The 72,089-nt window shown below is 38.4% G+C and overlaps 2 protein-coding genes across 2 annotated transcripts in view; both read right to left on the reverse strand.

The window, feature by feature from the left end:
• Positions 1-31,309: 31,309 nt before the first annotated feature.
• LOC139743803 (uncharacterized) lies at positions 31,310-46,053 on the reverse strand. The gene is made up of 6 exons (XM_071654257.1): positions 45,762-46,053; positions 39,528-39,591; positions 37,998-38,122; positions 36,050-36,142; positions 35,444-35,503; positions 31,310-34,500 (listed from the first exon to the last, which is right to left on the reverse strand). Exons 1-6 carry the CDS (start codon positions 45,834-45,836, stop codon positions 34,393-34,395), a joined length of 525 nt encoding a protein of 174 aa, XP_071510358.1. The 5' UTR covers positions 45,837-46,053; the 3' UTR covers positions 31,310-34,392.
• A 23,288-nt stretch (positions 46,054-69,341) lies between these two features.
• Positions 69,342-72,089, reverse strand: part of LOC139743794 (lengsin-like) — a 5,291-nt gene continuing 2,543 nt past the window's right edge. The window contains exon 2 of the mRNA XM_071654248.1: positions 69,342-70,691. Coding sequence (XP_071510349.1) covers positions 69,342-70,685 — 1,344 coding nt within the window. The 5' untranslated portion in view covers positions 70,686-70,691. The remainder of the gene's footprint in view (positions 70,692-72,089) is intronic.

A 72,089-nucleotide genomic window follows, 5' to 3' on the forward strand; every position in this document is an offset into this window, starting at 1 on the left:
ATAGCAGAATTTTGAAGAATATGAAATCATCTACAACTGGAGGAAGACGGACTATAAAAGCAAGGACATCAAGAAAAATCCTTTGAAAAATCAGCACGTCTTTGTTTATACAATGCATTGCTGCAAAAGAACCATGAGTTGAGGAGGCTCTTCAAGTTCAAGTTCAAGTTGATTCATTTCACTTCCAACAAACAAATAATAAAAAATACAAAGAAACGCTCATATACACAGACGTCATGAAATCAGTACCACAATGCGATGAACAGAATAACATTGTAAAAGAGATACAGGCAAATTATCAACAGAGATACAAATAACAGTTACGTCACTGTGGTAAATGCATACAAAATATTGCTGGAAATGGAGGGGACTGCTAAAAAGCAGAGCTTGTAGTATTAGAATGCAGTCCCCTCACAGAGAAAAATATATAATTGCAAAAAAAACAACAACAACAAATTTCCCTAAGCGGTAGCAAAAAAAAAAAGACAGATAGAGTAATACACACATACATGCACACATACGGACGCACATTAACAAACAAATGGCGGCTCTCTTGTAAGGAAACAATTGATGAGAGGATAGAAAGATATAGTAGTGAAGAAGGTAGTAAGTCCGAGGTGGACAAGGGGGGGGGGGAGGAGGGGAGAGGAGAGGGAAATGGTGGGTCATAACCAGGGCACTGGAGGCACAGAAGCACTGGAGGCACAGAAGCACGGGCTCGCTGATGAAGAAAGAGTAGTGAGAATAACGAAGCAACAACAACTTTGAAAATCAAAAGTAAAAAAAGAAGAATGAATCTTCGAGGTCCACAGTATATTTCTTCGGTTCTGCATGCTAATAAGTTGACTGACTGCTGACCCACAGTCGAATCGGGGTACATCGGGGCACATCGGGCACTTTTCAGCTCTCTGAACGGGGTAACAGCGTGATAAGATCGTATAGATCGTTCAGAGCGTAGATACAGCGTGCATTGATCGGATAACATCGGCAACATCGCACTAACAGCGTAGCTACATCGTTCTAAAGTGTACCGGCAGCGGCATAGATCGCAATGTCTAATTCCCGATCATCGTAGTAAGAGCGTAGGAAGCACTTGATAGTCGTAACTGCAGCGTACTTAGAGCGTTCTAACATCGTACTGTGTCCAGATCGGCTCAGGTTTTCCCGATCCTTCCCGACCTGAGAAAATTGTCAAATCGTAGCGAGAACGGCATAGTGGAACGGGGGCTTGAAACGACAGGACATGTGATAATGATGTGATGATACAAAATTACATGCTTGTAAATTACTGGCCAGCTGTTTTAGTTTGCTCGCACGAGGCGCTATATAGGCTTATGCGCTTTGACGCTTCGCGCGGCCAGCCTCGCCATCCCACTAGAGTGTCGTGTTTGTGTTGTTCTTGTTGATGTTTCAGCAGCCTCCCCAAAATGTGCGCAAGAGGAATGCGTTTAGATTCACCTTTCCCCTCGTTCCCACTTTTCCATAGATTTTATGCACTTATGAGATTCCTGAATATTCAATTTATAAATGTGTGCACCAGATTTGTCATACAAAAAAAAAATGCTTAATTATTAAGTTTCATCATGTCGGAGGGGATAACCCCCCTCTGTTTCCCCTTTATAGAAGTAATGCACTCTTTTGATTGAGTTTTAAGAATGAGCATTCAAAAGTGACATCACTTTATTGCAATTCTGAAAATGTAAAAATCTTCCATATGTTGAATATGTCTAGAATATTAACAACCTATTACGTTAAAACGTTGTGTTTGGTTTTGGCAAAGATTCTCTACCTATGTATTTCGAAGAGAATATTGTGTAGTTTGCTGACATATTCGATTGACAAGATATTCAGGCGCAATATAATGAATACATTTATACGTAAAAATACGATTCATTCTTTTCCATCTGCTTTGGAGAGGTTCGGTTCCTGATTAATTGTATAATTTTCATCACTTCGTGCAAACATCAGCATTTAGAATAATTCTTAAGACCCAAATACAAATTTTAAAATGTAAGAAAAAAAAATCCTGGAAATTGGAACAACAAAGTGGCCTATAACTTTCACCAACAATATGTTTAGACATTTAAATTTTGATGAAATACTTACCAAGATAATCATTCAGTACATTGCAATCCCTTCATATTTTGATTAAAAAAGAAGAAGAAAACACATTTTTTAACTACATCACCTGCTCTCCTTCGTCCCTTTCTTTGGGTCCTTTCAATAGCCCTAGAACACAAACTTTTGAAATTGACAAATTTACGAATATTTCATCTAAAGTAAGCACCAGTGTCCCATTTCATATGGAATTTTGTTTCCTGATTGGCTGTTGCCACGGGAAGTTGTTATTCCAGCAAGAGTTGCTATCTTCACATCTTTATGAAACGGGTCTTGATCTGTCGCTTTAGTTCCAAAAATGCAAATATTTCCTCATGTGGGAAGGATATGCCCTTCCATTTTACCCCCTCCCCATACCCTCCATAGATTTAGTACACATTTTGAATGACAGTTTCCAATAGATTCCCTCAAAAATATGTACATATCATATATTTTCATTGCAATTTCAAAAATGCAAAAGCTCCCTCGTATGGAAGGTGTTAGATGATACCCCCTCAACACAGACACAGACACAGACACACACACACACACACACACACACACACACACACACACACACACAAGCATACGCGCACACACTCTCCCCTGCTAGGTTTCCCTCGATGCAAAGACTATGGCTACACTTTGGGGATTGAACATTTTCAAAATATTTCACAAAGAGTGTAAACCTGACCGTGGAATTGCAATCATAAAAATGCTCAGTGTGGATCAGCATGACAATTGACCAATCAGATTGCAGAGATTCTAAAGCCCATTTTATAATACGTGCTTTGTTACCTTACGTTTTAAGAAGGCACTCGACATGGCGGATCATGTTACTTTTCTAGAGAACAGAAACATTATGGTTTTGATGAGGGAAGTGTGTCCTGGTTCCAAAGCTATACTTAACTGGTAGACTTCAGGCCACTATGGTGAATGTCGAACAGGAGAGCTGAGTTCGGTGTACCTCAAGGATCGATACTCGGCTCACTGCTGTTTTTGTTGTTGATAAATGATATCCCAAATGTGATGTAACACTGCCAACTATCACTGTATGTCAGGCGCGCCGGAAGCAGTTTTGGATTGGGGGGGGGGGGGGCGCAAACATTGGAGGGGGCAAAACTCAAGGGGGGGGGGGACATTTTACAGTCCCAAAACTCCTCATCGGGCGCAACTGCTGGCAATTACTGGCAGCAACATTAGGATTATGGCAAAACGATTCAATGCGAGCGAGCAAAGCGAGCGAGCTTGAGAATTTTGACATTTTACAGTCCCAAAACTCCAGTTTGTAGCTATATCTTTCGCTTTGGAAATTAAGGGGGGGGGGGCATCGGACGCAACTGCTGGCAATTACTGGCAGCAACATTAGGAGAGTGGCATAGCGATTCAATGCGAGCGAGCTTGAAAATTTTGACATTTTACAGTCCCCAAACTCCCGTTTGTAGCTATATTTATCTTTCGCTTTGGAAATTAAGGGGTGTGGGCGTCGGGCGCAACTACTGGCAATTACTGTCAGCAACATTAGGAGAATGGCATAACGATTCAATGCGAGCGAGCGAAGCGAGCGAGCTTGAAAATTTTGACATTCTAGAGTCCAACAACTGCCGTCGTAGCTATGTTTTTCGCTTTAGAAATTAAGGGGGAGGCGCACCGGGCTCAACTGCTGGATGCGAGCGAAGCGAGCGAGCTTGAAAATTTTGACATTTTACAGTCCAAAAGCTGCCGTTTGTAGCCATATTTTTCCCTTTTATTCATATATATACATATTTATCTTATTTTCTTTGATTATTCATTTATTTTTATTATAACTACTGTTATTATTATTATTATTTTTTTTTTTTTTGGGGGGGGGGGGGCTTTTTTGGGGGGCAAAAATGCGTTTTGCCCCCCACTTTTTGGATGGGGGGGGGGGGGGGGGGGCGGCCGCCCCCCCCCCCCCTGCCCCCCCCCCCCCACTTCCGGCGCCTATGCTGTATGCTAATAACACTTGTCTCTACTTTTCAACTCGTAATCCTCACAATGCGTCTGTGTCAGTTGATAAAGATTTACAAGGTATTTCGTTATGGCTCACGGATAACAAATTGATTCTGTATGCGACAAAGTCTGTATAAATTTATTGGTTCTCAAAGAAGAATAACTATAAAATTTAATGATGATTTGATTAATCTTTTTATAGGTGGGAAAATTTTACATCGTGTTTTAAAATGTAAATACATGTATGTTGGAGTGATTTCTGATTCTACTTTAAACTGGATATATCGTGTTGATTATATTCGTCGTAAGGTTGTTTATTTCATTTTTGAATTCCCATATTGCTAAAATTTTATATCACACATTTATTTGATATCATTGTGATATTAATCTACTGTGCGAAACAATGCTAATAAATCCCATTTGAATGTGCTGTCCATTTTACAGAAAAGGGCCTTGAGAATTATTCTAAATGCTGATATGCTTGCACTATGTGATGAAAATTATACAGTCAATCAGGAATCGAACCTCTCCAAAGCAGATGGAAAAGAATGACTCTTTTTTTACGTGTAAATGTATTGTTTATATTGCGAATGAATATCCTGGCAATCAAATATGCACGCAAACTACACCATATTCTCTTCGAAATGCTCTATGTAGAATAACTTTGCCAAAACCAAAAACAAATTTCAAACGTAACTGTTTTTCCTTATACATTCTAGTGCTATATATATATATATATATATATATATATATATATATAGAATTCAATAATCTACCATATGACATTCGATCGATTGTTACAATCTGTACTTTTAAACAGAGTAGGAGAAGATATAATTTGGTTTGAGGTTGTGTTTTGAAATACCGTTATATATTTTTTGAGGTTGTTGTTATTACATTGTATGCAGTTATACACACACATTGATCAATGTTATCATGATTGATTATTTGCATACTCTGGCTTAGAATTCCATTTATCTAAAGACACTTTCAGCAGTGAACTTTTGCAGTGAACAAGTGCAGTGTATATATATATATATATATATATATATATATATATATATATATTTACTATTATGTCAGAAAAATACAATCGGATTTTCGCATTGATAATTTCCAATATGATTTAACAGTCTACATGCTACTTCAGGGTCTTAAAATATAACATCTTAGCTATATTATGCAGAAAACCCCATTCAATTTGGTTGAGTGGTCACACAGATATGTGGATCATTGTAACGCATGTCATGGATCTGATTCTTCCAAGTTCGGCACTTGGATGCTCTTGGGACTGCATAATGTGTGAACATAATGGACAGAACTTGGACGGAAGGAATTCCTGACATGCTCTACAAAACTTCTCATTTCTCTTTGACCACAAAAGCAAATCGGATGGGGTTTCTATAAGATGTGGGTAATAAGTTATAGTTTCATACCCTGAAATTGTATTTGGATTAATTCACTATTTTTAGAGTTATCAATGTGGAGGGTCTCGTAATTTTTTGGGGGGACATACGGTATATATATATATATATATATATATATATATATATATATATGTTCATTGTGTTGAGTACTTTTATTTTATGTTGTTTTCTTGTATAAATAGTTATTTATGTAATTTGCATTTACTGTTTTACCTTGTACACCATTGTATTCTAATGTGGACCCCTTTGAAAATTAGTCTTGTACTGAAAGGGCTATCCACTCTGAGAATAGAAATAAATGAGTTGAAAGATTAAATGAAAAATACATGACAACGTTAAATTACATTCTTCATTCAGTTTCTACGTGCCCTCTGGCGTTGAGTGAAGATCTCTGGCTTTCGGAGGTACTTGGTCTGGAAGAGTTAGGAGAGGAGATGGAAGCGGCACTATCCACGGCATGATATTCTATTGCTGGTGTTTCAGTCTGGCGGTCACCTCGCATCCTGCGGAACTCGCGGTTGACGTTTGCCAAGAAGTAGATCTGACGATTTGATAGTTTAAGAAGAGGGAGAGACAGAGGTAGGAGGGAAAAAAAGCAGTAGCTTAATGAATATTTTTGTTGTAGATTGTTACATCAGATATTAAAAGCGACTTACCTTGCATAGGTTCCCTATATGAACTTGACAACTAATAATACCATGTTATGACGTGCATTCATTCATTCATTCATTCACTCGTTCATTCATTCACTTTCCATCTCTTACAAAAACATATAAAAGTGATTTTTTTTTAAACAGAAAGAAGTGAATATATTGACATTTTAACAATGAACAATAAACGAAATGTACGTATGCAATTAACAAATAACGTTAAAAGATAAATAAAAACTTTGAGAATATGAAAATGTGGGAGATGGAGGGAAAGGTTAAAAAGCAATGCTTTTACGGTACGTGCCCCCCCCCCCCCCCCATAAAGAAAGGTTACACGATTGACTTGCTATCTATATACACATAACATGCATGAGCAAATCCTAGCACTAAGTCGCTCTCATGCAGAAAAAGAAAGTGAGAAACAGGAAGATTAGAAGAAGTAGAGAGAGGGAGTGAGAAGAAAAAGAAGAAGAAAAAGCTGATATCATGGTGTGAAAGTAAAAAAAAAAAAAGTCGATGGCGAAGACAAAACGTAATGGATGACCGAAGCCACTGAACACGCTTGATGTTAGAAGAATATTAAAGTTTGAAGATCAAGTTATTTTGCAACGATTTACAAATCAACATTTTTAATATTGTGTGAATATGACGCGTATCATGCACACACACACACACACACACACACACACACATATACAGACACACACACACGTACGTAAACAAACACGTACACCTACACACTAATGCAGCTTTATAGAAGAGGGCAACGAAATCATCTGTTCTGAAATACGCTCGTACAGTTAACACATTTACTATCAGCGAAAGGCCATATGAATTAGGAGCATGGAGACATTTAACGTTAAAGATACATCACCCTCAAGCATAACTGGAGTAGTGAAAGTCACAATCTTTAATTTCATTTTTTTCTCTTGTAATATGATAACATCACGTTCATCATATAAATTCTTTAAGTGGTACATCATACATGGATTCTTGGATGTTGAGTCTATCTATGTTTTAACAAAGTAATTATATTTTCAGTGTCGTCCATGAACAATTTTGCCATTCGAACTCCTTGAGACGAAATTTACGTCTAAAAGGAGAAAATTTCTTTGAGAATAATATTGTACATTGAAGTCATAAGTCATCTGTACTTACATTTATTATTATCACGACAATCCGAAAACCGAGGTAAACGCTGTTTTCCCAAGGAAAAAACTGTTGAAGAGAAAAGAAAAGCCACGTCTTTCTAAACATTTACCGGTCAGTGCCGGAGGGACATGTAATTTGAATGGTAATAATCAATGAGTGGAAACATTCTAGTTCCCATCTTGATGAAATAACGCATATCTGTATCTTCTACTGGTGAAAAGAGCTGAACAAAAAGATCTGCCATGCATACAGTGAATAACCGCGTGAATTTACTTTTCATCATATCAACCATGTTGTAAAATATAGATATTTTTGGAATCGTCAACTTACATCATCGATGATCAAAAGGATGGCATACGCAAATACTTGGAGCGTCCATATCATCAAGACAACCATGTACAGAACCAGGAGTCCTCTGACATTCTGCAGAATTGATATGATTAGTGAGTCATATGAACATCTCGTAAGGAAACAAAATTAAGGGGGGATCTCACCACTTGCATAAATCCTCCTCTTTTTTTTTGCAGAAGATAAAGGGTTTGTCAGCAACCAATACTGTTAGAGGAGTGGTATCCAGAGTGTGGAAATCTTTTATTATTATTATTATTTTCCTTTGGCTTTTCAACCAGAAAATATTAAGCCTTCGTCTTTTTTGTTTTGTTTTGGTTTGGTTTTGTTTTGGTTGATTGTTTGTTTGCTTTTGGCGTGTTAGCCGTTATCCCCTTAAGTGGCACCAGAAAACGTTATTTTTTTTTGTCTTTGCTTGTCAGCCGATTTTGGAACATAATAAACTGTCATCCAAAAATGTCTCCTCTTCCATTCTTAAAATAAATCGACGTCCCTGTTTCCAGAAACTGGGGGCCCTTACTTTTAAGAAAAGCAAGTCCGGCCCTGTTTTGGGCTATAAAGAATATTCATTTTGTCATGCCTTAACCAGTTTGACTTTTCTTTTAGCATGGCTGATCAAAATCACGTCAGCATATAAGGGCGTAATGTAGATTAATATCTTTGTTTAATATTCTTTTGTAATCTTCCATTCATGAATATCGATGAAGATTTTGAATCATCAAAGTAGTAAAATAACTGCCCAGGACATAATCGTGTCTGTTTGAATTGACTGGGATACATAGTTTAACAGAAAATCACGAAGGGAACAGTTTCGTGACTTGTCCGAGTCACTTCTTAAGCTGTGATTGGCTGGCCAGCATTCATTTTCTATTCAATTCTAGTTTACAAATTGTACATGCCCAGACCTCATTTCAATAGAAGTCAATGTAAAAAAAAAATACAATGTAGTATCTCTTTATAGGTTACATATATAGTGCGAGATATTTTGGTTTGATTTCAGGAAAGATTGATAGCTGCGTGAGTTTTGTGTACATTAAGTCATCATCATACATTTGACAGGTCTTGTTTGCAGAAGAACTGAATAGGGTTCATTTATTCCATTGTGATTGCCTTTTTTGTTTGCTGTACTTGAAATCTATGAATACCTTATCCTCAACACCCTCAGCACCCCGTCTCCATTGGGCAATCATGAATACTCTGTCTAGATTCCCCGTGCACGGATGACGTAGTGTGTCTAGAACTTTGATAGCTGAAAAATAATCTGAGGCAGGATTAAACCTGTTACTCTGTGACTTGAACCAACAAAGTTTTTGACTTTGACAGCTATGTATCAGTGAAATGCTCAGTTGTTTTTACGAAGCGATTGAACGTACAAAAAAACCCCAAAGAATATGAAGAATTTCTCCTCGCCTTTTGAAATCAGATGACAAGTGTTTCCAGTTTCAGATTTATGATGGGGAGGATACTGTGGTGAAGTATTGAGCTCATTTCTGATGATGTTCAAGGAAGGAAAAGATAGAGATTCATGCACTGATATGATTTATGTGTTTATACCACTTCATGTTCAGAATTTCATTACCAAGGAAAGAAAGAAAGAAAGAAAGAAGTATTTTAAAAATGACAGAACACTCCGTTAAAGTCTTCTACTATGATACATCCCATAAAGGAAAGTAAAATGATGCATAACCAAGAAAGACTGATGAATAAGAGAATGGAGCAAACAATGACGAAACTTGCGACGACCAACTCCACAATATCGGTGGTAAGGACGCTCTCATCGACAAGTTCTTCATCTGTATTTGAAACAATGTCAAATGTCATCAAGTAGATGGAATCTTATGAAAATAAACTCTGGATCTTAATAACATACGAGTTATGGAGGTAAGATAATTCACATGAAGGTGTCACGACCTCTTTTGATCTCGCGCTGTAAACAACATAGGAAAACGTTTAGGTAGCTTCAGTTTCATTTCATTTCTGCATTTTTTTTTTCACAGAAATCATACATGAAAGTAACAATGCATATACATGTAACTGACAACAATGAAAATAAAATATGTGTATATTACATTCATAGTATAATAATCCTGATGATTATATTCTAAGCATTTGGACATAATGCTTTGAAATTAAAGAAATGAATGGTACACACTTCTTTTCGAGTAAGGGGGGGGGGTGGTAAATGCAGGACTCTACTATCTCGAGCAAGTGCTTGATAGTGATGGTAGCCGCAGAAAGAAAAAAAACATACTAAACTTGGCAAATTACTTGTCTTGTGCTTATTACTTTGCACGACATCCATAAGGAGAAGCGCGTGGGAAATGGAAGAAAAGAATCAACGTGAGAGCAGTGAATTGTGCGTCAGATGCAATGAAGCATGCTTTTACTATGTTACTGCTAAAGATCGGTTTCGATTTGCACAACGGCCATATGTACTGAATGTCCATTTAATTTATTGTTTATGTCCCTTTCCACACATGTTTTCATTCTGTTAATGGAAAAAAATTATATTCTATATTGCGATGTCCTTGCTGGAAAGAACACAGTGTTGCACAGTGTGTTCACATTGTGTTTTACTTAGTCGACTACTATAGTATGTGAAAACGCTCGAATTTAACAGTGTGAAGATAGCTAATAACAATGTTGTAAGACTTTTCACAGATTGTTCACATAGTGATGCTTCGTTTTATGTTTGATGATTCACAATATGTTCACAAAGTTAACACGCTGGAACTTAACAATGTGACGACATTTCACACTGTGTCTTCACATTTTATTTCACACTGTAGGACACTTTGTTCTGTCCAGCTTGGAAATGCCGTTCATTATCATCACTATCATCTGCATCATCATCATGCTTTTAGAAACGTCAGTATTAAGCGCTATATAAGTGGTATTTATCATCATCATTATTACGGTGATGATTGTTATTATCACTATTATTTTTAGTATTGTTATTATTATCATCATCATCATCATCATCATCATAGGTCCATTCTAGCTAGTGAAGATCCAACAAGGTGGATGTATATCTATTCGAAGAGTTCAGACAGTCCCACATAGTCTTATTTGCATAGCGCTGTTATAATCGCGTGCTACTTTTATTTTCAACACTTTGCTCTTCTTATTCTCGATGTAGAGAACGTAGAGATTTGTATAGAGATATTTTTTTCTCGGAACTGATCTGCGAGCAGTCAACTTATACGCCGTGTTTGTTTTTCTTTTTTTATTTGGATCACTAGATATTTTGAGTTGTATATATAGTCAATTAACGGCCGCTATTTCGTATCCGTATCTCAAATGATACTGAACAAAATTACACCAAAATCACAGGAAATAATATTCCTCGTAAAAGTTTGAACCAAATCCGTTTTGGGGAAGCGTTAATACTCGTCGACTTTCTCGTCGTGGCTCAGAACAACTCTTCGCGAGTGATCGCTCCGTACGCTGCCTACACAAATTGACACTAAAATTAGCCATCGAATATTGTGCGATGTATATATCTTTGAGTAAAAAGCTAAAAATCAATGCCTGTTTACTATATAGTATATGAACAATGATTATGGCTAACTTCAAATTCAGATTGTAAAGACAGCTGCTGTCTTTTACCAAAGAGTGAGTTGTTTTGAGCGACGGCATGAAAGTTGACTTCTATAATTTTTATAAACCTTCTCCGTAAACCGATTTGGTACAAATTCATGTCAGTGCACGGATTTAAGCTACTAAGTATATCTTGTCATTTTTGTGCAGTTTGTTGTCGTGGAATTCCAGAAATCTACATGGATAGGAAAGAACTTTAGAGCTGCTGCTCGCTTTTCTGGGAAATAATTGTTGCAACTCGGTATTTTAAAATGTAACTTTCTTAGCGTTAACGCGGACTCCTTATCTATATGTGCATGCCTTGAGCAACATAACTCAGCACTATCTATACTTGTCACAAATGTACACACTAGTAGTTATGTACATATGTATGATGTACTGTATGCATGGCTGTTTTAATGTGTATGTACACAGGTTGACCAGGTTCATGGAGAACATTCTACATGGTATAGATATAGTACATACAGGCTGACCAGATCAGTGGAGAATTTTCTAGGTGGTATACAATGTAGCTACACAGTATATGCATGTAACAGGAAATACAATATAGCTCACTCAATCTAGAATGACTTCACCCGTTCCAGAAAGTTCTGGGAAGTGCTTACATGTTTGGCTGAGTGAGGCACTGTCCCTGTAGCCCAATGTGATTGGTAGTTATTCTTGGCAATGATGTTTTGTACATAGTTAGGCAGTGAGTCATCCAGGTTTCCTGGAACTTGGACTGGCTAGTAGGTTGGAGAGAGTTATAGAATGTGCTAGAAGGGGGTGAATAGATAGTATATAAGCCAGAGAAATTCTGCAGTAGGCAGAGTACCTAACACCTCTGCTCTGAGAGTTACGTCACTTCTGGCTCTGAAGCGACTTGTTATAGTCAGTCCTGTGTTACCTGCTGACCTGCTATACAAACTGAGTTTGTGGAGATAAGGCCTGAGAGACATTTTGCCTGCAGAGAATTAATTTGCCTACATTGGAGATAGACTCCACATTTTAGTGTCAACGGACATTGTTACGGCAAAGCTGTGACGGGCTGGATTCCTCGCTGGACATTATAAAGTGAATCATCATTCAACACATCAACTGAACGTGATCGTCATAACGTTTGGATTCTGCACGTTTTGCTGTGGACACATAACTTGGATTTTACCCCGGATCTATACCTTGGACTATCGTAACCTGCACCTCTGGATTTACGTCGAAGGTATTATTCATCGGTGCATCGTGGATCATTCCTTTGTGCATCGAGCATCGTATTTGGACATTTCCAGGGATATTGCATGTAATAAGTGTAAGTGATTTTATTACTGATTTGTAACTGTTTCTATTGATCATTATTGTACTGATGTGAGAACCGATTACGAGTCTGTACCCACAATATCACTGTTAATAAACCGCCTGGACATTAGTTAATTGTTTCTTTTGTGCGATCATTCTCAGAGTGATTTTGGTCGTAACAAAATTGGGGGCTTGTGTCCGGGAAGTGAATTTAAAGCCAAAACTTAGAATTTGGAACGTTCCGGAATCCAGAATATTGGTACAGACAAAATACCAGTGAGTTGATTGTTCAATTGTACATTGTGTGTAATACATGTGACAATGTCAATCAGTACAATGGATGTTCAGAGGACAGATTTGTCCCTCAAAGATTTGCAAAGGTTACGCAAATGTGATTTGACTGCTATTGCACAGCATTTAAATGTTGATGTTCCACAAGGTGTAAGAAAGGCAGAGATTCTTGACTTGGTAGCTGGTCACATGGAGCTCAAAGAAGAAACTCAAATTTCAGATCAAGCCCAAATGTCTGATCAAACACGGCTTGAGCTTGCTAAAATGGAAATGGAGAAAGAGAAGATGAGATTAGAAATGAAGAAATTTGAAATTGAGCAACAAGTGAAATTGCGTGAGATGGAATTGACTCATGCACAGACTGTTGGAAATCGTGAAAGGGCTCCCTCTGAATTTGATTTGGCCAAGAACATTCGATTGGTGCCAAAGTTTGAGGAAAACAGAGTTGATGCATACTTTGTGTCATTTGAGAAGGTGGCTAACAGTTTGAACTGGCCACAGGAATTTTGGCCCTTGCTCCTTCAAAGTGTGTTTGTCGGCAAAGCAGCTGATGTGTACTCATCTCTCTCTGAAGAGCAATCACGTGACTATGCTACAGTCAAGAAAGCAGTGTTGAATGCCTATGAGTTGGTGCCAGAGGCATACAGACACAAGTTCAGAAATTCGTACCGCAAACCAGGCCAGACACATGTTAAGTTTGCTCGTGAAAAAGAAATGATGTTTGATAGGTGGTACAGATCCTTGAAAGTGGATCAGGATTTTGATAACCTACGTGAGGTTGTTCTCTTGGAAGAATTCAAAAGAGTGTTGCTTTAAGTGTGAGGTCGCATTTGGATGATCACAAAGTGACAAGTTTGCATAAAGCAGCCTTGATGGCTGATGAGTATGAGCTGACCCACAGAAATGACAACAGACCACCTTTCAGGAATTTCTCTGGAAATAAGAGAGACAAAAATCAGTCGAGCAATCCAAAGAATGCTGGTTCTAAAAAAGGCATGAGTTCTGAATCTTCATCGGCACCAAGCCTCAATCTGACAAAGGGTCCAGTACAAGTGCAAATGTCATCAAATGTTTTCACTGTAACAAGACAGGGCATGTAAAGTCGCAATGTTGGAAGTTGCAAAACAAAACAAAGAAGGACATGGGATTTGTCATGTCAAAAAGTGTCCTACCCGAAAACAGTGTCCCGTTCAGTGAAACACAGGCCATTGAAAGTCAATCTCCCAAATTCAAAGATAGGCTGAAGCAGGTGGATGAGAGCTATCGTAGCTTTTTGTTTGATGGTGAGGTGACCCCATGTACTTCTGGTGAGGCAGGTAAGCCAGTAGTCATCCTGCGGGATACGGGGGCCTCTCAGTCGTTGATGGTGGATGGTGGTATGACTTTTCCACCAGATAGTGCAGTGAATGCAAAAGTCTTGATTCAGACTGTTGATGGCAGTTATATGTCAGTGCCACTGTATAGAGTGGATTTGAAGTGTGACCTAGTTTCTGGTCCTGTTACTGTTGGAGTTGTTCCTGAGTTGCCCATGGCAGGCATTGACTTCCTGTTGGGGAATGACTTGGCTGGGGACAAGGTGGTTGCGTCTCCAGTTGTTTCGGAGAAACCAGTGGTGGTTGCTGAAACTGAGCAGTTGCAGGAGGAGTTTCCTGGGATTTTCCCAGATTGTGTTGTGACTAGGTCTCAGGCTCGTAGAGCTGTTCAAGATGATGCGGATTCTGTTGATGTGGAGGAGAATTCCGGTGTTTGGTTGGCAGAAACCTTTTTCAAGGATTTGAATGATGGGGTTGCTGTATTAGGCTCCGAGGCTAACAGTGATGGGCTGTTTAGCAAGTCTTCCTTGGTTGAAGCACAGCAGGCAGACTCTGAGTTGAAAGGCTTGTCTCGGACGGCGTGTTCTGAGGCTGAGGCTGAAAAGGTCCCTGAGTGCTATTATGTCAAAGATGGCATTTTGATGAGGAAGTGGAGACCTCCCCATAGGCCAGCTGATGAGGATTGGACGGTGGTCCGTCAAGTAGTTGTCCCTCCTAGTTACCGCGGTGAGATCTTGAGGATTGCTCACGAGTTACCTGTTGGCGGCCATTTAGGCGTCAGAAAGACAAAGGATCGGATCATGAGGCATTTCTATTGGCCGGGGTTGAATGTGGATGTGGCTGAGTTTTGTAAGACTTGTCACACATGTCAGGTGGCTGGTAAATCACAGCATTCGGTGAAGCCGGCGCCATTGATTCCGATACCTGCGTTTGAAGAACCATTCAGTCGGGTTCTAGTTGACTGTGTTGGACCTTTGCCTAGGACTAGGTCGGGTCACAAGTACCTCTTGACAATCATGGATATGTCTACACGGTTTCCAGAGGCTATCCCATTGCGAAATATCACTGCTAAGACTGTGGTAGATGCTCTAGTGCAGTTTTTCACTAGGTATGGGTTGCCCAAGGAAGTGCAGTCTGACCAAGGGTCAAATTTCATGTCAGGCATATTTCAAGAGGTGATGTATCGTTTGGGTGTGAAGCAGCTGAAGTCGTCAGCTTATCATCCCCAATCCCAAGGTGCGTTGGAGCGCTACCACCAGACCCTAAAGACAATGATTAGGGCGTTCTGTGAGGAGTATCCCGAGGATTGGGATAAGGGCATCCCTTTCCTGCTGTTCGCAACGAGGGACTCCCCAAATGAATCGACGGATTTCAGCCCATTTGAGTTGGTGTATGGTCATGAAGTTAGGGGCCCACTGAAGCTCATCAAAGAGAAATTCATGACTGAGGATGATGAGGTCCACCTACTTGACTATGTGTCAAGGTTTCGTGAACGGCTTTCAAAGGCTTGTGAGGTAGCTAGGGAACACTTGAAAGTGTCACAAGACTCTATGAAGAGAAAGGCAGACAAAAATGCCAAAGCCCGAACTTTCAACCCAGGTGACAAAGTTCTTGTACTGCTGCCCATACAAGGTGAACCACTGAAAGCCAAGTTCAGTGGCCCATACTGTGTCAAAAAGAAACTCAATGATGTGAACTATGTGATCAGTACGCCAGACAGACGCAAAGATCAGAGGGTGTGTCATGTAAACATGCTGAAAGAGTACTATGAGAGAAAGGCTAGTCAGCCAGTAGGCGTAGCTCAGGTGGTAGTAGAAGAAGTAGATGAAGAGGGAGAAGCTCAGGATGAGCATGGAAGTGAGCCCTCTAGTGCCAGGCTGTCTAACTCAGAGATGTTAGGTAAAGTAGATGAGGCACTGAACTACCTACCTGAAAATCAGAGGAAAGATGTGACTAGTCTGTTACATGAGTACAAAGAACTGTGTAAAGATAAACCAGGTTGCACCCCTTTGGCTGTACATGATGTTGATGTAGGAGATGCTGACCCTATCAAGCAAAACCCTTACAGGTTAAACCCGAGCAAACTGCAAAAAGTAAGGGAAGAGGTTCAATACATGCTCGACAATGACATAATAGAACCGAGTAAAAGCAGTTGGAGCTCCCCAATTGTCATGGTGCCCAAGCCGGATGGGTCTCAAAGATTCTGTATAGATTACCGAAAGGTGAATGCCGTGACGAAAACAGATTCTTTCCCCATTCCAAGACTGGAAGACTGCATTGACAGGGTCGGAAATTCTACGTATGTCAGTAAAATAGACCTTCTAAAGGGATACTGGCAAGTGCCCTTGACCGACAAGGCCAGAGAGATTTCTGCCTTTGCTACACCAGATGGCTTGTTCCAATGCAAAGTAATGCCATTCGGCATGAAAAATGCTCCGGCCACCTTCCAACGGCTGACAAACCAAATCATTGCTGGACTTGATAACTGTGTAGTATACATTGATGACATCCTAGTGTACAGTGACACGTGGGAGGAGCACATTACATACTTGCGGCAACTTTTTGATCGACTCAGGGAGGCCAGATTGGTGATTAATCTGGCAAAGAGTGAATTTGCAAAGGCCAAAGTGGTGTATCTCGGGCATGTAGTCGGTCAGGGACAAGTATTGCCAAGAGAAGCCAAGGTAGAGGCTATACTAGGCTTTCCCATCCCCCAATCCAAGAAGGAGTTGCTCAGATTTCTGGGCATGGCTGGTTTCTACAGGAAATTTGTACCGAATTTCAGCACTGTAGTCACCCCCCTAACAAACCTGCTGAAGGGCAAGGCAAAGTACACCTGGACTGATGAGTGTCAAAGAGCCTTCGAGAAACTAAAGGCCGTCCTTGCTAATGAGCCTGTTTTGGCAGCTCCTGACTTCGCAAAGCCATTCAAGGTGGCAATAGATGCTAGCGATGTAGGAGTGGGAGCGGTTTTGCTCCAAGAAGATGAAGAAGGCACTGAACGACCAGTTAGCTACTTCTCCAAAAAAAATTGAACACATACCAGAAGAAGTACTCCACAATTGAGAAGGAGGCTCTCAGTCTCATCCTTGCCCTCCAGCAATACGAAGTGTACTTGACAAATAGCAAAGGGGAGATCACGGTCTATACTGACCACAACCCCTTGGTCTTTTTAGACCGGTTCAAAATGAAGAACAACAGGTTGTTCAGATGGAGCATGATGACGCAGCCATATGCACTCAAAATCAAACATGTGGCAGGCAAAAACAATGTAATTGCCGACGCTCTGTCAAGAGTGTAACATGAAGAAAGTATCAAAGGTGAAAAGTTTTCACCGCATATCATTTCCAGTGTATGTGTTTAGCATATTCATTAATGTGTGCAAAACAGTTTGATATGATTGTATAAGCTCTGAGAATCCAAGCAATATCATTGTAAATGGTATCCATGAAAAGAGAACATGGAATTAATACAGCTATCCAAAAGGCATGTGATAGTATGTGATTATAGCTTGACTTGGATTTTACCTCACATTCATTGTAAATAATAATGAGAAATTGTGAAGGTAAAAGAAACCCTTGCTACGGCAAGGCTTTCTTTTTCCCATGGGGGATGGTATCACAAATGTACACACTAGTAGTTATGTACATATGTATGATGTACTGTATGCATGGCTGTTTTAATGTGTATGTACACAGGTTGACCAGATTCATGGAGAACATTCTACATGGTATAGATATAGTACATACAGGCTGACCAGATCAGTGGAGAATTTTCTAGGTGGTATACAATGTAGCTACACAGTATATGCATGTAACAGGAAATACAATATAGCTCACTCAATCTAGAATGACTTCACCCGTTCCAGAAAGTTCTGGGAAGTGCTTACATGTTTGGCTGAGTGAGGCACTGTCCCTGTAGCCCAATGTGATTGGTAGTTATTCTTGGCAATGATGTTTTGTACATAGTTAGGCAGTGAGTCATCCAGGTTTCCTGGAACTTGGACTGGCTAGTAGGTTGGAGAGAGTTATAGAATGTGCTAGAAGGGGGTGAATGGATAGTATATAAGCCAGAGAAATTCTGCAGTAGGCAGAGTACCTAACACCTGTGCTCTGAGAGTTACGTCACTTCTGGCTCTGAAGCGACTTGTTATAGTCAGTCCTGTGTTACCTGCTGACCTGCTATACAAACTGTGTTTGTGGAGATAAGGCCTGAGAGACATTTTGCCTGCAGAGAATTAATTTGTCTACATTGGAGATAGACTCCACATTTTAGTGTCAACGGACATTGTTAAGCTGTGACGGGCTGGATTCCTCGCTGGACATTATAAAGTGAATCATCATTCAACACATCAACTGAACGTGATCGTCATAACGTTTGGATTCTGCACGTTTTGCTGTGGACACATAACTTGGATTTTACCCCGGATCTATACCTTGGACTATCGTAACCTGCACCTCTGGATTTACGTCGAAGGTATTATTCATCGGTGCATCGTGGATCATTCCTTTGTGCATCGAGCATCGTATTTGGACATTTCCAGGGATATTGCATGTAATAAGTGTAAGTGATTCTATTACTGATTTGTAACTGTTTCTATTGATCATTATTGTACTGATGTGAGAACCGATTACGAGTCTGTACCCACAATATCACTGTTAATAAACCGCCTGAACATTAGTTAATTGTTTCTTTTGTGCGATCATTCTCAGAGTGATTTTGGTCGTAACAATACTAAAACTTTCAAAATACGGATAACAAGTAACTAAATGATCTACCACAACTGCTTCGTCGTTTCCGGGCTTCTTACAAGATCTAATGTTCGCAACTAGCCTCAATCTAGATGGCACAGCGGTACTATGTACCGCGTACCCGCTTTCCTGGCTGGCCTACAGAAATCGCATTAAGCGATGGGACGTGGGTCAGTCTTTACCCTTCAGTAAGTTGGCCATTGCTTAGTGACGTCTGGAGCCTCGTCTATTCACATTGTAATAATGTAACGTTTTATATTATCTGAATTAATCTTATTTCTATTTGAGCGCGTGTTGTCGTCATATCGTGTGGATAAGTCAAGGTGGCTTTACAAATCGCAACACGTAGAACAAAAATAACACCATTGAAGACCGATCATTGATATTTTGCTGGTGCAGCACCCAAGCTGTGGAATAAAATTTTGAAATTCAAGAAATCTTCAACTTCACCTTTTTTATTTAGGTAGATTAAGACAAATTTTTGAGCATCTTCATAATATAGGTATCAACGGCGTAAATCCGTACTGAGGAGTGGGGGGGGGGGGGGGGGGGGGGGGGATGGTCACCATCACCGCGATTACAAGCCCATAACCGGACCGGCGCAGCCTTTGGGGGGGGGGGGGGGGGGAAGGGGGGGAAGAAGCTTGGTGCCCCCCCCCCCCCCCCCCCCCCCCCACACACACACACACTTTACAGGGATCGGATGTCCCACTTTTTTTGCATGAAATACAAAGTGGGAGAAAAGTGGCAGCAACAATATGGAGACTTTGTTCTTGTTGCTTTTTTTTTTGCTTGTCAGATGACTTTCGGCGGAAAATCAGACCTTAAAAGTATGAAAACATTTTTTTTTTGGAAATATCTATGAGACGGAGTGGAACGACCGAACGGGGGAAGGGTGTGTATGGAGGGGGGGGGGGGGTATCCCTCTCCCACACGAGGAAGATTTTGCATTTTCAGACCTGAAATTCAGCGATCTGGTGTTCACTTTTGGTGAAAATTTTGTTTTGTTTTCTTTAAAAAAACAATAAGAAAATGAAATATTCACAATATATTATTGAATGACAAAATCGTGGTATTTCAGCTCTTGCTCCGCCTGTGCGACATCACTGTGAAGGCCTACTAAATTAATAATGGGGCCTATCATCGGCGTAGACAGGATTTGATCTTAGGAGGAGCGGTCATGTGAAGGAGCGAAGCAAGCGAGGGGGGGGGAGGATATGGTAGGGGGGTTTCCCCCTCCCACAATGAAATCTTTTTGCATTGAAAATGTTGACATTTTACAGTCTAAAAACTGCCGTTTGTAGCTATACTTTTTCGCTTTGGAAATTAAGGGGGCCGCACCGGGCGCAACTGCTGTCAAGCACTGGCAGCAACATCAGGAGAATGGCATAGCGGTTAAATGCGAGCGAGCGGAGCGAGCGAGCTTGAAAATTTTGACATTTTACAGTCCAAAGACTGCCGTTTGTGGCTGTATTTTTTTCACTTTGGAAATTAAGGGGGCACACCGGGCGCAACTGCCGGCAATTACTGGCAGCAACATCAGGAGAATGGCATAACGATTAAATGCGAGCGAGCAAAGCGAGTGAGCTTGAAAATTTTGACATTTTGCTGTCCCAAAAACTGTCCTTTGTGGCTGTATTTTTTCGCTTTGGAAATTAAGGGGGGCGCCCCGGTGAAAACTGCTAGGAATTACTGGCAGCAACATCAGAAGAATGGCATAATGATTAAATGCGAGCGAGCGAATCGAGTGAGCTTGAAAATTTTGACATTTTCCAGTCCCCAAAACTGTCGTTTGTGGCTGTATTTTTTCGCTTTGGAAATTAAGGGGGCACACAGGGCGAAAACTGTTACGCAATTACTGGCAGCAACATCAGGAGAATGGCATAATGATTTAATGCGAGCGAGCGAAGCGAGCGAGCTTAAAAATTTTGACATGTGACAGTCCCAAAACTGCCGTTTGTAGCTATATTTTACGCTTTGGAAAAAAAAAGGGGGCGTACCGGGCGAAAACTGCTGGCAATTACTGGCAGCAACATCAGGAGAATGGAATAATGATTGAATGCGAGCGAGCGGAGCGAGCGACTTTAGAATTTTGACATTCTACAGTCCAAAAATTGCCGTTTGTAGCTATATTTTTCGCTTTGGAAATTAAGGGGGGCGCATTTTAAAAATGAATTTTAAAATTTTACACTCCAAAAACTGCCGTTTGTAGCTATATTTTTCGCTTTTGTTTGTCCCACTTTTATGGGGAACCATCCCCCCCCCCCTTCATCGACGCCTCTACATATTAGGTTGCTTTTGTTACGTGAAAGATCTGCTGCACACTCTTTGATAAATTAGGGAAATATACGTCTATGTCAAAAGTGCACAAAGTTTATCGAAAGGGATTCTGTATAGCGGACCTTTTGCATGTTTATGATTGCAATACAACGATCTGGTGCATAGTTCTGGCGATATTTGGACAATTTTCCATTAAGAAAGTTCGAGATTTGTCCTCATCTCGGGAATTGCTTGGGGGATAAATGATTTGTCTGTCTAAACACTTCCGTTGGGGCGGGGCAAATGCCCCTTTGCCCCCCCCCCCAAATAGATTCGACGTCCCTGATCTTCCCTTGGTATGCCCATAGATGTATCCTGACTGAGTCATCAGTCACTGTCGTTTCTCAGGAATGATTCAGGAAATGGAGGAAAATCAATTATGGCGATATAGTTTTTGTTATTATTTGTTTGTATGTTTTCGTACATATTTTGCAGATGGTCCCCGGCCAGTTACTCGCGTCATAGCATGTTGGCATGTAGGCCTAATATACTATTTGACGTTGTCAACGTCTGAGCCGTATGTCGATGTTACTTTCTTCGCGAGCGAGCGCTTAAGAAAATTATGTATACATTTTCCTACAAGATAGAATACTGTTCAGCTCTGTTACCTGTCTGAAGGCCGGCGTACAAACGTCATGCAATACGCCAAAATTGATACAATCACATTTCTGCTTCCTCCATTTTTCCCCTCAAAATTCAGGGGGGGGGGGGGGGGATGATTGTACAGGCCATCCTCCCCTCCTCCACTTTCAGGGGGGGGGGGGGATATATCCCCCCATCCCCCCCCCCCCCGGGATTTACGCCCATGATAGGTATACTACAGTTCGATAGCAAACTATAAAATGACTTGCATTTGTTTACAAACATCTGGTAAACCTAGGTCTTATTCCTATTTCGTTAGTAGAAGGCGATTATAACGAGGGAATTTAACAGAAAAGAATGAAATCTCTGTATAACTTTAATGTCTCCGAAAAGGAAACCCTCAGGGGAAAAAAAATGATAGACACACATAAACGCACATACAATTCCCTTCTTATAACTCTCCTCACTGGAGGCGCATGATTTATGAATAAGACCAGGAGAGAATGAAAGAAAGGTCAGGCATTGGGTATTTGTTCAAACATGATCGTCACTGCCATGAACTGGCTTCAGCTCAATGGTGGTGCCGATCCCCGGAAAGCAGTAGATAACGCTGCTTCAAATCTCACACTAGTTCCTTCTTTTTCACTGGGTCTTCTTAATAGTCTTACCCAGGCATATGATCTTCGGCAGTCATATTCACCCAGAGTAACAGAAAGAACACCTCAGTACGAATTTTGCTGTGCGGTGTTTTAAAGGGGATACATAATGCCCGATATACTCACACACATACAAACACACGCACACACACACGCACACAATGCAAATGTAAATTTACATTGCTTCCCCCCCCCCCTCCCCCCACCGGCAAAAATCTGGAACGATTTTTTCCCCCTCTCACTTGCTTGTGCCATTATGTCGCCAAAATAATTTTAGACCGTAATGCTTTCTTTGACTGTCATGACTGTATTGCACTGATCTGGAATGGCATCGCCCCTCTACCCCTGTTCTTCTGGAACCTACAGTAGTTGTATCACCAGAACATATTGTGTCATTTTAAATCTGCTGCTCTGTACATTAAGGTTTTACAAGCACCTTGTGCCCTTTTAACCGTTACAGTTGATCATTAATGCAGTTGCAGTTTCCACATCCCTTGCTCGTTCATCATTCTGACCACTTTGCTATACATTGAGAGTGGAAATTCCCTGTTTGTAAAGTAGAAAGCTTGACTGTCGATGCCTTTTCTCACCAATCGCCCTTTGCAGAAAGGCCATCCGCGGGATGGAAAATACACACTGCAACGGTATGATACACTGCAGAAAGACGTAGAAAGAAGAAAACCAAAGGGATGTTTAGTTTAGATGAATGATAAATCATTGTCGACATCCAGACATCAACGGATAAGGTTTATTTCAGAATTTGTATTTTAGGAAGCCGTCCTGCAATAAGTCTCATTTTGCCCTTTTCCAGATCTATCACTTTAGAGTCACGTGGCAAATATCACATGACAAATACCGCGATACCTTTGTTGTAAAATTTGGTACGCAAAGGTAGTCAGTCTACAATTTTCCGCGAATTGCACACATGTTAGTCAACACAGGATGGAAATTCTCTGAGGGGATTTGAGAAAAACTCAATATACTGTTGGTACATGTATATCCAAAAAGTCGTCTTCGACGGACATAATTGTCGTGATGGCTATGTATTGCTGTTCAATTCGTTTATGTTTTTTAGTTATCTTGTTCTTGTAATGAAAGAATTCATTTATGAGCAATTTAACATAATTATTTTCACTTTTCTGGTAAAATGAAATATCACCTGATTTAGCTAGTTTCAAAAAGCAGGGAGAATGATATTACCCCGATTATGTTTAGTCGAGGACATGTGTATTTTCATCAAAAAATAACATTTTTATATTCTATTTATATCGTTTTCCATACATCACGAACTGCAGTAGTTTGCTCATCCAGCGACGGCTGCACAAAAACTTTAGAAATTCATATCAATTTTCCAACAGCTTGACTGATTTTTTTCAAACATTTAGTGATGTGTTCTGCTGATATTGTTGTATTCATCCAATCCATATCATAAACTTATTTGGCATGCTAGGGTGGGGGAGGGGTAATTTATACTAAATCAAGGTGTAATAACACTTGGTTGTTGAGAATCACCCCTCACGAAAAATTGAAACTTTTAGTGTGATCAAGGAGGTACAAGACTAGTTCATCCAGTATATTTGATGTACTCAGTGGTGTCATTACTACATTTATTGATACTATATTCTAAATCATAGCGTATACCGCATGCGCGATTTGTGCATTTTAACCCTTGCTTGGTGAGAATCGCCCCATACAGGATGGACCATCTTCGTGTGGGATTCCCCCATTCTCCCTTTTTCCTGAGTTATGCGGCAAGTTAACTACCATGGCTGATGAAACTGTGCTGTAGGACTACTTACCAGACTGCAGACTCCGCTTATTATCGTGAGACGCCTTGTGTTATCTGAACAAAAATGAGAAATAATCGGTGGCATACTGATTGCCGACTGATATGTTTCTCAGAGCGAAAAATCGTCTTTTTTTAAAGAAAAAGTTGGCAATGGTGAGATATCTAGTCTTCCCGCAGAGCGAGTCGTATTAACGCTCTGTACTTTCGTACTTCGTTTATCTTTACACCACAGTGTACAAATAGCGAAGAAATGACTTGTCTGCTCCATGCAGTACACAAGAGCAAGATTTGGGGAAATTTTCGGAAAAAAGGTTGTTGAGATTGTTTTTTTAAACTGAGCATGCGCATTTTCAAAAGCCTGGAAGGATGGCGTGGTAAGTTGATCTCCGGTATTTTACTGTTTGTTTGATGTGTAGGGTTTTGGTGGTTTTTTTTTTTTCGTATTCTTAGGCCTTGTTAAGAAGGATGATAATATCAGACGAATTTAGAAAGAATCTGTTTTATGAAATCTTACTGATTTTCGTAGATTCTGTGCAAAAAACGGATGTTACATATGCTGATTTTGTCGCATGCAGGGAACGTACAATTGATGGATAATGAAACTGAAAATCAGTACAGAATAAATGTATGGTTGATCATACCAATGTCAACCTGTGAAATAAAAGCAAAATAATATTGAGAACAGTACGTTTTTATATTGCTACGAATGGAGTGATTTTAGAAGTGTTGTGATGTCCTCGTCCTGAAGTTAGCAAACTCAATTTATTTACACCCTCTATAAAACCCATGATATTGTATCCCCTTTGTAGTGACCAAAACAATATTGAAAATAACTGAAGATTCTGCCAAAGATGTAGAAATTAATTTCTAAAGCGATCTATTTCATCTAATCACAAAATGTAGACATATACTCACTCAGTTCTTTTTAGCTTTGTATTTCATTATTATGCATAATTGATTCACATTTGAAATAAGAATTGAATTTGGACAAGGATATCAAGTGATTTAAATGTGAATTGAGCAATATGATTATGCCTGCTAACCCGAAAGAGATGGGGAGATGTAGAAGAGATCAGAGGACGTGACAACGATTCAAATGATGTTATTTCATTTCATTTCATTTCATTTCATTTCATTTCATTGATTGAATCCTCATGACAAAATCCTTCTGTCGATCAATTGGATGAACGTTTTGAAAATCTGGATATATAAGCATGCTCTTTCCCGGGATCTATAAGTCGCGGATAGGCCACCGAATGTGCACAGCTATATCAAAAAGAAGTGACCAGGTCTTGTTGCTATGTTTATACCAGGTGGTTTTTATGTCAGAGAAGATGAAAGCATATTGGACTGGTGATTGGTTTCAGAAGGAACGAAAAGGCACGATTTTGGTTGTTTTTATTCAGATTGAAAAGACAGAGAGAAAAGAAAATGAGTATATAAACTGAATTGACCCATTTATCTCGGCACTCTTCTTATATTTTTTCTTATGAGGGGATTATGGATATTTGTCCGTTAGAAGTGAGAAGTAGAAGGAATTAAAGCGTGATGATGATGAATTTGAATGATTACCAAATGGTGGTATAAGAATGCAGCTACAAGGTTTTATTTCAAATAATATTTACATTGTTCAGTCACTGATAATCCCACGGGAAATATGGGTACATTCACACACAACTATAATCACAATTCATATGAATGGTAAAACCGTTGATCATAATTGATCTGAGTGTGCTTTCTACCTGAAAAGAGGGAGAACAGAATAGAAAAGAAGAAAAGAAGAAAAGCAGAAAGGGACTGACATGCATGAATGACAGCATGAATGTAAATCCAGTGGCTATTGCTATATCAAGCTGAATATCCATGTTTATGGCCATCATAAACCTCCTGGGTGGTTCAGCAGGATTTTTTTTCCAAATTATGTTGATATAAAATGTAGTTAAGCTGCCAACACTGTTTCAATAAGTATCGTCACGGAATATCCCCACTATTTTTGCTGAAGTTTTATTTTCTCGCGTATCATTAATTGACTTCGCAGAATTAGCAAAACATTATTAAGACGTGCTGGTCTCAGTGCAACAAATATGTTTTGTTTTTATTTTTATTTTTTGTTTGTTTGATTTTTTGGGGGGCAATGAGGAGACAAATCGCTGAACTCACGGAATTATCAGATTATGGTCAAATGTGGCTACCGAAATTATTAGAGAGCTCCCTCTAGCAAACGGGTGCCAGCAATGGACAACGCTAATTAACGTACAGTTCAGACAGCAGTGCTGTATTCTTTCTGTGTACCTGCATGAAAGAAAACGATGAAATGACGCACAGTCATCTTTCGATAGAGCGAATTCAAAGATCTTTAGAAATACCAAAATGTAGCAGATTCAGCCCAATAACCACTATATTGACACACTGAACTAGTATTGAGTTTGGGCAATTTGAACATTCAGGTTATTTTTCTGTTTTCTCTTCTTTAACTCGGCATGAAATCCAAACACTTTTTTTTTCCATTTTACCAGCGTGTGCCAAAACTCATCTATAGTTCGTGGCGGAGGTCGCATAGCTCACGAGGTCTTCACAGCCACCTTGTGCGAGCATATTGGTACGATCAACGGGAGGGGTTTCCGCAATGTTGCTTTTGCGGAGCGTTACCTGCATTAGCCAGTTCAGAACACATTAAAAGACTGGTGTAGACATACCATAATAGTTATTCATTCCTGCAAGCAAATTGAGGAGCCCGTCAATTCTAAAATATCATTGTCTTGTATTCGGCATGTGCTGAACTTTGACATTGTGTAACGATGGAAACAGCGGAGACTACCCACTAGGCAAGTTTTTGTGATCAATGTGCAGGGCATACATCTTGCTTTGGCAATGTTGTACCATGTATAGACTGTTCAAAGAGCAAGCCGTAGGCTTAATGTCTGCATTCGGTTTATTCATCTATAGCAAAGATTAAAAAAAAAAAATTAGGGATGTCAATACATTTGGAAGATTTGATTTCAAGAATTGATAAACTCAAGTAAAAAAGGAAATAGGAATTGACATAGGAGAAAATGGGTTTTCAATAATATATTAAAAGAGATTGATGCAGGTTGAATTATTTTCAAGACTTTAAGAATATCAGACAAAATGAATGGCTAGGTCCGTTGTAGCTCCATGGTTAGATTTGAGAATGCTTCATTAATGTACGGAATGAAGTGTATGTACTTTCAAGCCCTTTATTATGCTTGCCAATATTTTTCTACGTATAGTATCATCCTGGTTCATAATCATAATAGTGTTATTGAGTAAAATAATTTTTGTCTTTTTGATCACCTTTTTCGCGTGTCCTTCAATGTGATTTACTTTTAGTCTTTACTTGCATATTTCTGTAGTTTTCTTATCGGGAAGACCTTTAACTAAGGGGCATGTTTATTGTACTTGTGTGCTCTCATAATAATAATAATAATGATAATAATAATTATGATAATAATAATGGTAATAATAATAACAATAATAATAATAATATTTAATGATAACAATGATAATGATATGGGTATAATGAGGCCTTCCTTGTTCTGACATTATCTTTACCCTTGCGTTTATTGCCAGATACCCATTTATACACTCGGGTCGAGAAGGACATAATACATGTATGTTAAAACATCTTGTCCAAGGACGTACCTGAGCACTGGACTGGATTCGATTTTATAGGGTCCTCCAAGTTATAGTCCGAAGTTGTATCCACTGCGCCACAATGCCCCCATAAAATCTATACGAATACAGAGCCCTGGATCTCCGATTAACTGTCCACGAAAGTGGCAGCAACAAAGGTTGAAAAGAGAAGAAGAAAGTGTCCCTAGATCAACTAAGTGGCCTTCCTGATGGAACTGTATGATCAAGAGCAATAATAAAATGATAAACAAGAACTTGCAAGCCTTCGTTATTTTCTTTCAGGACCTCTTTATGCAGAAAGATGCTCAAGCGATTGCGTTTTATACAGTCCCACTACATTACACAATCATGGGAGTATCAAAATGAGGGACTTACAAGGCAAATTTGGTTGCAGATTTTAAGAGCTCGCTCACTACGGTAGCTGGCAATCTTGAGTTTGGCCATTGTCTTAATTGTCTTAACACACTTACAACGTATCATTATATATATCATCCCCTTCGATTCTGTGTATCAATCAAAACATGTCATTTTCTCATTTTGAAACTATTTACTCTTGGTTGTCTTTGTTAGTTTGTGCTCTTTTGAACCACTGAAGTCCTAAAATGAGAGGGAGAAAGTATAGGTTTATGATGAGGAGGAAACAAGGAGAGGCCTACAGAACTCAATGTCTAGCTCCACCGTGTTGAACCATCGAATGACCTGGAATCGGTTGTCAACTGAATGTTGGAGTTATAGCTGAAGATCAATCTAATCTTCAAATTTCCAGTCTTTTTTATTCCAGGCAAGTTGCGATCTCTTATGTCTCTTTCTCTTGCTTCTTCTTCTTCTTCTTCTTCTTCTTCTTCTTCTTCTTCTTCTTGCGTATGAGGAAGCGGCAGCTAAATAACGTCCCTCAGTTGCTGTAGCCAAGTTACAGTCTCAGGAGTAGGGTGTGTCAGGTCCATGTTGTCAGGAGGGGGAGATCAGGGCACTCACTCAAGACGTGTGGAGCAGTCTGTTTTGGTGCACCACACTGGCAGGCTGCTGGCTGCTTTCTCTTGCTGATATTGCTTCTCCCTCACCTTTATAAGGGACTTCAGTCAAGATTCTAGAAGCCTAGGAGAGAGGAGCAGATGACACTTTGATGGTGATTTCTAGTCCTAATTCTGTTTATCGTTGGATATCATTCGGAGATTTTTTAAAGACATGACTGGACAATGATATTGTCCAGTCATGTCGATTTGACCATCAAATCGGCTGTAGAAAAGACGTTTCCGAGTGTGAAGTATAATGTAGTTTTGGAAAAACCAAGCGTTGCAGACACTTCTCTTTCTCTCTCTTTCTCTGCTGCCGTACTATGGCACCAGGGTGGATGCCTTCTCATCTCATGAAACTTCTTTTATTGGGGCATATTGACTCTAATAACTTGGCCACTACACGTTAAAGAATTACTGCCTTTAACCACGGAGCTGTTTGTAGCTCCATGCTTTAACTAGGACTATGTTTACAAAATCTATATATACATTTGCTGGACCTAAATATTGGAACAACCTCTGTAGCAGTTTAAAGGCATCCCCAAGTTTAAGTTCTTTTAAGAGTAATCTGAAGGAAAAAAATTTGAACAGTTACAAGAATTTATCTAAATATCATTATGAAAATTAATATTTTGCATATTAATTTCATGAAATTGTAAAATTGTGTTGATCCTTTAATGGCATGCAAAGAATTGGAAAATCCAACTTTATATTCTGTTAAAATCACGGCTAAGCGGCTCCATCCATCCACTACCTCTCGTCTTGTTATAGTCTTCTATCTTTTTTTTTTCTTGTCTTTTATCTTCACTCCACGTAATACGTTTTCTCTCTCTCTCTCTCTCTCTCTCTCTCTCTGTCTCTCTTTCTTTCCTCTCTCTTCCGGCATGACAGCGACTTAGTGTAAGGATTTGTTCAGGATTTTTATTTCGGATTAGTTAGGTTAGTTATAGGTCTTTTTGTCTTAGTTTCTTTGTTTCTTCCACTTTTTATGTATATCAGTCAATCGATCATATTATAATTTCTTGTATTACGTGTGGAAGGAATGGATCCTGCAAGCCCAGCTTTTGAGCATTCCTCCCCATTTCCAACATTTCCGTATACTTACAATTTTTTGTAAACTTATCTTTTATTTTATGTTATGATGAAATCTATGTATTCAATTTCTGTAATATATTCATATTTTTCTGTTGGAAATGAAACATATAAATAAATATTATGCAAGACGCACCATGAACTAAAGTGCATTTGATAGATAATAGCACTACTGACTGACAAGAACTAAAGAAGATGTTCAATTATTCTTTAGAAGTAATACTGGGTGCCTATATGTCGTCTGTTACTTAGGCATGAGCGAACTCAATGTGCTTTCATCTCAATAACGTGTGAAACAAAAGCCAAAAATGTGGTGAAAGGCATTCCTAATCCAGATGTACAATATCACTCTTGTTGTACTATACCTCATTTCTATGGTAAAATAAAATTCTGTAACCTTATAGCTCGAAAATCCTTCAAACTTACATTAAAAAAAATGTTCGTCTGTACAATTACTTTTCCACAGCTGTATATATATATATATATATATATATATATATATATATATATTTACTTAAGCTTTATCGTTTCTTTCTTACTTAATCTTAAGGACAGACTGCAAGTTTGGTGAAAAATGTGATTATCCGTTCTTAAGCTCTTTGGGCATTAAGTTTATTTTCAATTTTGATTTCAATCCAATTTTCTGCAATGTACAAACGAAAACACAATACATCAATGCCAATTTTGCTTAAACTAACATTTTCAAGGGGAGGTCAAAACAAAACTAATAAATTATTTAGAAGCAAAATAGCCTACAGTAAATTGTTACATGTTCACTTTCATGACATGTTGCTCGTTGCGGGGCCGCCTCTGTAAACATATGTAATGATGTAGTGTTTGACAGAACGACTAAAAAACTATTATTAAGGATTTATTCTCAAAAAAATAAAGAACATTTTATATCCTTTATGACCCCTATGACCTTTGATCTTTGACCTCATGACCTCAACATTTAAGTTTCTTTCTTACCTCATTATAAACACACCCTGCAAGCTTTGTGAAAATTCATTCATCCGTTCTCGAGTTATCTTGTACATAAATAAACAGACACACACACTCACACACACACACTCACAAACATACGCAACCGATCAGATAACCTGCGATGGTCGTCGGTTTCACCAACTGGCGGAGGTAACCTTACTTTTCCGCTCAGTGTGCAAATTTGATGGTAAAGAAAACTAAAATTGGTAATTCTTTTTCTTTCTTTCCGTTTCAGCGAGGGTGGAACCTTGTACCGGGAGACTGGATGTCAACTTTACACGAAAATATCACAGTGCCCCCAGCGGCAGAAGCCACGCAGCTCTCTGTGATCCCACAAAATGATGAGAGAATTAGACGGGGTTAACAGACGGAAAACAGTCACTTTCCCCACACTAGTACGCTCACTGGTTACAACTAATTACTTATTTGTTCAGTCAAATCAATCGGCAGATTAATTTCATTTATTTAGTTGTCATGATCCCTTTTTTCATTGTTTTATTCTGTTGCCACAGCATTATAAACATCGGATATGAATTATCATTATCATAATAAGTTCCCGATTATCATTACTATTTCTAACCATGCATTACTGCAATCATAATATTGTTGATATTATTGTCATAATAAATATGTTGTATGCCATCATCTCTCTCTCCCTCTCTCTCTCTCTCTCTCTCTCTCTCTCTACATGCTTTGCTTTTCGTTATTTATTTTTCTACCGTGACCTCAAGCAATATCCGAAATGAATACAACCGATTCAGTCCTTCCAAGTTTTTCTGATACTGTTCTGTGGACTGCACCAAACAATTCGGGCAGCCACTGTTAATTTGTGTTACTACTCACGTCTTTCAAAGAAGCAGACATTAGCACCACTCTGTGTAACTCGAAGGGAGTACAAACACGCCAAAATACTTCATGTCATCGCAAAGATTTAGCGCAAGAAAGTAAGTCTTTAATCAGAGCATGTTGCATTGAAAAACGATTTGCTATATCACGCATTTATTGTCGGTCACTGTATGACACTACATTTTTCTCTTACATTCAAAATAACTTCTGTACACTATTCTCCTTCCACGATTAAAAAAACCCAATTTATTTAAATTACTTTTGTTTGCTAACGAAAATATAAGTTTGCTAAACGAAAATATGATACAATACTATGCAGTAAATGGCGACAGGAACATCCTATGTAAATATTAATTCACACTCCTAACATAGTATTTTGGCATGAATGTCTATACAGCATGAACAATATTGTTCTATGTCAAACCGCTCACTTGGGAACCCCTAGTTATTGTTTTTGTTGTTGTTGTTGATCATGAGTATTTGAAGGATTTGATGTTATAGTCGTATGTAATATTTTTTTGTAACGTACAATTTACACACACATTTGACATAATATGTAGCATACAACATAAAATCAGAGAAAACATGATGAAAGTTGCTTTTCGCTGCTATTAACAATTGCGTAGGGTAACTTCATTTTGTTGCGACACGTCTCAGGATATAACTACGACATTGTATTTACAAGCAGTTCAGGTTTATTCAGTCCAATGTAATATTAGTACAATCATTACAATGATAAAATTATTCATAACTAGTAGCACTAAAACCATTGATCAACCTTAGAATTACTCTAAGTACATAAAGTCTTCAAATGCATCTGTTTGCAAACGTAGAGCCGCTAAAGATTACACAAAATAAGACGAGGAACCTGCATAGCACCAAAGCACTGTGGAGGACACTACTAGCAAATGATAAGTAAGAATAAAACAAAGTCAGAGATCCTGTTTCGTTTAGCGATAAAAGGATAAACTAAAAATATTTAATGCAGCTTTGTGAGTTTGTTTCTGCTTAACATTGTTCATATTCACAGCAATGCATCCCCATTACGACGCTTACGAATTGGTTTTCCCGTTACCCACACAAAGAAGAATGTTATTTTGAGAAGAAAGAAAAAGCACTTGCAAAAATAGATTTTCATCATGCTGCTTTGTAATTTTGAATACACGAACTGATGGTAATTTCAATGGGTAGTGCAACTATTATTACCAATTTTATTTCTTCTAGGACTTTGCCCTCTTACTGTCTGTCTAGTGTGACAAACGATTGATACTAGTGATAAAATAACAAAGTCTCAAAACATTCACAGCGTAACGTTGACTATGGAACAACTAAACTGACGACGAAAAACAATTACAACGTTAAAAACAATACTTTAATCAGAGGTTTACACAAAGCTGCGCTACTATCAAGTTCAGGAGCAATATTTCACAAACCATTTATGAACATGTATGGCAAATGAAACATTTGCGCGATAACACCTGGCAGTAAGGACGCAATCATTAGTTTTTGTTATTCATCATGATTACATTGTACATGTATCTTACTTGACAAACTACGAAACTTTATCTATAACTGTATTTGAAAATACTAGATAGGCTTAGTTTCCCCAACACCAATTCACCCCCCCCCCCCCAAAAAAAAAGTATGTGAGAGTTTGGTATTAACATTAAATGTTGTGTAAGCGTGTCACAGAATTAGCGAAGGAAATATTATAAAAAACAGACGAAGTAGAATTATTCATTTATTTTTGAGCGAGGAGGAGGAGGAGATACCTAAATGCGTTTTACTCGAAGTGAAGTTTCAGCAGCGCTTAAAAAAGAACGAAATTTCCAAAACTGGATTGTCAATTTTTCTTCTACAAAAAATATGAAACAAAAAAACTCTCCCCTTAGTGAAACAGAATGAATACCCGTATTACGATACAGACGGTCACTTATAAATCAAGACTTGCTTCAGGTTACTCGTTCATGTTCACATTCTATTAGTGTACAAGAGTGTGTTTCTTTTTATTATTTTGACATGATTCTTCCATATCAACTTGAAAAAGTTTGGATTCATCCTTCTTCGGATGTCATGTTGCAAATACTAAAAGTGTCCCATCTTGAAACTGAATTTATTCTACTCACTACGTCCTTCTACCACCTTTCAACAATTCCTCATCCACGTTGAGTATTATATGAGAAGACGAAATCTAAATGGAGTCCTTTCTTTAATATGCTTCTCACGAGTAGTACTGAGAAATCCCGAGAGCTTGACGATTTGAACATGTTGAAAGAGTGGATCAAATCATGTGTCCATCTAACCCATAAATCCATAAATATCCATAAATCGATAACATGTCGGTGTGATTTTTTTTTTCTTTGCTTTTTTTTTTTTTTTTTTTTGGTTTATAAAGAAGTTTCATCTGCTCGATCAGCCCAAACAAATCTCTGCTGGGGACCAGTATGGTCATGAAACCTTATCACAACCGAAGAACAATATTCATAAAGTGGGAAATGACATGGATTTGTGAGATACTGGATCTGAGGAAGTTATGGAGGAAAGGGATCTCAACGAAGCCTTCAACGCCTGAAAGGGTATGTTTATTTGAAATTCCCGTAAGGAACATTGGACATGCTCGTTCCACTTTGACCGCTGCTGCCGTCTCGCATGGCTTGGAACTCGGAGATGGCGCACAGCACGCAGAAGATCTGATGATTCGAGAAACAGAGAATTATGAGAGAAGTGACATACAGTGTATCAATAGCGGCTTCATAAACATTGTCACATCAAACTCATTGTCTCTCGTGCCATGGCATCGCTGTCCTATGTCCCAAATGGGGTTTTTCAGTCACAGGTCCTGACATGAAAGCCTTGTGACTGTTGTTTTGCAGTTTCGTATTTCGTTGTATACATCTACTCATCATCAAAAGACCTAACGAATAAAAAAAAAATAGCAGGAAATAAATTCTTTAATTTATAATTTGCAATGCGTCATAGCTGTGCCAGATGACCGCAAAACATCATTCGCATTATGAGGCGTGAGTTTTGTTTAATTTGTCTGCCCTCTGTTCAAATGGAATTTGTAAGATCGCATGCAACCGCTGATCTACATTTTTAACAAACATGTCAGAAAAAAAAAGGAACCAGTGGTAATCTCAAGTGTCATATACTACTTTCTGGGCAGCGACACTACCACCACGTAGTGTAGATTGTACAGAGGACGGAGTCCATTTGTACAGAGAGAAGACCCTCTGCTTAATAATCTCTTGCTTTCAGAATGCGTATTATCGCTAAAATTGTAAACGGCCCCGATTCAAAAGCACTGGATTTTCAAATGTTTGTATGCAAACAACGTCACCTATTCGCATCTTCATTCGTGTATACTAGTAGTTGTAAGTGTATACTTTGAGATGATGGCAACATCAGTATTTTTGTCGCTGATGAAAAAGTCACTGGTTAAGTTTTTGTTACTTAATGGATCAATTAATTTTTCTTTCTTTTTACTGCCAGTTAATAGGTATACTACCAACGTCACCTACGCAATCTTCATCCCTTTATAGTTGTACGAGAATATTTGGTAAAGGCTTCAAAATTTTTGCTTTCACACCTATCAATAACACAAGACTGAAATAATGAAATATGGATACTCACATGAAGTATTGTGAATGCGATCCACACACAGATGGCTCCGATGTAGATTCCATTCATTAGCTTTTGTAAAAAAAAGATTGAAATAAAGATGAAATATGACTCTTTATATATTGATAAGAGCATAGACAGCTTGATAAATCAAATGAAAGTAACCATGAAGGAGGAAGATGGGGAGAGCTCAATAAATCCGAAAAATCGAATTTTAGGATTCCTTTCTTCGAGCACAAATAAATGTGTGAGCTGATATCGGAGCTGATTACATTATCACCGTATATCTGGTATGAAGGTACAATTTTTAAATCCTTTTTTCCTGGGAGGTGTGGGTGGGGTGGGGTGGTGGGGGTGGGGAGATACATTATTGTATACTGTCAAATCCCAAACATTCAGTATTAAACGGCCAATTTTGAGGACACCGTTTCTGTTTTTTTTTAAATCAACTTACTCTAAGTCACCGAAGTCAACTTGTACATCGTGTGATACTCTATCTTTAGACCTACAAGATCTTATTCATGATTATTGACATTCAATTCTAGATATTCTTACTCAGTGAAAGTATGACAACTTAATTGTGATTTAAAAAAAAAAAATGATAGATCGGCAACTTACACCACCGGCAATCAAGATGATGACCCCTGCAAGACCTTGGAGCATGTAGATGATCATGGCAACCATGTATGGAACAAGCAGTCCTCTGACATTCTGAATTTGAACAGGAGCAGAGCGATGAGAGGATTAATACACGACCATATGATTTCAACGATTTCCCACATGCCTCAACTTCATTCGCAGTATTATTTTTTATCCACCCCCCCCCAAAAAAAAAGAAGCACAAACAAACAAAAACAAACGCGTATAGATGGTATTATCACATATGCACAGGAGTTCACCTCCGATTTACAGTAGGACCTCGATTATCCAGTCATCGAGTATCCGGATTGTCGGTCGACGACTTACTGACATTTTCTATTTAATATGTCAGTGCATAATCTCAAAACAAACACACGTTCAACCATTTTCGTACGCTACATACTCAGTAGTCCAATCTACGCAGCGAACTGTAACTTTTAAATCTGTTCGTGAGACGATTTCAGAGACAGCACTGGTGCCGCGCTCTGTCACTGGCACTGAGCGCACAGCAGTACCGTATGCCCCCCCCCCCCCCCCCCCCCCAAAAAAAAAAACCAAAACAACAAACATATATATATATATATATATACAGATGTATACAACGGGACCCTCCGCAATGATATCTTTAAGAAAATTTAATCAATCCGAATACAAATTCAGGGTATGAAACTATAACTCATTGCCCCCATCTTACAGAAAACCCCATTCGATTTGCTTCAGTGGTCAAAGAGAAATTAGGAATTTTGTAGAGGATGTCAAGAATCTCTTCCCTCCAAGTTCTGTCCATTGTATTCACACACAAAAGCATCGAAGTGCTAAACTTGGAAGAATCAGACTCATGACATGCTTTACAACATTCCACATTTCTCTGTGATCGATTAACCAAATTGATTGGGATTTTCTGCAAATAGAGCTAAGATGTTATATTTTACGACCCTGAAGTTGCATTTAGACAGATTAATCATAATAGGTGTCATCAATGCAAAAATTTGATTGTATTTTTGTTTTACATACTGTATAGTTACAATCGCAGCGGCAGTATTTGACACAATCACAATATCGATCTTCTCATTGTCTATCACTATCATATTATGAAGGAATATTTTACTCATATTTCGTTTCATTGTGATATCAATTTCAGAGGTATACTGTGAAACATGATGTGTAATGCCCCTATAGCATGACATGCTATGGAAAGTGCACGTTGTATATGAGCATACGTTGTATAGAAGTATAATAACCTTCTCTTATCCAACCAAGTCGTTTATCCGGACGCCTGCCGGTCCCAACATTCCCGGATAATGGAGGTCCTATATACTGTACATCCATCCCACCTTATTTGATATTTAGTGCACCAAAAGAGAATTGGTAATCAGCAAATGCCGCCTGGAGGGAACTGACGAGCTGTCGCATATAATGTCAATCTTGACATTTTCGATGAAAGCATCTTGACCATAGAGAATCTTACTTGTCGGGATCCCGTTTAAGACAGTCAATCAACCAAACATATCAAACGAGAATAAGTTAGCTTCATATATGCTAGATGTGAGAAAAGGAGGAGATGTGTTGACTGCGCAGCTAGTGTGACTTCCGCTTTGTAATGGTTCATCTAACAAATAAAATGTTTATTGTTGCATTTTATGCCTTCATGAATTACAATGTGCTTATTTGAACGCAATCTATGCACATACAGAATGTAAAGGAAAAAAAAATCGTCCTGCGAGGGGAAAACAGACCCTATATATCAGATACAAAAACAACCACTTACTGAAAATGAAATGGTCGCAGATGTTAAGAGTAATACAGAAATGTGATATATCTTATTGGACTGTCAGACCACCAGTAAAAGATTGAGAAAAAGAGAAGAAAAGGCAATTCTATTGCATTAAGTTTCATGAATGAAAAAAAAAAAATGTGTGATGCTTACTTGAGACACTCCGACCAGGAGGAGGATTGAGCTGAGGATCAGAAGGCCAACGATGACGAACTCCACGATGTACGTGATGAGGAGAATCTTGTAGACGTTGTCATCGACAGGGACGGAGCCATCATCTGCCATTTAAGGTCAAGGGTCATTGAATCGCTTAGTGTGGATTTCAACAGCAACGAATAGCTGACAGTAATTCATGGAATTCATACCCCTTTCATAAACTCAATTATGCGGATAATATCCGCATAATTTGGTCGTAAAATCGGAGCGGGGCAAGAATTATCCGCTTTTTTTTTCGACGCTTCTATTATCCACATAATACATGTAGCAGCATCGGGACCAGATTTGGAGTATGTGAACGCAAATCCAAAGTTATGCGGATAATTGCCGGGGTGCGGTCAAAAGGTCACCTGTAACCTCACAGGAGGGACGTGTGCAGTCACCATGACGATTATCCGCCTTTTTCAGGACGGGCGCTCGTAAAAAAAAAGTGCGGATATTTTCAGAGTTTGTGAACGCATTTTTTATTGAAATGTCCGCATAATTCTTAAGCGGATAATTGGAGGATGAGTTTATGAAAAGGGTATTTTAGAGATTGATAGGATAGACGTTTTGAAGACTTACGACTTGTATATGCCAGAAAGGGAAAACCAAACAGACGAGTTTGAAAATTCATAAACCATTTATTTTCATACGTAGCTCTATCACTTACACTTCGGGGAGGGGGGGGGGGGGTAGTTTATATTTTCACTTGGATTTGATGATATAGCTTCGTGCCATGGATCTCCCTAGGGGTATCTTTAGGGATTACAATGTTTTTATAACAGTCTGCAAGAGCGCACGACTGTACATGATCAATCATTTTGCATACGTGCATCGTGATAGTTAAAAGGCATCATTTACCATATGCAGATGAAACAAAACCCCAGCATTAGTGCTATAACATAGTTCTACAATGTGAGTTAGGGGTAGAAACAACCACTGTAACAAGTTAAAGACACAAAATGTGAACAATAGTTATAATAACATTTTTTTTCAGACTAAACCGTCTATACAATTGTGGTTTATTGAGAAAAATACTGATACATCCCTTATAATTATTTTTGGCTTTATAGCGAAAATTCTATATGGTAGGATGTTTTGTGAAACAATTCACATACATTATATGCATCAAATGTGACATCTGGAACATTTTTTTTTAATCACTGCTCAAAAAGGTAAACAGGACCTTTAAAACAGAAATAAAAAGCCATGACATCAGGGGAAGTGGACGAACGCGTTTTTTAAATTCAGATATCTGAATTGATAAAACGGGTTTTGTCCACTTCCACTTCCCTTTATGCCATATTTTTTAAAATGAACATAAATATGAATAAAATATGATTAAGTGGAGTCCTTTGATATTCTTATTCTTATTATAATTGACTACATCGTTATACAGTCTGTAGAGAGTGCAGAATTCATATTCGGTGGCCAAAAAAAGAAAGAAACAAACAAAGAAGAAAAAGAAGAAGTTTCATTCCTTACCGATCACCTTTCTGACCACAACAAACTGATAGGCGGCATATCCACAAGCGATGAGGGAGTAAATCTGCAAAGAAATAGAGAGAGAGAGAGAGAGAGAGAGCAGGGATAATTCTTCTTCTTCTTCTTCTCTTCTTCTGGCTACTGCACACCGGTTGCAAGCGCAAAGTGACTAGCATTGCATTAAAAATGCCCCCCCCCCCCCCATAAGAGTTGAGATATCCACGTCACCCAATCTTGCCTTCAATGTATTAACAGTTTGGGCGTCCCTAACTTTCTTTGGGAGAAGATTCCATATTCTGCCATTGTATTGTCCACGGGAGAAAGGGATATTTGTAACAGTCCTTCCTAGTCGCCGAGCGCAGGAAGGAAATCGAGGAAGATTTCCTAGTTAGGATTCCATCAGAGGATAGTTTCGATTGATATCTGTTAATTAAACGGTAGAATAAGTGAGGTAGTACCATCCGGTAAAACAAAATAAAATAAGATAAAATTAGAAGTAATAGCAAGTAAATGAACAAATAGATAAATGAATGAATAAATAAATGAATAGGTAAATGAATGAATGAATAAAATAAAAGATAGAGGACAGGGATATTCGGGAACAGCACTGTAAGATTTCCAGCAGATCATTCCGGCAGCATTTCCTGATAACCGTGCCCACACGAGCACTAACACAGTAATTCGTTTAATATTCTACTTTCATTTCCGCCTGTTTTTGTCTTTTTTATTGTTGATGTTGTTGGGGTTTTTTTCTTCCTGTGACTTGGACCGCTTGTTTCACGGTTTAAACAGAATATGTGTATGCGATTTGCAGACTAATCTACATCAAAGGCAGGACTATTGAATGATGTCGCATGTACAAAAAGAGATTGGGAGGGGAGAAGTGAGCGTTACTCCCACTTTTATTTATATGCATGATTTGTGTGTGTGTGTGCGCGCGGGTGTGTGTGTATGTGTGTGTGTGTGTGTGTGTGTGTGTGTGTGTGCACTGTGCATTGTGGAAGAGTGACTACTTCTTTGCAGCATACGGTGGTTATTCTGGAGTATCAAGATTTATGCAAAATCCTCGAAAAAGGGGCGCGAGTAAATGCTTTGGTATACGAAGAATAAGACACAATATAGTCAATGCATTAATTATTATTTTGCCAATGTTGGTATGTAAGTAAAAAGATAAAATAAAAAAACAGTTAATGGGAGCTCAAATTTCTGCGTAAGCTTTCTGTGTACTGCAGCAATTGTGGAAGTGCAAGAGACGATAAGAGAACTTGAGACAAATTAGGTTTGCAAATTTCCCAAAAAAAAAAATTACAAAATTGTTTTTTTTTATGTAATAAGCGAGATAGAATATTTCCTTGTAAAATTTGTCAAAAAAAAAAGGTAGAGCCTGTATGTGAATTGCACTTTGCTTGAAGAATTACAGAATAAATTATTAATTTCATTTTTCCGAAAAATTCTGTCGGTTTTTTTTTCACCATTGTTTACGGGATACTTGTGAATTTCACTTATTATACCTGGTAATGTCAACATATGTACTTATCTTCTGATGTACAAAAAAAAAAAGACTTTGATAACAAGTACAGTCACGAATGTTGATTGACTTTGCCGAAGCTTTTGATGTCATGCCAATAAAATCCTAATAAAAAGACTGCGATACTTTTGCATATGTGGGCCTTCTGTAAAATTATCTAGCATTCGAACTGGCCTGGCTTCATAGTTTGCGTCATATAACGGAAAATGATAGTTTTAAAAAAAAATAAAGGTTCGTTGTGGTGTGCACAAAGGTTGTCTATAACGCCTAACTCTGTTTAGTTCATGACAATATTCCTATAATAATATCATCATTTACGTCCTAATTAGCATACCGGCACTTACGTTTGCGGCCAGTATTGCCCATGTCTAAGTGTATATCTCCTAAGCTGAACAGATCCATGTGTATGTTTAGTATTTCTTTTATTCGGTGATTTATAGATGTGTTTGACGAGTAAATAAGTTTATTCTCTCTTTTCTTTTATGTCAAATTGTGTATAAAGGTACTATATATAATCATTATCAGCAGTTTTGCTTTTGTGGCTTTGTTATGAGGAGCTTTCCCTATATCTTTTATATCTCTAAATTCCCAATATGACTACCCAACAATTATTTTCCATCATAGTACTTGTATGCAGGGCTCGACACTAACGGTGGCCCGGTGGCCCGGGGCCACCAAAAATGAAAGTCGGGCCACCAAATTTCAAAAAAGGGCAAATTTGGTGGCCCGCCTCGGGCCACCAAAATTTTTTGAAAAGTATGTCAATAAATTAGTAACTTTTTGCGCCGGAAATTAGCAGTTAAATTTGTTCAAAGGATGGATGAAAAGGACTGAATGAATGCCTGAGAGTGAGTGTTGCAAGTTTGTTGAAGTTTATTTATGAGTAGATATGTCCAACTTCTAATTCTTACTATCAAAAATCTTAAATATTTGACTCATTAAAAAGAAGGACTTTTAATGTTTTTTATTGTTTTTTTTTCGGGACACCAAATTTTTCTCTCGGGCCACCAAAAATTTGAAATTTAGGATTTTGGTGGCCCCATCGGGCCACCAAACAAAAAAGTTAGTGTCGAGCCATGGTATGTGACCACACTTCTTGATCAACATTGTGGAATCTGAAAGCCCTTATTCGCGAATATAAAAGACTGATAAAAACCATTGATTAGACACTAAAAGTTAACGCTGCATGTCTACATTTCATGTGCTAGCACAATGACTGATTCGATATTGCATTCCCGAAAAGCGAATCATTCAAACTTGTTCTACTCTGTTCTACTTTCTAAAATGAATAAGAGAGAAATATAGAGATGTAAAGAGACTTGCAATTGTTCAACATGTTCAGCTATCGTTTGCTATGGTCGTCACTGCATAAGGTGGTTTGATGTTCGCGAATCTTGATGATAAGTCCAACTCGGGAAAAGGAAGAAACAAGGATGTAAAGTGAATTTTTTTCACTTTTTCTTAATAGCACGTGTATACATCACAAAGGGATATGTTGTTACTTGCATAAGGTGGGTTTGATGAACGCAAATCTTGTTATCAATCCAGCTCAGGAAAAGGAAGAAGGATGTAAAGTGAAATTTATCCTTTGGAATTCCACAACAGTGTTGAATTACGGAGGAGGAAGTGTACCTGCAGAATCATACAAGTACTGGAAGGATACGACATGGGAGAAACACGTCATATAATACCGACGTAGTGGATCACGTCTTCATGCCACTTTGTACCTTGTAATATATTTCGTTAAATATGTGCCCACGTGATCACAGCCTGAAGTAGCATGCAGATCTATACAATGTTTTCACACTGTTTACTCATTGCATGGGTTGTGGGTGGAGAGAGAGAGGCGAATCATGTATTGGCTGGCGTTGAATTTTAACAAACAAGATTTCTACCTGTGCCGAAGTTCATTCCAGATTCGAGATCGGTGCCGTATCTGTAAACGCGTTGCCATAATAAATGTTTTATGTCTAACATTTTTTTTTCTTTTTGTATTATACAACACTTGGTTACGGGAAGGTTTCCCTTTCCAATGCCATGTTATTGCAAACATTAGAGAGATTGAAAAAAAAGAAGAATACAGTGAGCGATTAGCTCCCCAGTATAACGGCTTTCTTCAGCACAATATTTCCTTAAACTACAAGTCCACATTATATCCCAGTTGACTCAAATGAATAGAATAAATTAGACCGACAGAATGGTCGCGCTTTTTCTGTAATCGGACATGAAATAAACAAGCTTCAAACTGTCTTATTCATGTTTCCACCGAATAAAGGCATATTACGTGACGCGATCAGGTCATGGCGCTTCACATCCTCCCATCGGGCATGAGCTTGTACGGAAAAGCATCACAGAAATCCTGTTCTTTGTCGATTATCTATAGCATAATGGAAGAACACTTAACTTATAACCTCTTACTGAAATCAGAGGGGGAGCAATGATAACATTACCCTTTAAGTCAGTAGCGAGTCGATGGAATGATTTTTCCTTTATATTTATTTATTTATTCATATTTTCTTTTAAAAATACGGGGACTGCAAAGTACCTGCTTGGGAGTTGTCTGCTAGGTGCTGCCGGTAAGGGTCTCCTACTGGCGTTCTGCGTGGACCTCTGCGGGCAATCCCCTCACCGGGAAAAAAGTTTTGGTCATGCTCAAATCTTGGCTGCGGGTGAATCGGACTTGCGAGCGCACCTCCGGGCAACTATACGGGCGAGATACGCGCTAGGTTACTGTCAGGTGCGGACCATTAACTGCTGGGAGGTCCGGGTAGTAAAAATTTTCCCCGCAAGTCAACCCGCAAGGCTTCCCCAGACACGATGTGACAAGGCCTTGAGCATACTTAGCAGCAGCACCTCGCAGGCAACTCCCTTGCAGGCAACTCCCACGCAGATACTTCGCGGTCCCCGTATGTCGCTCGTAGCGGAGAATGGATCGGTTTCAAAGCTCTCACGCAAGTCACACGGAATACACGCAAGTAGCAGGTAAATGGCACGTGTCTAGCCGTAAGACGCAAGTACGGAACTCGCCAACATTCTTGTCCGCCCGTAGAAAATTCTCCTTGGTATGGTATGGTATGGTATTTATTTCCGTATAAAAATAAAAAAACGGGTGGATTGCCCATATTCAGCGTTGCCAACATGGCAACGCTGTTCTTCCATGGGGTCCACATACAATGAGTACAATATTTATGGACACGTACAAAACAAATTATACAGACATGCAGGTGGAAACACATACAGTAAAATGGGAGAGAGAAAATAGAACAACCGATAACAGAAAAATCTTAAAGGCAATTAGATATAACAGTGACCAAATCAGAATATGTTTAGATATAAAATGGAGTGTTTGAAAATAAAATCCTTGAAAATCCCTACTCGCAACAAGCCTGCGTAGAACCTGAAAGGTGTGACAGGGCCTTTACCTATTCAGTCCCTCTGAGCAGGGAGGTGAGAGGCACCACCCTGCTCTGAGGCAACTCATAGCCGTCTGCCCAGTTGCTTGCTAGTTTATACGCATTCATTACTTTCTCAGTGGCCACGTGAAGAAATCATACAAAAAAGACAAATTAATGCTCAACAAATTGACGGCAGGACCGTTCTTATCCCACCGATTCTAGCACATGGATTACCCAGATTGTAATACTTCAACTCATAAACGAATTGTCTGATTTATCTAAACTTAGTTGATATACTAGTATACGTTTTAATATTTCTTCATTCACCGAGTTTAAAATGATTTTTTTTTTTCGGAAAATGTCAATATCACATGACTTTATTCTTCTCTCAATTTCAATTTGAATGAACTCTCTATTATCTTTTTTAGTCTGATTTTCCCCTATCTGTTCAAGCCAGCATAGATATATGGCGGGAAACTACACTTAATATTTTCCGGAGGTAATTTGTTTGAATCGCAAAAATGCCTTTAAAGGAGATATCTTATATTGTAAACGTGATTTTTCAAAGCTCTCCTCTTTGTGAATAATTAACCTTATGAAACCATGCGGTATATACTTGGACTGTATAAAAAACGTGTGAGGTTAGTTCTCGAACATAACATTTTCTTTTTCATTCTCCATAAGGTCGATTAATTGAGTGTCTCGAAACCGTTGCTGTCATAATTCCCATTATATTGATACTTCTATATAAATATTGACTGCAGTGAGTATTAATAGGGAACATCATTCGGTGCGCGTCACCCCCCCCCCCCCCACGCCCGCTCTTCCCTCCTGTCATTCATCATGCCATCAGGACCCACACTAGTTTGGTCATTTTCAATTAATTCCAGTTCAATTCAATTCAATTCAATTCAATTGTTTGGTCATTGCTAGTGAGGTTGGCTTATTTTGGAAAACTTCGCAGAGCTGTACCGACAGCGAAAAATAAATAGACAAGTATAGAATCGTCTTATAATAATAATAATAATAATGATAATAGTAAATATTTCTAATGCGCACTTTCTGACAATTATATGTCACTCAAGGCGCTGCAATGATTTATACATTATAATTACTCAACAACATAATTCCAAGGAATAAGTTGAATAAATTGAGACATCTACCAAAAATACATGTATGCATATGATAACTAGGATGTCCTATACTCCGTGATAAGCAGATTTAAGACGTGCCTGAAAAAGTTTTGAGGATGGATCTTTTCAAGATGGATCTTCTTCCATCTCGGCTGATGGCACTGGTCTTTCTACTCACCAAGGTGTAGATTCCCGCCGCCAGCGTCCCACTCCTCGTGTTATCGAAGCAACAGCATCTAGTCATCAGCGGCATCCTGGCAGAAAAGTTTGATTATTCTCTCTCTCTCAGAAAACAGTACCCTTCAAAATATCTAATGTCGGCAAAACCGAAATGGACGCAAAGTACGTGTATTCTACAACCGTTGTGAACAGATTTGATCAGGTTAAAGATTGCTTTCCTCTTTTGATTGTCGCTTACTTAAATACACTCCAGGAGTCGGACTTCCGGACTACTACTCAGTCGAAAAACCCGTCCCTGCAAGCAGACTGGTAAACCCGTCTGTCCCTTGCATCAGTGCTGAAGTGAAAGAACGAGAGTGGGGGAAATATGTCGTTGTTTACAGTTGTTCGGTGGTGCGTCTGTGCTTGTGTGGGGAGGGTGGGACGAAGAGGCTTGCCGCAACCAGATATCCGTGACTGTGACGTCAGTCATGTCCTTGATTTATCGTCATTTCTATTATAGGTTTGTAAAGAAGTATCACACTTATATCATTATTTTTGCTTCATTTCATTGGCGAATAATGTAACTGACAAATCATCCTTATACGGTGTATTAATTGCATTACAGGTGTAAAATCTGTATTAGTCTTGGCTGCAAGGCTGTAGCGACCTTTAGACCCTTCTTCCAACACACCGGATAATGCAGCAAGAGAAATGAAATGATTAACATTGTGCACACGCTAAGCAGGTAGAAGACCTTCGATCACCACTTGTCACGGCACCGTATAACATTGCAGTCCGGACAGTCTGGCAAACCAGGGAGGTGGAACCACCTCCCTGGGCAAACATACCGCAAGAAATGTAATGCAACCGAGTTCCAGAGTGCTTCAGAGGTCTTAAACTTCGAATTAATAAAGAGGCAATGGAAAGATATATGTAGGCTTACTTAAAATGTACTCGGCCTAACAAGGACGTTATCATCGTAACCTTATAGTTAGAGCCCGTACAAGCTTAAGGATAACCATAAAATGTAAAAGAAACATAATCCGTGTTTACACCTTACAATTAGGGCTGGAAGACTTTTTGAGAGGGGAGCTTGTCCAAAATGTACGCGGAATAGTGAATGCAGAAGGATAAAGTGAAACAAACTAAAAGTTTGAGGTAAATCGCTCGATTATTTTTAAATTACATGAATTTCTAAATTGTTACGTTAATTCCTTACTTGGTCCTCTTTACTTTAGAACTCTGCAACAAAGCTTGATGTTGGAAAAGTACCACGATTTCGACTTTCGAGAAAATATGAAAAAGTATTTGATTTTCATGAGAAGCACAAACTCCTTCTTATACTTGCGCACTTGTAGGCCTATACCCTGTTATGTCCTCGAAAGAAACTTGATTGAGGTTTTTCCTAACGTTCTAGAAATATGAATTCATTAACATTTTGATGAACATTTCCATTTGAAAGCTTTCATTGAGATGTTTCAAACAATATGTTTGGGTTCACTGAATGCACTCTAATGTAACACGTTTGGGAAAACTTCCGTTGAAGGTTAAAGGGACATCTGGGTTATATTAACCTTTGGTCCCCATTTGCAATGGAAGATGGCAGATTGATCAAGTACTTGCGTCCCCCCCCCCCCCCCCCGTCTATTCTCTCATACAGGTAATATCGTATGACGACACTAAATTATCTTGTAAAGAAACTGATGAAAGTATGTCTCACAAAAGAGAACAGAAAATAAAAATTAACTTTCAAGGCCTGATCAAGTCACATGTAGGTATTCAGTTTCGTTAGTTGTGTCAATATGAAATGCCCTCGATCTCTTCGTCAAGGGTCGTTGATCATCAAATATTGCTCTGCCAAATGACGTCAGCCGTGACAATGATATCAGATACCGATATGACTGATGATATGTCTTGTATTGACAGCAGGCTATAAAGACATGTCAATTTAAACTCATACAAATAAACTCTAGTATCTTGATACACCCGATGGCTGCAGTCAGACAGCTCATTAGCTGGTTTTATGCTACAGTGTATGTATATATCTTGTGTGCTTTCATTCTTTTATAAGTTGATAATAAAATACCGCTACTCATGACCCTTCTTAAGTTGATCTCCCTGTACTCTTTTCTGCCTAATTATTATGTACATGTGTGATATCTATTGTAAATTGTTATCATGCATTTATTGTTAGCATTTACCAGACCCATGGTCCTGTTTTGGACACATGGCGCGACCTGGACCACCTTACCAACGCTCACTGCTGTAGATAAGTTAGGATATAATAATTATCACGATTATCGTGATTATGAGCAATGTATAACAAAATTCGGTGATTCTGGCTGAACTATCGGCCATCGTGGCGTGTTGATTTATCAGCGGCCAAAGTATCTATCTGCACATTAAACAAGATAGATATGAATTTCAGTCCTCTATTTACCCATTCTCCTTACAGTATTAATCTGCATTTCTGTTACACAAAATATTATAGATATATCATACAAGCGGACCTTCGTGATCCACTTACCTATACAGTACCAGCGCAAGCACGTGATTTCATATGTATGTCTAATTATATATACTTTTCCTTAGTCAGTTAGTTATATATTTCATTATACACACCATTTGATAAATCCTCGATTCTGATTGGACAAAGGTGCAGAAATTTATTTTTAGTGTAATTACCGCCCAGAGTCACCTGGCTGTGTTTCAAGATGCGCGTAGGTAATCTATTGTCCGCGAAATATATGCATATTGTTTCAGTTTCAGTAAGTTTCAGTAAGTTTTATTTCTCCGCTTGTACATAACAGAAAATAAGTATAAGAATATAGAACATATCACTCACAAATCATGAAAATATAAACAAAATTTCGCATTACAAATTAGTGTAATCATATGAAATAATACAAAAATATCATTTCAGATCTTTAAGTGTACAGGTGGAGGAGACCGTTATCAATAAGCAAAACGCTCGACTTGGACAGCGACCTCTGAATAAAATATGCCTTTTAACTATTTTTTATTTAACTAAAGGAAGGAATGGAATAATATACACACGTAGAACAAATAATGTAAATTTTTGAAGTATTTGAAATATCATTTGACAAAAAGGACAACACAAGGTGGAATGTATAAGGACGAAAGAAGAACAAAACAAAGCAAAACAAAATCCGAGAATAACGTACTCAAATAGGAAGAATAGAGGGAAGAGAGAAGAGAGGAAAAGCGATGAGATACAGTGTCAGGAGTTGGGAACTATAACAAAAGCGTAAGAAAAACGTATTGTGAAATAACATACTTTATGTAATTTCCCTGACTTGTAAGATGACAGCTTTATTCCAGTGTCGTAATTAAGCATGAGCATAAAGTGGATGCGCTAAGTAAAATAGATATTGACGGCTTCTTTTAAAACTATTTGTTCACGGTAGTTTCTCACCAGAATGCCCCTATTTAGCTTAGAGTTGTATTAGGGCGTACAGCGCTGTTGAAAAATACCTCTCGGCAAATACGGTTGTTACCCCCAAATCACATGATTAATAGATAATGCGTGTATGTATGTATGTATATTATATAACATAATTATATGTAAGCGAACAAAGTGCGAAACATCCAATGACGTAGCTTTCCCGAACTTTTTGTTTAATCAACCAAGCTTGCGGTCTCTATTGGTCATGATGATGGCAACTGTGCATGACTCCCCCTCCCCCCGACCCCCCCAACAACGGCGGAAGTCTGAACACAGAAAAGCCACGCACAGAATGCGATCAAGACCAAATTTAAACTTCTGTTTCTATTCCGGTTCAGTTGGTATACTCAGAATAACTGTACTCCACCAACTTTTAAAAACATATGGAAAATTCGCGTCATCAGATATGTATCACAGTTTATCTGTTCAATTACTGTAACCATGTTAAGAAGAGGATCATACATCTTCCACTTTACAATGTACCCTACTGGAAAGAACACAATGTCCCACAGTGAACACAATGTTCACAGTGTGTTCTTATAGTCAACTATGTTAAAACGCTCGAATTTAACAGTGTGCTGATGATTTCACACTCTGATGTGGTTTTCACAGGGTGTTCACACTGTGGTTCTTACACTGGGGGACACTGTGTTCTTTTCAGCAGGGTATAATGTTGATATGTGTGTGTGTGTATATATATATATATATATATATATATATATATATATATATATATAATGAGAGTAAAGAAGAGGGGTAGACGTAGCTTTTGGATCCTCACAATTTTACTTCTCGAGCTTTCGGGCCCTGCCCTTTATCAAGTCTGAGGATAAATTGGACAAAATACAGAACATGGATATTATATACAAAAAATAGTAATGATCAGGACAATAATGAAAATAATAACGACAATCATAGAGGCAGAGACGGCAGAAAATAGGAGTGTATATATGCGTCAATCTTATATAACATGCATACATACAATCACAAACAAGCATACATATAAGCACTTATAAACACGTATGACTAAACATCTGCGCACACACATGTACACACAGATACGAATGTACGCACATACACACTTGTAAATCTCCTCACACACACACACACACACACACACATATATATATATATATGTGTGTGTGTGTGTGTATATATATATGTATATATATATATCATTCAATCGTACAATATCAATGAATAGATAAATACGTATGTATGTCAAATCCATAGGAACTCATGTAGTACAACGAAAAGTAGAATGGAAAATGTTGCGTTATTAGTGTCTTTATAGCTGGACAGTCTGTGTTTTGACCGAAACCTCTTCAACAGCAATCAACAGTTTATTTTTTTAATACATTGTAAGACAGGCATTTAGCTCTGGTTTACTGAAGCAAGCGAACTAAAGATACGTGCATATTAAAACATGGCTATAAATAACACAGTGATTATTGACAATTTACACTGGTACTGTGTTTAACGTGAAGCAGGGACAGCTTGAGCGTAGAGTATTACACGTCACTTGTACGTGGGCGGGGGCTTTCTAGCCGTATACCACCTGCGAGGGAAAAATTTTTTCGAGTGTTTACAGGTTGAAATGAGTTCAGTTCTTGAGTTCAAAATTGCTGGTTTCTTTGACGTCATGATGTAGTCTTTAAACTAAAAAACAGAACTCGTTGCATCATACAGGAATGATGTTTCTTTCCGTCTTCAGTGTCAATATTTTCTTCTGTCCGTGTAGAATTTCTTTCTTTAAGATATCTTATTGAGCAATCGATGTGTGCAGTGCATCGACTTGCTCTCTCGTTTGGAAGGTTTCTCCACCCCTCCTCAAAATCATGAGAATTGTGCAAAATTTGACTAACGTATGAAACTTTCACCAGTGTTAGTACATACCATAAGATTCATTTTAAGATCGGGAGGTAAGTCTCGTTTGACCTCTGATGACCTCCTGAGGTCAATGAACTTTAAATATCAGAATATTGATGTTTGGAGGCATTTGTGAATGATAGGCTTAGATCTTGGTTACGCTGCACTAAATATGCATTTGTACTACAAATCTTCTGATTCCACAGGGCATTGACAGATTTCTACCTTTGATGACCTTTAGAGGTAAATGACCTCAAAATACCATAATATTGATCAGTGATGTTATTAATCAATGATAAACATGGTTAAGATGTGCAAAACAAGCATATCTGTTTTGCAATGAAACTGTCTTCATATTCCAAAGAGCAGAGACAGGTTTCTAACTCTGACCTCTGGTGACCTTTTACAGGTCAATGACCTCAAAATATCATAATATTGATATGTAGTGCCATTAGTTAAGGATAAACATGGTTAAGATGTACAAAACAAGCATACCTGTTTTACAAGAAATTGTCTTCATATTCCAAAGAGCACAGATAGGGCTCCACCTTTGACCTCTGGTGACCTTTAGAGGATGTACAAAACAAACATAATTGTAGCCCAGATGGCTACTAGCACATGTTTATAATAAAGAATAGAATAGAATAGAATAGGATAGAAAGTAAAAGAAAACAGAATACTGCAGTCGTTTTCCTAGACACCCTGTGAGGTCAATATATGCTCAGTCTTTTCCCCTTCTTGGAGTTTATGAAACCGTTTATCTTCCTTCCAGGTATTTCCTTTCTTTTTTTCCCCCTATTTCTTTTTTTTTTTTTTTTTTTTTGGGGGGGGGGGGTCAAAACCACCTCTTTCAAGAAAAGTCTATGGTCATAGGAATTTATGAGCTTGATGTTGGCTACTTTCCCCGCTAGTGGTCAGCACTCTCCATCGCCAAAGCCCCGCGCCAAATTACGGAGAATGACGTGATGGCGTTTTTTTGCCCTCTGATCCCCAAACATAAATGACCCTCTGAGCTGGAAGGTGGCCCTCCTGCCAGAATTTATTCCTCTATTTTAGCATTTATTGTTTAGTGGAGTGGGTCAAACAGGAACTCCAAAGACAAATTCAGGGATAATGACCCATAACAACGATGACGTTGGTTGCCATAAGGACACTAATATTCATTTGGTTTATCATTTTGATATCCAAGAAACAATAAAGTCTTTACCAGTGGTTACAGAGAACAAGTGAATGAAGAAACTAAAAGACAGTGGGCGAGTTAATCAGAAATTGAGATGAATCATAGAAAATTGAGTTTTCACAGAAACGAATAGGAGGAGCAAATTGAACATTTTGACCAGTAAGGAATTAATTTCTAGTGAACGCCACACCCCAATATAAGATTGAGCCAATGAAATGCTTTAGGGAAAGGAAGTTTGTTAGTATATTAGTTATTAAAAAAAAAACATGTCTCAGCCGAGAAATCAGTTAGAGTGGCAAGCACAGTGGGAGCGGCTTCACACTATGTAGTGAAGCAAAGGCTGCAGAGTATTTTGGAATTTTGAGAAACTTGAGAATAGTTGGAGACCACAGAGATAAAGTCAGGAGTTCCCCTTTCTTGGTACCTCATGCCCCCCCCCCCTCCAAGTCAACCAACTAATCTTTATCGACGCTGAATGCACCATCGACCTATATACGTTGTGAATGTGATGAGGATCTGACTGTCATGACTGAACCGGCGAGCAGCAGGACATTAGGAAAAACTATGAGTCACGATAAAACAAAACTTTGGTTTACGCCAATTTGGAGTGCAATTACAAACTCCAAATAGTCAACTGGTGTCATCGGAGATGTTGAAGCGCCCTGTCAGACTGATACAAAGTGGAGAGTGATGGTGACGAAGAGAATAGGCCTACTGACAGCGTGACGGCAGACCGCTCATCGGACGGCCCAGTCACACTGACGAGATCGACAATGACATGCAGACGAGGACCTCATTCGTCGACCGAGAGTAATCATTTCAGAGGAATGACTTTAATTTACGTTTGAAGACATTTCAAGAGATGTAGTAGTCTGATATATTAAGGGGCAAATCATTCTACTGTTTGCAGTCTTGTGAACATACTTGCGTCTTTTATCTTTAGCGAAAACTGTTCGAGTACGTGGACAGTGATAAGTAGGCCCCAATAAATCGCTCTGTCGAGTAAATTATATATGAACCAAATGGCTTCTTTTGAGCATGTATTGTGTTGAAAAGTTCTTGGTAATTCTTTTCCAGGCAAAATGTGTACATGAAAATTCCGATGTTAAAAGCATGTGATGGGAAATGTAAACAATATGTACGAATGCTTCCTGCTAAACTTGTTTGTTAGTGGGGAAAAGAAAAGAAAAGAGAAGAGAAGTCTCGCTCTACCACGTCTACATACAAAACAACGCCTATATACGGATATCTTTGTTTCACATTGTTAGTGGGGAAAAGAAAAGAAAAGAGAAGTCTCGCTTCATGAGAGATGTTCAGATCCCGCTCGACACCACAACGCCTACGGATGTCTAGGCTGAAGGTGGGTTTGAATGTCTTATAGGGCCGATAGAGCACCAACAATAAGTGCAAATTACTTGGCACGCTATCTTTTGAAGAGAAACAATACTTTGTTCACACAAGATGAAAAAGCAGAAAGACAACTGATAATCATCCGCTCGTGTAAAATCAAGCAGAAGTTTTTCAAAACATTTCAAGAGGCATCTTGGTGAGTTACAGTCTGTTATATACATGCCAATATACTGTGAAAAACAAATTGAAGGCCACCTTCAATAGGCCACCTGCAGTACAGCCTCGCATTTTCCGACATCACAAAAACTTTGATCAACACGTTCCATATATACTCGTGATGGAGAAGGAAAATGATAAACAACAACATTGCAAGATTGATGCATTTCTTCCAAGACAACAGACAGGAACTGATTCCACGTAAAATACATAAACATGTATTTTGATTTTTCCATGCATTTTCCCCATATCATTACACACAATCATTACACACGTATACTTGATATGGTGTTCAACTCACTGTGTGCAGACTGAGCACGACCCGATAATTCAGAACCTCTGCTCTGCCTGAGAAAGGCTTGTAGCCTATCCCGCGAGTCAAAAAGAAGCTTTCTTATCATCTCGTGCATTCTGTACTCTATGTGCAATGCACTCATCGTAGAGACAAGCTTGCCTTCACCCAAACTGTTTAGATATTGCCATTGGAAGACTCTGATGATCGCATACAGTGGCTGTGCACCTATAAGAACGCTGGTCTGACCTCAGGATGTCTATCCAGTTTTGTCATGGAGGAGATCTGTGTGCCGATCGCGTGCTTCACTGAAGACGCAGATGCTGCCCTGTCTTGAAAGAGATCGAGGGTATAGATCTAGACCAATTTCAGCAGGTTACACTGAATCATCACTTGCTGGAAGAGAGTCTTAACCGGATCATGCAGGTGATATTACCCGCTGCCAGCGTACCCTGATTCACACATTGGATGCAAACCGGTGGCGGCATATTGGAAACAACCAATATTTGGGCATGGGGGCACAACTCTTGGCCAGTGCAGGCCCAAGTGTTAAGGAGTATCGGGCATAAAGAAGACAATTAGAGTAAATAGTCAAGGCGCTAATTCCTGTAGGACGCTTAATTAAGGAGTTCGTTCAACCCACCCCGCAGAAAAGGTTTGACCAGACAGGGTGGTAGATGGGACCTCCATGAACATCCCCAGGTAGTATGTGGTTCCAAATTGTGGTGTCAGTAGAATTTTACTGGCCATTTTTCATCATTATTTGTTGGAACAAACGCAAAGGGGTCTGCGCACGCCAAGACTATTACACTCACCACTAGCACTGCTACATGCGCCAGTGCAGTGGTGCGTGTAGTAGTCTTAGCGCACGCATACTTTTTCTTCGACAAACAAGGGTTTTGCCTGCAAACTAACTTTTCACACCAAGCTGGGGGTCGGTATAGTGTAGTTTCTAGACGTTTTTATTTCGTCTTTATTTCTCCGAGTTGAAGTAAGCAGAGTGAGAGCGCATACCCAGTGATTGGAATCGCAATCACTGGGTATGTGCCCTCACCCGGCTTAGCGCAATACAGCGGGCTTCTGCCCAATACACAAGTTGCAACTCAGAGAAATAAAGACGAAATAAAAACGACGAGAAATAAAGACTAGGGTCGGTAACGCTTGTCGCTATTGGGGCTGAAAATACCAAACTTATCACAGTTTTTGCATTTATTTCATGAAGAATTCATCAAACCTGCATAAAACTTTATATGTACACGTTGCTAGAGATGTCGGCAATACAGTAGGATTCAATGTAAGTTATAATATTGTACATGGTTACCATGGTAAGCAGATGCCTACAGGTGACTGGTAACCCCCCAAATGCCTCCTACTGCTGCAAACTTTGATTTTTTTAATTTTATAGATGCAATTTTAAAAAAACAACTTTTTATTGACTATTGTTAAGAAAAAAAAACTTCTGCTGCCAAGGCAACTAGTATTATCCAATCATGATTCAGCTGACAATAACTAAAAAACTAAAGCCCATAATTTCAAAAAGCTCAATGAGCATGTCCTTCCTTTTGCATATTTTGTGTACAACTTATGTGAAGAATATACTGAAGCATTCTCAAGTTACAGCAATATTTGTAAACAAAGGCATAATAAACGGCCATTGAAAGAAAGATATCATTTTCGAATGGTAAAATGCATGAAAAAGTTGCATCCGTCGTACTTTCAACACAAATTTGACTGCAAAGTACATAGACGAATGTAGTTTGTAGTAATGTATGGACATAAATTTCCCTTAAAAATATAGGTGAATACAGAGAGCAAAGCCACTTATATTCTAATGATAGCTCTTTTGAGCATTAACAGAGCGATGGTTATGTAAAACAATCCTGGAAGAGAGCAGAGGAAAGCAATAATTGTTCATGTTCGTAAAGGAAGTTTATTCAAGAATGCAGATAAATTTCTTTGCAAAGAAGGAATACACACGTGCGCTGGATTATCCACCAAAGAATTAAACGTACTTTTGTGTTCGTTAGCTTTTGTATATATATATATATATATATATATATATATATATATATATATATATAATAATAATAATAATAATAATAATAATAAAATGAAAATAATCATGATATGTAAATTTGTATCAAAACGTGCAGTAATGAATTAATGCTAAGGAGACAATGAGGGAAAACTCTTGGGCGTCTTTTCCCTTTTATCCAGGCTAATTTAACAGTGTAGAGGTAGGTCTACAATGGGTGATGCGCACGAAAGGCAAAAGAAACAAATCTGTCTAAATTCCATATATATATATATTTTCTTTTTTTTGGGGGGGGGGGGGTTACCAATCACCTGTAGGCATCCCGTTACCATGGTTACCATGCACAATATTATAACTTACAATGAATCCCACTGTTTTGCTGACATCTGGAGCAACTGTACATAAATAGTTTTATGCAGTTTTGATGAATTTTTCATGAAATAAGTGCAAGAACTGTGATAAGTTTGTCATTTTCAGTGCCCCAATAGCGACAAGCATTACTGACCCTAGTCTTAATTTCTAGCCGCTTTTATTTCGTCTTTATTTCTCTGAGTTGCAGCTTGTGTATTGTGCAGAAGCCCGCAGTATTGCGCTAAGCCAAGTGAGGGTGCATACCCAGTGATTGCGACAAAAACGGTTGTGGCGTCGCAATCACTGGGTATGTGCTCTCACTCTGCTTACTTCAACTCGGAGAAATAAAGACGAAATAAAAACGTCTAGAAACTACACTACACCGACCCCAGCTTGGCGTGGAATGTTAGTTTGCAGGCAAAAACCCTCGTTTGTGACCTAAAAAGTCTGTATGCGCTAAGACTACTACACACACCACTCGCATTGGTGCCTGTAGCAGAGCTAGTGGTACGTGTAGTAGTCTTAGCGTGCGCAGACTCTTTTTCGAAGAATAAGGTCTTGTCGCAACTTAAGTGGCCTGTAAAATTTTATTGATACCACAATTTGGAGTCACATACTACCTAGGGGTGTTCCAGAGGGTCCAACCGACCACCCCATGCAGTCAAACCTTTTCTGCGGGGTGGGTTGAACGAATTCATTTTTTCTGGGTCCCTGCGCCTTGACTAAAATAGTAGTTCCACTCCTATTTGGAATTGAGGTTCCTAAACAGGTCACTGAAAAAATGCCCAAAATTGCCTGACGTAATGACCCAAACTTAATTGGATGACAATAGCAAGTTGCAAGACACAGGATTGCTTCATGTGGAATGCATGTTATTCCTCACAGTATGTCGCTTTCCAGATGGTCCATGGCGTCACTGTATGCTCCAGGACCATGAGTCATTCACCGGAACCATACAGCCCACGAGCATGACACTGACCAACACAGGCCCGCCAGCTCGAAACTAGTATAGCATTGCCCATGAGCCTGACACTTAGGCAAACCAGGCCCGTAAGAGTCCGACACATGGGGGGAGGGGGAGGTCCACAAGACCTACACTGATTAGATTAAGCTTTCTGATGTAATCTCGTGGGCCTTGTTTTCCTCGAGTGTCGAGCTCGAGGACCGCACATCTTGTGGGCCTATTATATTTGATGTCGAGCTCATTGACCTTGTTCATCTAGTGTTTAGGTCACGGGATGTATGACACGTGGGCTGCGTAACTCATGGGCTGTACGACTCGGGTTCTGTGACTCGTGACGTACATCTAATAAGGTGGGCCTGTTGTTTTCTGGTTAGCATCTGTCAACCTTTCATCCAATTCAAGGGACTTTGCCATATGCCTGTTCACAAACTATTAAGCATCAACCCAAAATATGATACTCCTCTCCCCACCTTCCATGTTTAAGCGTACAAATTTTGTCCAGTGCAAATTGGATAATGCTGCACATAATTTCATGCAAGCTAGTCTGCATAACTAACCCAAACATGAATATTATATTTGAGGTCACTGCCATCACTGAAGACACGTAAGCTTCATTTCTGAAGTAATTGACCGCTCACATTCCTGAGAAAAACTAAATTTTTAGTGATATTCTAAAAGTCTGACCTCACATTGACCTTAGAGGTCAAAGTTGGATATACACAGGGTAATGACCAATGTTCTGTGGAATGAGAAGACACTTCTTGTATAATGTAGTATAAATGCTAATAGCATAATGCATGATTCCACACCAGGTATACAGTTAACCATTGAATATACGTCAAATATCAATATTTTGATATTTTGAGGTCATTAACCTGTCACAGTCCTCAGAGGTCAAAGGTAGAGACGTGTAAATAATTTCCCTTGATCTGAGGAATAAGGAAACGATTCAGTTGTAACACAATGAATTTTCAGGACATCGTTATGTTTATCATCAACCAATTGCACCAAATATCAAAATTCTGATAATTTGAGGTCAATAATTGACCTGTGGAGGTCATCTCAAAGGTAGAAACCTGTCAAGGATCTATGGAACATGAAGACAATTCCACTGTAACAAAAATGAGTTTTTAGTACATCATTACCATATTTAACATTAATCAATGACGCAAAATATCAATTTTTATCGATTTTTTAGGTCATTGACCTCTGGAGGTCATCAGAGGTCAAAGGCAGAAACCTGTCAGGGTTCTATGGAACATGAAGACAATCCCACTGTAACAAAATGAGTTTTTAGTACATCATTACCATATTTAACATTAATCAATGACGCAAAATATCAATTTTTATCAATTTTTGAGGTCATTGACCTCTGCAGGTCATCAGAGGTCAAAGGTAGAAACCTGTCAGGGTTCTATGGAACGTGAAGACAATTCCACTGTAACAAAAATGAGTTTTTAGTACATCATTACCATATTTAACATTAATCAATGACGCAAAATATCAATTTTTATCAAATGTTAAGGTCATTGACCTTTGGAGGTCATCAAAGGTCAATTCAGACTTACCTCCCGATCTTAAAATGAATCTTATAACATGTACTAACACTGGTGAAAGTTTCATGCTTTAGTCAAATTTTGCACAATTTTTCGGCTTATCTGCTCTACTACATGCAGTCAGGTACCAGTTGTCACCAGACCGGATGCATCCATATATGATTTATATCTGGCAAGTGGCTGGCCAGGGATCTTCATTGACAATAGCCATAATTATGATTTAGGTGCACTGAACCTTGCAAACCTTTTAAGCCTTTGAATTATTATTTTTTTTTTTTTGCAATATGACCGAATTTCAATCAATTTGACTTTTAGGTAGCAATTTTGTAATGTACACTCATGAGTATATTTTTACTTTAACATGTCTAAGTTCGCCTACCCAAATGAAACACAAAAACACACACACACACACACACACACACAAATCCCTTTAATCTGATCTATGACATACTGATAATTATTCATAAAGTTTTATCTTTAAAAGTCTGAATTATTAAAAAGTGTTTTCGTCCTTTATTTTCTTGCTATCATATGTGTATAATTAGAAACATATAAATATTCATTCATATATATGTATATATTTATTTATTCATTTGCATTAATCTATTTATTTGTTTATTCATTTATTCATTTATCTAGCTATCTATCCATCTATCTATTCTGAAAATGAGGCAAGCAAACGATGCTCAAATCAAAACACAAGAGGCACAAATCCTAAAAAGTGTTCGGACTTGACCTGGCATTGTTATCCTGCAGAAATCGTCGTATTACTGGTATATATCCATCCACTAGCAACCCTGTATCTTACCGAATGTCAGACATTGGAGACAGATTAGAAAAAAAAAATGAATTTGTTAGACTTTTACAAAATCAGAAAAATGATTGTATCAATGAAAATTAGACAGTTTGTTAAAAAAATATTGACTCTAATCTTCCCATTTACACAGGTCATGTTGCCCATTTAATAAAGGTCACTTGAATCATTGGCGTGTAAAGCTTCTGATAATTCAGTAATCGAAATCAAGAATGGGCTGTGAATAACAATGGGCTCAAGTAAGGCAGGTTTCCTTTTTATTCTACCTTATTGAATACTAAGAGTAAATAGTATAAAAAGAGCACATCACACAGAGTGTGTTCGTAAGAATTATTCACCCGATATCAATTTTAGAACAGTCTGGAACATACGAAGCGAATCCGAATATGTTTTAGACTGTTCCTGAATTACAATTCCATGCCAAATGAATAGTGAAAGTCACGCATTTAATCAACGGTATCTCTGAGCGGTCATTAGTACCGGTCATCAGTAAAAACTTATACCCGCTGGACATGTGAGGCAAATTGAAGGACTGGTCACGTGACGCGCTCTCAGCTGTCTCTCCGAAGACATGATGGGCTAAGTGAAAAGACGGAAATCCTTTAAGTCTTTCAGTTCCGTGATTGAAGAATGCGGCGGAGAATGATTGACACTAGTGACCCCCACTGTCCGCCACTGATGAGTTCTCCTTGGAACGAAGGCAATGACTGGTGTGCATGTATTAGTGCTACTCGCCGCTGGGTATGCTGATTTATCCCTGGACTCAGGGTTGCCCTTTCCATTGCCTGCCCCTCTGTCAGAGAGTAAGGTGCCGTGAAACAGTTCGTCATGTTAATGAGGCGAAAGAACGAGTCAGAATTTGAAAACAAGAGGAGCTTATAGTATATAGGCAATTTTGCTATGTCTTTTTTTTTTCTTTTTGCTTTGATTTGTTTTGTGTATGCAGTACATACATAATGTCTATAAACTGCTCGATAAGAAGTAATAATCATTGATTACAGGCAAATGCAATTATTCACACGGCACATAATGCAATTTTCGAAGCTCGTCCCATAATAGTCATTATCAAGTTTGGCGATATATACAAGCATAAAGCTCTGTTCTACCTATACCTCGCTAGAGGAAGGTCAAAAGCGTTTGATAAGTTTCAACATTTCCAACTTGGGTTCAATCTTCAAACCAGATACGATCTTACTTGCAAGTTCTCCTAGTCCTAAACTGCTAAATGTATTAACCTGGATCTTGTAAGAGTTTTGAATCAGGATCAGATCCCTATAAGCCTTATGATCATTACCAACATCTTTGCTTCTGTATGATGAGCACCATCCAACAGGTGCTCTTTCGTGAGTCACAAATCGAGATTTACTCTCAGAATTAAAACGTAAGAGGACTCGAGTGTAAAGCCAATTGTGATTGGGTTTCTCGACCTTGATAACACATCAAAAACAGTTTTAAGAATACTGTTATTTCACAATGTTTGTACCCAATTTCGATAAGACGTTCATTTCACAAGGGATTTCTGCTTGTACTGCTGGAAAGTGTTATACGTGGACTGTGATCATGCATCTTTGCCCCCCATTTTCATTTCACCTATGTGAAACCAATATTTCTTCGGAACCAAAGTAGCCTACATCGTCTTTGTGTTTTGCACCATGTATAAGTATAATCATAGATGAACAGATATTCTCCAGATTTATATTGGTTTGTACTGTTCTCGTTTACCATAAATTTCCAAGGTTACCTCTGTTGTTGTTAGTGTTGTTATTTTGAACATTAGTTTCACATGTATATATATATATATATATATATATATATATATATATATAATATATATATATATATAATTATATATATAATTATATATATATATATATATATATATATATATATATATATATATATATATATTGTTGTAATACATTGTATTTTTTCCCCTTGAACTTGTATGAACAAAATGTGTCATTGGAAACAAAGTCTCATTTGAACTGAGTTTAACTGACTTGTCGTCTTCCTTTGTTTCGGTTTTCAGTCTTCGCTGTGCTTTTGGCATCTTATTCCTGCTTTGATTTATCTTATCTTCTAGTCTACTCCGCTATTGGGTTCATTTCAGCAATCACTGTGAAAGAAATAACCTCTTCCTTTGCTACACCCTTGTGCGTGCGTGGATCTTGCCTCTATCCAACGTGTGCACGTTTATCCTGACAGTGTTTATTAATACGGGACCCGATCGCGACATAAGCATGATACAAACTCTAAATACTTTGCCTGAGGGCAATCTTGGGGCATATTCAGAGTTGGACGGTTCTTGCATGCTCTTTGTTGTATGGAAAATTCTGCCCTGTCGACTATCTATCCGTATATTAATATTGATATGCAAGTTCGACGGAAGAGGAAATGGGGTAAGCTCAACTTGTGTAGCAATACTGTAATCAAGCACAGCACGATATCCTGAGTTGTTCCGGTACCGTGGTGAGAGAGGGGCGCTACCGGACCTGGAGACACAGAGACATTTTGAACCGAATCTTGCACTTATAATTCGAGGAAAATGTGGCAAGCGATCCGGATAATCTTCCGGAATCACACCTCATTACATTCTCTCTACTTCCGACTGTACTCACGAGTTACTGACTAATGAGCAGAAGAGCAAAATGATTGCTATCGATATTTCTTTCCCTTAATTCGCACCCAATACACATAAGAGTCATCTATTCTAAAGAAAATGAATACGGCATATGAATACAGTCATGATTTGAAAGGTGGGTGGTACAAATGATAATGACTGTGCTTTAGATTTGGAATAGAAGAACTAATGTAAAAATGAAATAGGGGAGACAACTAATTGCATCTAGTATGGGGAAGAGGGTCGGAAGAGCTGTGTATTAGTGTGACGTGGCTGTCGATCGTTACGTCCTATAAAGCAATCTATAAAGATATCGAGAAAGATTGGTATAACACGGGGATGTCAGGCTTCACTGAATTTGTGTAAGCCTTTTGACGATCGCCACTTGTCCCCAACCCTGGTAACGATATCTGTGGTATTGCTCTACCGTAGCAAATAGATACACTGTACTTAGATATAGATATATTCCACATTCTCCGCCTCATTTCATTCATGACCACAGCACATGCGACCTCCTCTCTCACTTTCTCTCTCCCTCTCTCTCTCTCAATCTCTCTCTCTCTCTCTCTCTCCCTCTCTGACGCCGCTATTATTCACAGTACAAGAACTATACATTCCGATAGAAAGTTATAATCATGTCTTGTGAAAACATTGGGGTTTTTTAACTTGCACTAAAGAAAATATACAATGCAAATGCACGTTGCCTTGTGTTGAATTATGATAACCGCAACATCCCTCACGTGGTCAAAATTTTTCAATTTCAATAATATGTTCAAATATGTTCAAATATGTTCAAATTTCAATAATATGTTCAAATCTTCACTTGATTCCACTGCAAGTCATGTTAATAATTCCCGTAGAAATTTCACAAATAGGAATGATGACACTAATTATAACCCCATTAAAGATTTTAGCTTATTCCACTGGAATGCTAGAAGCTTAAACAAAAATTTTGATTCATTTGAACTACTTCTTCTTTCTTTACAAAATTTTCCCTTTTCCGCAATCGGTATAACTGAAACTTGGCTAGGGCACACGTCTCCAAATTTGTTTAGCCTTGATAGATATAAAATATTTCGCTCTGATCGTAAGAGAGGTAGAGGGGGAGAGGTAGCCCTATATATATATATAACGAATTGCGAGTAAAAATAAGAACTGATATTGATATTGAAGGTTGTGAAAGCCTGTTTGTGGAAATCATTAATGATAAAATGAAAAATAAGATAATTGGTGTTATATACAGGCCACCAAATCATAAAACTGAAATGTTTTTAGAAAATTTTGATGAATGCCTCAACACGATTACACAAGAAAATAAGGAAATTTATATTATGGGCGACTATAATATTGACATGACGAAAATAGATACTTTAGCGGTAAAATTAAAAACTATTCTTTTTTCATATGTTTTCCATTCCCATATTGATAACCCAACAAGAATATCCCAAACATCTAAAACCTTGTTGGATAATATTTTTTCTAATAACTTTTCTGTAAATAAATTCATTAATGGTATCTTATATTATGATATATCTGATCATTTACCGATATTCATTATTCTTCGTTATTCTGAAAACGTCAAAAGTATTTCAAAACCCAGGCCGATAATGTACAGAAAAGAATCAGACGAGAATATTGAATTACTTAATCTTGATTTAGTGAAGGAAGAATGGCAAGAAGTGTATCTTCAAAATAACGCCGATAAAGCTTATGATATTTTCCTAGATAAAATTTTATATTATTATCGAAAAAACATTCCTTTAGTTAAGAAAAAACACGCAGAAAGAACAAACATCCCTGGATTACAAAGGGAATCATCAATTCAATAAAAACCCGTAATAAATTGTATAAACTGGCGATTACTACCCACAATACAAAACATTTTACAGATTACAAAAAGTATAGAAATATACTCAGTAATTTGATTCGTATTTCTCGTAAAATGTATTATTCCGATAAGTTTGATAATCAAAAGGATAACGTAAATGGCTTATGGGAAACTATATATGAAATAACAGGTAAAAATAATAAGGAAACATCGTCCTTTTTTTATAATGACAACAAAGAACTCATAAACCCTGATGAAATATCTGATGCTTTTAACTCATATTTCGTAAATATTGGCCCCCAATTAGCTTCAAAAATAAAAAACAAACATGTTCATTCAAACTTTACTGAATTTCTTCCACCAAACTGCGACAAATCCCTTTTCTTTACCCCAACAGATGAGGAAGAAATACTGGAGATTGTTAACAGATTAAAGCCAAGTAGATCTAGTGGCCATGATGAAATAAGTGTTTATATATTGAAGAAAATCATCAAACAAATAACCACACCTTTATCTTACATTTTCAATCTTTCACTGTCTTCTGGAATATGCCCAAACTCATTAAAAATTGCGAAAGTAGTTCCAATTTTCAAAAGAAAAGACGACCCTTCTCTTTTAACAAATTATAGACCAATATCGTTATTACCTAGTATTTCTAAAATTCTGGAAAAAATTATTCATAAACGCCTGTACATTTTTCTTCATGTAAATGACCTACTTATACCTAATCAGTTTGGATTTAGAAAGGGCCATTCCACCGATTTAGCTATAATTCAATTGTTAGATAAGATTACTGAATCTTTTGCAAATAAAAAAAAACATTTTATAGGAATTTTCATGGATTTATCAAAGGCTTTTGATACCATAGATCATGATATATTAATTTACAAATTAAAAAGATATGGTATTCGTGGTTTAGCACTTTCTTGGATTATTGATTATTTATCCAACAGAAAGCAATATGTACTATTTAAGTCATCTAAATCTCCGAATTCTAATATTGTATGTGGTGTTCCCCAGGGATCAATTCTTGGCCCCCTACTGTTCCTTGTATATATTAATGATATAATAAATACATCAAAAACTCTTAAATTTATACTTTTTGCGGATGATACTAATATTTTTTACTCCCATGAGAACCTTGAAACACTGTTTAACACTCTGAACACGGAAATAGACAAAGTCTCCCGATGGTTTATATGTAATAAATTATCCCTTAATGTCTCTAAAACAAATTTTATACGTTTCAAACCTACTGCTTCACAGAACATTAACAGCAGTTATAATATCAATATTGATGGATTATCTTTAACTGAAGTAAGATCTACTAAATTTTTAGGAATCACAATTGACTCGAGTTTAACTTGGAACGATCACATTCATAATATCCACACGTCTGTCTCAAGAACTGTAGGAATTTTACATCGACTGAAAAACTTCATTTCTCAAAATTCCCTGACTATTCTATACAATGCATTGATCTTACCACATATCACATACTGCAATATCGTTTGGGGAAACTGTGGCTCAACTAAAATTAATCCAATTCTTACTCTCCAAAAACGTGCTGTACGTTTGATTACCAATTCCCGTTACTTATCCCCATCCAATCCCCTATTTCGTCAACTAAAACACTGAAAATTGAGGATCTTCACACCTTTCAAACTGCTGTTTTTATGTATAAATATACATTTAATTGTCTTCCAAAAATTTTTGATGGCTTCTTCACTCCAAATTTCACCGTTCATTCATATCCAACACGTCAGTCGTCCGATTACCATCTCGAAAACCCCAGAATCATTTTAGCTCAAAAATCATTAAAGCACAATGGACCAGATATTTGGAATTCTTTACCCCCTAATTTAAAACAACGTACGTCGTTGAACATTTTCAAACGAGAACTAAAAAACACCCTCATAATCCAGTATACTTCTGACACATAAATATTCATACCACCTGGTCAACAAACACCCTAAACAATGAGTTCACGGCCATAACTGAAGTAACATTCACCTCATCACACTGATACACAAAATAACACTCAACGTACAAACCAAGATTCATCCCAACACAATGCACACCGCACCGCACCGCACGCCCTTCGCACAATTACTTCCCACTCAGTGAGTGGCAAGATTTTCTTTATGTATCTCTTCGTTGTGCCCTTTGCACAATTACCCCCCACTCAGTGAGTGGCAAGATTTTCTTTATGTATCTCTTTACCTGGGGCCATCTTCCTCGTCAAGCTTAGCTTATGATGATGGTCCCCTGCATTTCATTTTTATCATTTCCTATTGCTTCCTTTCATATATGATATTCGTTCTTGAAAAAAAAAGAAAATGTATGTAAGATCCAAACGTTACGAATATTAGCTGTGTAAATGACTATGTAAGTATTTTGTTGATTTGTTGATTTGTATTGATTTTGAAATGCAGAAATAAAAACTGAACTGAACTGAACTGAACTGAAGTGAATTACAATGAAATAGATATGTGCCATGCAATTTAGAATAATCTTTTTTTACTATTTTGCTTGAGATTACTTGGATACCGACAAAAAAAACACAAACAACAACAACAACAACAACAACTTCTGAACCAAGATTCTGGCGGTAACGTTATCTGTCAGCCATTCCTAAAGTACTATAATAATGATATGATTAACAAAGGACATTTGAATGCCCCTTTCCCTACACTGAGCATAACTTTCGTGTTTCATGTTGAAATGATTAACAAAAGACACTGCTTAGAAGTATGCAAGTTTTACTAGGTCAAGGGAAAAGTGCATCCCGATGACTTTGGTAATTATATTACTATTTCAAGATTGACAGCTGAAATCACTAGCAGAATATTGGTTTGGAAGGGTTTTTTCGGGCGTATTGAAGTGACCTGAAGAAAAATAATAGAAATGTTATAAAAAAATAGATTGCACATATTTAGATATTCTTTTGCCCACGTATAAAGTGATGATCAGTGCATTAGAAATCAATACAAGTTGACATGCTTTTGCATCGCATAGTCCTTTAAGCACTTAAAGTGAAACAGAAGAAAGAAAAGGTTCTTTTTGTTTGGGGTGCATCTCTTGGTATCTATTTTCTCCAATGTCGTGAAATGATATGCAAAAATCACAAGTTTTTTAAAGGATTGTCGTATTTCTGAGATAGGACCTACTATCTGTATTTTCAAATAATTTGATATATATATATATACTTTCTGCTAACACTTTGCATACGCCCAGTGGAAGTGTGTAAGCTCATGTATTTTTATATCTATATCGTTGTACCCATTACTTGTATGCAGGGAAACGATGAAATTGTTCATCATGCGCATGCATCCTTGCAATGGCAAAATGCTGTGCATTGTGAACTGACATAAACAATCTCTCATGTATCAGCTATAATGTCAACGCCTTTGTTGGTTTTCGAGATACAAAATAAAGATGACTATCAAGGGGTATATTATGTATAATATATATTACATGTATTATATACAAATGTATAATATGTATAATACATATGTATTATATACAAACAGATGATATACCGTATATAATACATATATATAGATAAAGATATATTTAGATAGATAGATAGATAAATAAATAAATAGATAAATAGATAAATAAATAAACGATAGACAGATAGATGCATGTTGATATTTCATTGATGTAACTTTTTTTTTCTGAAGCATGAATGCTTTCCCATGCTATAACGATAAATGCAATATTTTCTCGTATTAAGAACAAACATCAATATGGTTTCATGTGAACAATCACCTTTGGAACATAATGTTCAAAGCTTTCATATCTTATTCAAGCTGTCGTACACTCCGTGTAGCTGTGCCCCGTAGGCATTATTTGTGATACATACAAGTTTGACATCATATCAGTCTCGGTGTATTTTTCATATCCCCCATTTTTATTGTCTTTTAATTACTTTCATTTCCATTTTACATCTTGATTAAGAAGAAGAGTGTAACCTTACGTAGCAATACAAAGATACATAGATTTCTACGCTCCGGTCTTTTACATCGAAGTCAAGATCTACCGGGATATCTTTGAAACTTAGCGATTGTCAATATTATCAAGACCACACCCATGCATAAGGATAGTTACAGATTTGATGTTTGCATGCAATAATCGGCTGTAGAAATAAGTGTCGAATTGCGTTTGAATGTAGTATAAGCAAAATATTAACCACAGCAAGAAAAAGCATACGTGGAGAAACATAATCATGATGATGGCACGACATTTTGCTCCTGTGGCTTATTGCTCCGGTATTATTTTCTAAAAGGACCAAGGGTTGGGGTTAGGGTCGTGATCTAGGGTTTACTGGTTTAGTTCAATGTGAGGATTAGGGTAAGGGTTAGGGCTATGTTTGTGGGTAGAATTTACGTTTCGGTTAGCGTGCAGATACTAATTCATGGGGGGAAATTGTCGCAGGTGATGTCATGGAACCAATTATGGTGTACAACTGCCCGAGACCAACGATGTTTAACAACTGTACTGTTTCTATCAATCTTGATATATTCTGAATCAATATCATATTTACTCATTGCCATCTGCACTGCTCTTTAACATTACCCCAAACGTTGTTCATTGTTGTGATATCATTCATCATACCTACTATTTTGGCATTACACATCCTTGCTACCGTTGTCATCAACCGGAAATCACCATTCGGAAAAATTAGATAAAGTTTGAATTCTTATCTAATTCTTTTCTTAGTGACTTGTCTAAAGGAATAACAATGTCGCTGAAAAAAAAAATGATGATTATTCAGTTTTGATCAGCAATGTGTTAGCAGTCGATGAAGACAGAATGGTAGGAAGATTTGCTAACTATCAGAGATATAAAAACCAGTTTTGTATCTGTAACTGTTTGAAGCATGAAAACATGATTATCATTAAAACAATATTCATTATAACAAATATGCAGCACAGTGAAATCTTATTTTAAACTATTTTTTGTGTGTGTTTTGGGGTTGTTTTCACTCCTGGAGCGTGTGCTCATCACTATGTCATAGTTGACTGATCACATGACTAATCATGTGCCTGATCATATGACTTCGAAGAAATAATCACGTTCCCATTCCTCCTCTTCGTCACCTCGCTCTCTCGCTGCGTTTTCAAGTTTGATTTCGTTACGCTTTCCAGCCACAAAACACTTAATGAAATCGTGTCCGAGAGAAGAGATAATCACCTCATCGGCCAGTAGACTATCAATGGCCTCCTGCATGGTGTTCGGCAGTTTTGGAGTCAGCGGCGGAATGTCTTCATCTTTGTACGCATCTCCGATGACTCGTTCGGGGAGAGGCAAGCGGTTGATGATGCCGTCAATGCCAGCAGCGACTGTTGCAGCCAGACTTATGTACGGATTACACGCACTGGCTCCCATTCTGTTTTCAATGTACGTGCCACGCCCTCCCTGAATCTTCACCCGAAATGCGCAGGTTCGGTTGTCCATTCCCCAAGTCGCGTTGCTCGGAGCGAAACTAAACGGCTTGTATCGCTTCAAACAGTTGATGGTTGGACCCATTAGGAGCGCTAGTGCACCGGCGTGTGCATGTAATCCCGCCACCCAGTGTTGGCCTATGGTTGACAGCTTTAGAGGTTGAGAAGCATCATAGAGGAGGGGCTTCTCCCCGCTGACGTCCCAGAGCGAGTGACAAAAGTGTGCCGAAGATCCCGGCTTGTCTGCCCAGGGCTTCGACATAAAGCTGGCCATGTATCCATGTTTCTGCGCGATCTCTTTGATACCACTCTTATAGGTGTGTCCATTGTCCGCCGCGCGGATGCCAAACTCGGGCCGGTAGGTGATCTCGATCTGACCCGTCGCCGATTCCGTGCCGACAAATTCGACATCCACTCCAGCGGCGGGCAGACCTTCTAACACGTCCTGAGTGAAATCCTGGATCTTGAATAGACGCGACGTCGCGTTTGCGTTGGTAGACCTATCGACGGGTTCTTTCGTCTTTTCGTCCAGGAGGTAGAATTCGAACTCGTGCGCGGAGAATAGAGAGTAACCCATTTCTTCCAGGCGCTCAAGTTGTCTACGAGCGATGACCCTCGGGTATGCTTCCACCACTTTCCCTTCGTAAACACCCTCGACCAAGACCCGCGCTGTTTTCTTGCACCACGGCAGTACCTGAAAGGTGGCCAGGTCGGGAAAGCAAACAGCGTCCTCGTAATGAATCTCCTCGCCGAACCCGGTGCCATCGATCGGCTCCCCGTGAGGGTTGAACGACAGGTAGCCCAGGCAGAAATTCTGGCCGTGGATCGCTTTATCTCTGAAGTGTTTTACAGGGATCAGCTTGCAGTGCGGAATGCCGTACACGTCGCTCTGCTCGAAGCGCACCGATTTGATGTCAAAGAGATCGATCAACTTCACCGCTCGATCCATCTCGAACTAGGCAAGGTGTCAAACAGAAACGTCGAAAATTGACGGTTATTTGTGCATCAGCTTGTTTTTCAAACTGCTGAGTATTACATTTTTTTATTTCTTGTAAGCTGAATATTGTCTGTATTTTCTATTTTGTTTTACATTATTAAAAGAACGCTCTATAAAGTTTATAGGAAAGAATGAGCACTTAATCTGAAAGTAATGGTCAGGCTGGATACGGATAAACATGGTTCTACATCATCAGGTTCTACATCAACTTTTGCAGCAGACCAAGAAAGCCCTGACATTGAAATTAAAAATTGAATTGAATTGAATTCAATTCAATTGAATTCAACTGAATTCAATTCAATTTCATTTCTTTTCATTTCATTTCATGTAATTTTATTTGAATGCATTTCCCTGTCATCATCTCTGACACCTTCGTTTAGGTCGTATCAGCGCACTTTAAAGTGGATAAACGTGACTAACATTAAACTGCGATGCAGATGGGCTTGAATAGAATGCGGTGCATTTATCAATGTCCGAGTCTAAACTGCGGAATCTTCTGTTTAAAATAAATAGCACATGCTCGCACTCTGTGTTGTGTACATCCACTGACCTCTTCGTGCATACCGAGACACAAACGAGCAACATAGTCCATGGGCCAAGACCCGAAAAATGGGTTGTTGGTACCATCTGAGGTGGCACAACCTTTTTGGTGTCAGTTTGTTTGTCGGGCATAGATATGCTTATCAAGCTATGATAGCATTTCCAAATGAGTAGCTTAGTCATAATAAATGAATTTTTAACCAATTTGGTCTCGTTTTTATATCCCTATACTTCTGAATCGAAACTAAACCGCTATACAAAGAAGAGCACTGCCTTCTGTATGTCCACAGGTGTTCTGTTGTAAACGCGGTGCGCTTAGTCTTTACTCAAGGTAGCGAAGGGAATATCCAAAGGGTTATGATGTCCACAGCTGTCACGCGGTGCGCTTAGTCTTTATCTAGACCAATGTACCGTTATCATATCTAAAGTTCCTCTTAAAAGGGATTATCTATACTGTTTTTATACTACCCTATCAACAAATACATCAGTTTTAAACAAAAATCACTCTGTTCATTTACAATATCATTCATTATAATGTATCGTAGTGTACCGGTACATCGTTTTTGCGTTATCTTATATTGTTGGAGGAAATAAAGCGACATTGGCGTGGTATCAGCGTTTTCACCGTAGCGTTTTCGCCGGAAAATGATAAATAATTGAAAGATATGGTAAAATTCACGAGGAATTGCTTTTGTTGTTGTTGTTGTTTTTAGATAATAGGATATACACTGTATCATACGCTTTGGATATTCCCTTCGCCGTCTAGGATAAACACTAAGCGCTGTGGACATCATAACCTTTGGATATTCCCTTCGA

Source organism: Diadema antillarum, unplaced genomic scaffold (genome assembly GCF_040938485.1).
Source record: "Diadema antillarum isolate AM-2024a unplaced genomic scaffold, OU_Dant_1.0 seq00001106_RagTag, whole genome shotgun sequence".
NCBI classification, from domain to species: Eukaryota; Metazoa; Echinodermata; class Echinoidea; order Diadematoida; family Diadematidae; genus Diadema; species Diadema antillarum.

What these genes read in the sequence shown, in the direction of transcription:
- LOC139743803 (XM_071654257.1), bottom strand. Translation starts at nt 45,836, where the DNA reads ATGCCGCTGATGACTAGATGCTGTTGCTTCGATAACACGAGGAGTGGG. An exon ending in TCCTGGTCGGAGTGTCTCAA is followed by an intron (nt 36,143 to 37,997) that starts GTAAGCATCACA and finishes GTTCAAATTCAG; the next exon opens with AATGTCAGAGGACTGCTTGT. An exon ending in TCATCTTGATTGCCGGTGGT is followed by an intron (nt 35,504 to 36,049) that starts GTAAGTTGCCGA and finishes TTTTTACAAAAG; the next exon opens with CTAATGAATGGAATCTACAT.